Source organism: Pantherophis guttatus, chromosome 11 (genome assembly GCF_059756535.1).
Source record: "Pantherophis guttatus breed Tessera chromosome 11, ASM5975653v1, whole genome shotgun sequence".
Lineage (NCBI taxonomy): Eukaryota > Metazoa > Chordata > Lepidosauria > Squamata > Colubridae > Pantherophis > Pantherophis guttatus.
The window spans coordinates 6,665,381-6,737,469 of NC_142073.1; the positions used below are offsets into that span (position 1 = coordinate 6,665,381).

General features: G+C 43.0%; 1 protein-coding gene and 1 long non-coding RNA gene across 2 annotated transcripts; one reads left to right on the forward strand and one right to left on the reverse strand.

The window, feature by feature from the left end:
- Nucleotides 1-12,347: 12,347 nt before the first annotated feature.
- On the reverse strand, nt 12,348-35,907 carry LOC117670929 (uncharacterized). The gene is made up of 3 exons (XR_004592725.3): nt 35,744-35,907; nt 15,853-15,939; nt 12,348-13,837 (listed from the first exon to the last, which is right to left on the reverse strand). It is a non-coding gene; the product is annotated as an uncharacterized LOC117670929 (long non-coding RNA).
- A 203-nt stretch (nt 35,908-36,110) lies between these two features.
- Nucleotides 36,111-45,112, forward strand: CBLN1 (cerebellin 1 precursor). The gene is made up of 3 exons (XM_034426464.3): nt 36,111-36,909; nt 37,540-37,659; nt 43,062-45,112. Exons 1-3 carry the CDS (start codon nt 36,655-36,657, stop codon nt 43,257-43,259), a joined length of 573 nt encoding a protein of 190 aa, XP_034282355.1. The 5' UTR covers nt 36,111-36,654; the 3' UTR covers nt 43,260-45,112.
- Nucleotides 45,113-72,089: the final 26,977 nt, after the last annotated feature.

Below are 72,089 nucleotides of genomic sequence, written 5' to 3' on the forward strand. Positions count from 1 at the left end.
AAAAACTGTCGTGTCTAGTTGTTCTGATGTGCAATGCTCTATAGTGTCATTTTGAGGGTAGGAGTTGAAACAGTTTATGTCCAGGATGTGAGGGGTCTGTAAATATTTTCCCAGCCCTCTTTTTGACTCTTGCAGTATACAGGTCCTCAATGGAAGGCAGGTTGGTAGCCATTGTTTTTTCTGCAGTTCTAATTATCCGTTTTGAAGTCTGCGTCTCTCTTGTTGGGTTGCAGAACCAAACCAGACAGTTATAGAGATGCAGATGACAGACTCAATAATTCCTCTGTAGAACTGAATCTGCAGCTCCTTGGGCAGTTTGAGCTTTCTGAGTTGGTGCAGAAAGAGCATTCTTTGTTGTGCTTTTTTGATGACGTTTTTGATGTTAGCTGTCCATTTTAGATCTTGCAATATGGTAGAATCTAGAAATTTGAAGGTCTCTCCTCCTGACTGAAGGATTACATTCCATTCTCCCCCATTTTGTCAGAACCGAAGAAGCTTCTTGAATGAGAAGCGAAACATCTTCAAGGAAGAAAACACATGTTTCAGCAAATAGGTTTTTCCTATTTCTCAGGGTAAAAGGAGAAAATGAAAGTATTCAATAATACGATACTAAACTGTGGGCTAAACTGTTGAAACCTTAGCAATTTTAAAAAATGGAAGCTCTTTCCTATTTTTTTTGTGTTTTTTTTTTTTTTAAATAGGGCTAGGCTGAATAATCAGACGGGAAGATCTCTGGATTTTCATCATGATTGATAATAATGGAAGCGAGTGCATTCTAGTCAGGAAAGCACTTATATGGATTTAAGTTGCTTTTAGGGTGATTTTCATTCATGTTTGGAGGGTCAAAATCTCTATCAGATTGTTGGTTGAAGAAGTTAAATGCTTTTACTCCGATGCATTTCAGTTCTCAAAGCAGGTTTGAGTTAGGAGAAGCACATCATGAAAAAAGAAAAACTTCCCTTTTGTAAAACATGCATTTCCAAGAAATGCAATTAAATCCTTCTCCATGTTCGGTTGCTGTAAATTAGCTTCACTTTAATTTCATAAGGGCAAAAAAAAATAATAATAATGCCAGTTTTCCAACACCTGACTCACTCTCTCCTAAATGCAGAGGCATTAAAAGGACATTTTCTCTAATTTGAGTTAAAGTAAACAAACAAACCTCATCAATTTAAAAGATATCAGACTCAATTAGAAAAACAGCAATTTTTTTTACTGTTGTTTTCACAACGCCTTCAGCACCCTCCAACTGTATTTCCTTGTGAAAAGCGAAAAATATTCCCCAAAATATGTCATTGTGAATGTTACAAGGCAACACTGATTTTCTCTAAAAAAAAAAAGTGGGGGGCAATATTAAAATGTGGTTATGCTTGTTTTAGGGACACGGTGGCTCAGTGGCTAAGACGCTGAGCTTGTTGATCAAAAGGTTGGCAGTTCAGTGGTTCGAATCCCTAGTGCCGCGTAATGGGGTGAGCTCCCGTGACTTGTCCCAGCTTCTTCCAACCTAGCAGTTCAAAAGCACGTAAAAAATGCAAGTAGAAAAGTAAGGACCACCTTTGGTGGGAAGGTAACAGTGTTCCATGTGCCTTTGGCATTGAGTTATGCTGGCCACATGACCACGGAGACATCTTTGGACAGCGCTGGCTCTTCGGCTTTGAAACGGAGATGAGCATCTCCCCCTAGAATAAGGAATGACTAGCAAATATGTGCAAGGGGAACCTTTACCTTTACCTATGCTTGTTTTATCAGCAAGGGTTTGGACAGATATCAATATCCTTTTTGGATTGTCATTTGGAATCTATGACTTGTTTAATTGGGCCTCCTTGTTAAGAGCTGCCTTTTGTGCTGAGTTCCTAGTAATATTTTTGAAAGTTCTCTCATTCCTGGGAAATTCTGGGACTTGAAGTCCCCATATCTTAAAAGTTGAGAAACACAACCTTATATAATCAACACTGTTGACTTTGCTAGCTGTATAGAGCACAAATTTGGCTGCATGGAGAATTGAACTAAGGTGATAACTTTCAGAAGAGACGTTTAGTTAAACTCCATCTGCCAATTGTCTTGTGGAAGAAAGTCATGTTGATTGTGGTGGCACCTCGTAGGGTTGAAAAGATTTGTCAAAGTTGGTTTCTCTTACTCATTTATTCATTTATTTCATTTACTATTAGTTTTATTATTATTATTAGCAGTCTCTTGGTCATTTATTATTGTGACAGTGAGAGCAATCAACCCATGGAACAGAAGTTGCCTTCAGAAGTTGTGGGAGATTCATCACTGGAGGCTTTCAAGAAAATATTGGACTGTCATCTGTCAAAAATGGCGTAGAGTCTCCTGCTTGGGTGAGGGGTTGGACTAGATGACCTACAAGGTCCCTTCCATCTCTGTTAATCTGTTATTTCTGGGAATGTGTCCCTTTCAGTCCTGAATTTCTCATTTTGAGAAACTGACAAGTTTGATGTATTTTATATTTTGATGCAGATTTCAGTTGACTGGTTGATTATGGACCATCAGTTGGTAGAGATCACATAGTTTTTCCAAAGGAAGATGTATCTCTAACATGGTCCTTGAGTTTTACAATTGTGTCCCCATCAATCCTATAGTTGAATCAGTCAGTCTACCCTGTTATTTCTTCTATTTCCTTTTCTCTTGCTTCTTTCTCTTTTCTCTTACCTTTTGGATTTATATATAGGCCTATACATTCTACCTGCAATATCCCCTAATGCCCACCTTATTCCCCCAACAAAGCGTAATTTTCTACATTACATTAATAAGTATATCCATTTGATAGAAGTTCCCCCCCAATATAATCTTTTAAAGGAAAAATTGACAAACTGCTTTGCAGAATGGGAAAAAAATGTAAATTTCAAAGGAGAACGCAATGTTGATTCGTCCGCTGGTTCAAAAAAAAATGCAAATTAAATGAATTTGGTCAAGAACGATTGATATTAGCATGTGAGGCATGTATAAAATTATATTAGAGGCGTCCTGAAGTTCAAAGGCCACTCCAGTTTGCTCATGGTTGTAGTAACTTTGGTAGTAATAGCCGCTGGGGCAGATAATCGGCCACCGATCTTGCAGTTCTTTCTTAAGAGGTCAAAAATATTATACACCCAGTTCAGTGGTGGGTTCCACTTACTTTTGCTACCGGTTCGGAGAGTATCCGTGATGTGCAGAGTGTCCATGATGACGCTGGCGGGTAGGCGGAGCCTCCCACCACCACTACCGGTTTACCCAATCCAGGGTGAACTGGTAGAAACCTACCACTGACCCAGTTGCAAAAATGGACAGAATCCCATGCCATCCTTCGTTACGACTTAATGTTGGGAAACTTCCAGCTAGGCTCGAAGGAGGGGTCAAGAGAGGACTTAGCTTGGAATCCTTGCATAGCTGCAAACAGCATAAGCTTGACCTCTCCAAAGATCCATGAAGCCTTGTTTAGTCATTCCTAGGGGAAGGCAAGCCATCTGAGGAGATTCTTATAACATAGCTGGCAAACAATAAAGTTATTGACTTCGGAGAGTGCTACAAACATTCCTAGAAGAAGTTTGTATGCCTTGCAAAGTTACCTAAAAATAATCAGTATATGCTTTGAGAAAGTTCTTTCAGCAAATTAAGATCCTTAGGGTTTATTTTCCCCTAAATAAAGCCCTGATTAGAGATATTTGCATATGCTCAGTAAAATCACACATATAATTTAGCAGTAGAATTTCCATTTATTCAGGATTTGCAGCCCAGTTAGGTCTCAGGAATGGAAGAACTTTTGAGTGAAATCGGCTCTTATTAGCTGGTCAGGAAGCCAGTTTCCAAGACAGATTTCTTTTGAGGAAAGAGAAATTCACCCAATCTCCCTGCAGGCCATCTTGGAGTCCAGATTTTATTGATCTGTCAGGAAAAAATAGCTTCTGCAAATGTGGCAGCTCAATGACCCTGGTGGAATTTAATAAGACAGTTTCAATGTGTCTTCCCTCTTCCCTTCCTCCCGTAAATGTGCGGAAGATCTTCTGCTGTAGATTTTAAAGATTGTTTTATTTTATTTTTTAAAGAAAGGTTCCGATCGTTAAAAAAAAAATGCAAACTCCCCATCATATATTCCATCTTCTAACAAGCTCCTGGGCAATCGTTTCAGCAAAACAACCAATTTAAGCATGCCAATCTTTGCCTAATCAAGCAGGGGCAAGATTCTCAGCGTCGACAGACGGAGAAATGACTGGAAATTAAATTTAACGACGTAAACCTTGTAATCCACTTTTTCTCAGGTCAGGAGCCAACTAAAAGCTTTGGGGTGATAGGCCAACAGAGGCTCTTTGAAAATACAGGTAGTCCTCGACTTACAACAGTTCACTTAGTGACCATTCAAAGTTGCAATGGGACTGAAAAAGGGGACCCAGGACCAATTTTTCATGCTTACAAATCATTGCCGCATCCCCATGGTCACGTGATCAAAATTCAGATGCTTAGCAACTGACATATATATATATATATATATATATATATATATATATATATATATATATATATATATATATGTCTTTGGTTATTCGGGTTTTCTCCCACGTAAAATTGGAGGTTTCTTGGCAACGTTTCGACGAAGTCAATAACCAAAGACCTACATACAAACACCCACGAAAACCTCAGAAAACATATGTGTGTGTGTGTGTGTGTGTGTGTGTACCGTTAACCGTGCCCCAGGTTGCTGGTATCATCTTTTGTGTCCTTCTCATAAGCAAAGTCAATGGGGACACCAGATTCACTTAACCACCATGCTATGAACTTAAGAACTGCAGTGGTTCACTTATCAACTGCGGCAAGAAAGCTCGTCAAATGGGGCAACTTAACAAATGTTTCACGTAGCAACAGAAACATTGTGGTCGTACGTCGAGGACTACCCGTACACACGGGTCTCTAGGAAAGCTTTGATTTCATGAAATTTGCTTTCATCAAATAAAGCCGAGGTGGTATTCAGCCGGCTCGCACTGGTTTGGTCAAACCGGTAGCGCTGACCATCAGTTGGCCCCACCCATCCACCCCCGCTCTATCCTGTCCTTTATTTCCTGCTTTGTAGCTCATCTCAATCGTGCGGCACAACTGATTCCCCCCCACCCACCCACCTCACTGTTCTACTTACCATTGCTGACTTGGAAGGTAAGCAGCTGAGCTTCTAAACGCTCCATTTTCAGCACTGCGCACAAGCTCACTGAACCAGTTGTGAAACCGGAAGCATCCCACCACTGAAATAAAGCCAAGTTAACATGTCCACTGTCCAGTTGGCTAATCTAGAAAAAGGAACTCCTGGGACATTATTTCACCAAGAGTATAAAACTTTACTGAAAAAATAACCCACATTGGCACAGAAGAAGCGTAACCAATTCTGGGTTTCCCCACGCAAAAGCAAGCATAGTTAATTCTCCCTTTTTCCCCACAGGCCACCTACAGTCCAAAACATCCACCAATCACTCCTGTTCATTTTGTTACGGGAAACAGCCAGCCACACCGGGACATCTGCTCGGCGTGTCCTTGGGATGCCAGCAATGTCCCACGCAGTGGTGAAATGCTACCGGTTCGCACCGGTTTGGGCGAACCATTAGTGATAAAAACTACCGAACTGGTAGTAAAAAAAAGAGCTACCAGTTCCTCCGAACCGGTATTTCCAACAATCAGCTGTGCTGCGTGATTTAAAATCGCTAGAAATTCTGCTTTCTAGTGAATCTAAATCATGTGGCACAGCTGATCCCACCCCCCTTGTGTTCTAGTTACCTTCCCAAGCCTCCTTTTGGCACATATTGCACAAGTGCACATGCAGCATGTATTTGATGTGCACTGCACATGTGCAGCCAGTGAACCAGTAGCAAACCATTTCAGATTTAACCACTGGTCCCACAGTGATGATGGATACTTGAATACCATTCTCCCTCCCACCCACCCACCCACCTCCCTTTTATTGTCAAGCTACGAGCGAAGGACAGAAGGAAGGTGAAAGTGCGAATCAGTCTTGCCATAACATTTCTACCCTCCATGTTTTTGATCCGTGTCTTCTTGGGTTACATTAAATTTTGTAGTTTGATGTCAACTGCCGTGGAGACTCTAGAAACAGCTGCCGCCAAAGGGGTTTGGGTTGTGTAGCCATGCATTATCTGATAAGGGAATAACAAAGGTCAAGTTTCTTCATTAAATCTGCTCATCTTGTTAATGCTCAACAAAGCATCTTGAAGCTTTCAAGCCTGAGAAGGATTAATCAAAAGATGTCCTAAATTTCTCCCTCGATACAGCTCCACATTTGTGGCTGAGTATCCTGATTTCTTAATATCTATGACTCAGTATCTTAAGTGAAGCTGGGAAGGAAACATTAGGGTGACAAATTTTAAAAAAAAACCTAAGTTATTCTTGATTTCTTCCCCGTTTCTACAAAAATTTGGGTACGAAGTCCAATTCTTGAAAGTTCCACTTCAAAATATCCAAGCAGAAATCCTTGAGTTAGGCTACCTGGAGTGGAGTTTGGGTAACTGTTGGAGCTGCAGAAAAATAATTTCTCTCTAATCAAAGGTTTGATTGACACTCGGATTGACATTCACGTAAAGATGTTTCAGCAGAGCTCATGAATTTGATGTTCACATAGAGGCTCCAGTTGGTCAAAATGTAGCAACCCCATTAATTGTTGGGTACAAGTTGTTGTTACTTCAGGTCGAAGCATTGGTTTTGACCTATAAAGCCTTACATGGATTGTCCCTCTTGTAACTAATCACCTATCAACTTCAAATACAACCTTCATGCCTGGTTCGCACATTCTACAAGGGGTTGCTGTGATTTTCGCCCTTGTGAGAAATTCAATGGGAGTTCCAGAGTCAATGCTTCTTTTGGAGGGATAATTTGGAGTGGCTCAATAGTTAAGATGCTGGGCTTGTTGTCTGGAAAGCTGACAGTCCAGGTTCGAGATCTGAGCTCCACATGACAGGGTGAGCTCCTGTCCTCGTCCCAGTTCCTGTCAATTTAGCAGTTCAAAAGCATGCAAATGCGAGTAGATAAATAGGTACCACTTTGGTGGGAAGATAATAGCACTTCATGATGTCATGCTGGCCACATGACCATGGGAATATCTTTGGACAGCGCTGGCTCAATGGCCTTGAAACAGAGATGAGTACTGCCCCCTAGAGTCAGCACCGACTAGCGGAGTACAATCCGCAGAGACTCCTATTTCACTTACAACCATGTTACTAAGTTAACAACTGCAGGGGTTCACTTAACAACTGTGGCAAGAAAGAGCGTAAAATGGGGAGAAACTCACTTAACAACTGCCTCGCTTAGGAACAGGAATTTTGGGCTCAGTTGCGGTCGTAACTTGAGAACTACCTGCAGCGTCTTTTTGACAGAGATGAAAATTAACTGGCTTCCAGATTGCCAGTTTTACAAGCACTTGCCTTTACAAATATTGGTTGACTCTTTAAAATTACAATTCTGTTCTATTAATCAGGAAACTAGTTTGTCTCCTCAAATGGTGACGAAATGCCGGCAACCAAAATTGCCAAGCTTGGAGCTCAAACCAACAGCCTAACTAGTTTCACTTGTTGAAATAATCCTGAAGACAGATGGGTGTCTTCTTCTTGAAATGAGAAACCCAGTCTTGGATACCTATAATCCAGGGGTGGATTCTAAAATTTTTTACTACTGGTTCTGTGGCCATGGCTTATTTTGTGGGTGTGGTTTGATGGTCATGTGACAATTATTTAGGATTTAGCAGAGGTACTGGTCTACCAGGCTTTTAACTGCTTGCAGAGCTGTACCGGTCTACCCATTTGTTCTTGGAGCATTCCGGTCTACCCATTCGTTTTTGGAGGCACTGGTCTTACCCATTTGTTTTTCGAGTGCACTGGTCTACCACCAGACTCCTTTTAACATTGATCATCTGTAGGGCGGCCCTTTGAAGCCCCGCGGCAAGAGTTTAAACAGTTTTTTTTTCCTTCTAGCCGATCAGCTGGGACTCAGGAGGCAGCAAATAGTTTGGGGGTGGGGCCAAATAAAAGGTAAAAATAATGCGGTGGGCGGTCGGTGGGCGGTGGGTGGGAGGGCCCAGCTTCGGTGACGTCATATCGTCACCGCTACCGGCTCGGCCGAACCGGGCCGAACCAGGAGGAACCCACCACTGCTATAACCAAACCCTTGGGAAAACACTCAAGATCCCTACCTTTGTAATTTTAGATTTCCATTTTCCAGGTTAGTAAGGAGTGTAGACCAGGAGGAGACTGTGAATAAATTAGAGGCTGCTTTGAATCTATGATTTCCAAACGGCTGCTTCTAATGGGTAGAAAAAAAATCATCTTAGAAAAATAAACAGAAAAGGGGGAGGTGGAAGTTGCTTTCTCTTTTCATATCTGCGTGAGCCCAGCAGGAGCTCGGATAAAACAATTCTTAAAACCTTTAGATCTTTCTCCGTTCGCTCCGCGAGCTGTTCTGTAAAAATCTGGCTTAAGCCATTAAGCTCTTAATTAAATATCACAATTAAAATTTGTGTTGCAACTCTTCTTCTAAAGATTCCATTTGAGGGAGTTGCTGGGGGAACCGAAGCTTGTGAAGGTAGCATTTCCAAACAGAATTGGGCTCGCTTTTGATTTCCGGAATTTCTTCTTTAATAAAGATATTTCAAGAAAGAAAGAGAACAGGAGAAAGAGAAAAACACACAGCATTTTGATGCATTCTTTGGTCACCGAGTATAGAAGATAAAGTTTAAGAATTAAACGGAATACTTGCTACTTCAGGAGGTGGAGGGGGGGAAATGAAGATAAATAATAAAAATAACTCTGTCTTTCTGGCTGAACGGTTTTAGCTATGGAAGTCATACATCAAACCTTATTTGAAAAGTAGACTAACCCAGTTGGTTATTGTCTGGAGCAGAATTGCCCAGTTGGGCTTCTGCTTCAATCCACCACTATGGGTTTTTTTTTTTTCCAATGCTCGCTTGGTCATTTTGCTTCTCCCATGGAGAAGGACGATTTAATTATCTGGTGTGCATTGTGCTTTATTTCTCTGAGAGAATACCCGTACAATGCAAACTTTCAAAGGACAAGGATGGATTTTCTTAAGATATGCATCTGTGGGTGTTGGGGTAGAGAGGTAGGAGGGCTTCGCTGAGGTGTATGGGATGAATATGGATTGTGTCGTATTTTGAGATGCTTCCCGGTTTTGCTATGAAAAGAACTTGTGAGCAAAGGCCTCAGAAGTGAAAGAATGAGAAAGTTAGGCATAGGTTTTGATGACTCTAATGAAATTTCGGAATATTTTGGGTGTGTGTAGCAATAGCACTTAGATTTCACAGTGCTTTACAGTCCTCTCTAAGCAGTTTATAGAGTCAGCCTATTGCTCCAACAATTTTGGGTCTTCATTTTACCGACCTCGGAAGGATGGAAGTTCTGAGTCAACCTTGAGCTGGTCAGGATTGAACTCCTGGCAGTGTGCAGAGTTTGCCTGCAATACTGCATTTGAACTACTGCACCAGCACTGCTCTTGTATCTGTATCTGTATCTGTATCTGTATCTGTATCTGTATCTGTATCTGTAGATGTAGATGTAGATGTAGATGTAGATGTAGATGTAGGTGTAGGTATATAAAGGGACATGGTGGCTCAGTGGCTAAGATGCTGAGTTTGTCAATCAAAAGGTCAGCAGTTCAGCGGTTCGAATCCCTAGCACTGTGTAATGGGGGTGAACTCCCGTTCCTTGTCCCAGCTTCTGCCAACCTAGCAGTTTGAAAGCACCTAAAAAATGCAAGTAGAAAAATAGGGACCTCCTTTGGTGGGAAGATAACAGCGTTCCGTGCGCCTTTGGCGTTTAGTCATGCCGGCCACATGACCACGGAGACGTCTTCAGACAGCGCTGGCTCTTCGGCTGTGAAACAGAGATGAGCATCGCCCCCTAGAGTTGGGAACAACTAGCACATATGTGCGAGGGGAACCTTTACCTTTATATCTGTATCTGAATCTGTATATGTATATGTGTGTGTTTGATTAAAGATTGAGCTAATTCACAAAAAATCAAAGTAGTATATTCAAAAATAATGAAGCTTTATACTAATAGTATAAAATACTAATAGTATTTTAATGGTGATGATTCTATCCTGTTGTTTCAGTGCCTCCATCAACCTCTGCCAACACAGGGGCTCTTCAGACGGGCAAACTTCAATCCCTGTACATATATGGAGGGTGCCCATGTTAGACAAGACTGGCATTCATTTGTCAATTTTTAGTAGTAACCAATTAGTTTATTAAATGAGAAATGGGATGTCCATCCATTGCCTCCTCCTGCCAAAAATGAAAGTATTCCCAATATAGGATATACTGTATATAATTGTACAACAGTACAATTTCTGAGTGCAATTCCACGGAGTACTTTAAAGCCCGTTTGTGAATGAAAATTATTCCAGAATGAAAAGTCTAATTATACTTCTCATTTCCACCATGAAGTTAACAATTTTTGGAACTGGAAGAACTTACTGTAGGAAAGCTAAAAGAAATTAGCGTAATGTTAGGCCTAATTGCCTAAATATTTATATCGGATGTCAAATTTGAGTGGGTGGCATTCGAATCTTGAAACATTGCAAAGGGTCTTAAATATGGAGATAAAAATGGTCCCTGGTGTTCCCAACTTTCAAAGAGGCATCTCTTGAATATCTTTTTTAAAAGTTCATATATTTTTTTTGTACTACTGTACAGTATGCTCGCTTTTTATGGTTGCTTATGAGAGTTAACTTCTCCTCTTGCTTCAGCCTAGTTAAAATTATTGCAACTTTTAATGCATTGCACTTGGAAGGCAGATTTCCCTTGGTTAAACATTTTGGAATTTGTGTCCTTTTTAATTGCCTGGAATTCATGACATTAGTGTGGAAAAGCAATAAACATACACAATCATAAAAAACGCATTTAGACACCCAAAGCAAAATCAATGGCATATTATTTTTTCTTTATTATTCCTGCAGGGACGCAGATTGGGGTATTTATTTATACCAAGAACTGCAAAGAACACAAATGCCACACTTGGGATGACGATAATGCTTGGTTGGGGGTGTGGAAAATAGAAAACAACCGTCAACACCACAATCCTGCATTGCCCCGTTCTCTGTTTTGCAATAAAACATCATCATGTTTAGCTCTAAACCTCACAATGCCAAGGATAAAAGTTGAAGGTCGAGTAGAGAAGGGTTGGGAATGCAGCAGAGAAATGTTCAAAGAGAGGAGAAGGCTGGCTGGTTTTGGACAAAGCAGCTTTGCAACCAGGGAGGAGGAAGGACTGAAATCGCAAAAGACAAAGATTTCTTTTGCTTTCTTCTTTTCTATTGCAAAAAAAAAAAAAAAAAATCCTTCCAAGAGCTCTGCAAACAAAGGCTTGCTTTGCTTCTGAAAATAATTAGCCACGGGGAAGGTTCTCCCTCCTGTTTGCTAGTGCTGTTATTTCTGCTGGCCTCCTCGGATTTTCAATGGCTGAACAAAGGGGAACACCTAGCAGATGCTAGAGATTTTTACAGAAAAGAGAGGCTGGCTGGCAGCTGCATGCCAGAGAGTGTAACGGACCTGGGAAATGGTTGGCTTTTATTTCGAAAGGGCAGCCTGGCGTGGCCATGCATTCAGGCTAGTCTACCCAACCGCGAAGGGCGGATCCTTGGAAACGTTAATCTGTGTCGGTCAGTGACAGAATCAGCAGGTTAAAGCCTTCAGGCTGTTGGTGGACAGCTAATGGAGCACATGGCAGGATGCTTGCTGGGCATTAGAATAGAATAAGGGAGTTGGAAGGGACCTTGGAGGTCTTCTAGTCCAACCCTCTGCTTAGGCAGGAAACCCTACACCACTTCAGACAAATGGTCATCCAATCTCTTCTTAAAAACTTCCAGTGTTGGAGCATTCACAACTTCTGGAGGCAAGTTGTTCCACTGATGTTCCACTGATGTTCTAACTGTCAGGAAATTTCTCCTTAGTTCTAAGTTGCTTCTCTCCTTGATTTAGTTTCCACCCATTGCTTCTTGTCCTGCCCTCAGGTGCTTTGGAAAATAGCTTGACTCCCTCTTCTTTGTGGCAGCCCCTGAAATATGGGAACACTGCAATCATGTTTCCCCTAGTCCTTCTTTTCATTAAACTAGACATACCCAGTTCCTACAACCGTTCTTCATACGTTTTAGCCTCCAGTCCCCAAATCATCTTTGTTCCTCTTCTCTGCACTCTTTCTAGAGTCTCAACATCTTTTTTTTACATCGTGGCGACCAAAACTGGATGCAGTATTCCAAGTGTGGCCTTACCAAGGCATTACATATTACCAAGGCATCGTCTGGAAGAGGGTCATTGAGTTGGCCAAGCAGGAGTGTTGAGTCTGGAATACAGTTAAATCCTTTTGCAATACAGACCCCAAGATGCTACCAATAAAGGAGAACATTTGTAGCTCAGGGTTGAAATGAGGTTGAAATCCTTGGTGCTTTCTGAGCTCGGTTGTTTTCTTGCAGATGTTTCATGACCCAAAGACACAACATCTTCAACAACAACATCACTAGCACGGATGATGTTACTGTCAACCCTGAAGCTGAGCTGACCGAAGCCACCTTGGAAGCTTCGGTGTTGCCACACCAGAGCTGAGGGATAGGGAGGAAGGGGGGGATTTTAGATAGCTGGGACTTTGTAGCCAAACTTTCTCTTGGGAACCAAGGATATTGTCACACCTGGTCAGAGGAAGGTGGAGTGATGTCACCAGGCAACCAGACAGCACTGTGATTGGACCATGTGACTGATTGTTTTGAGAAAGTGACAAACTTTTACTTTTAAGTAGGTGAAAAGCGCGGGAATCTCCAGAGTTGGTTTTTACCAGATCTGTGCCAATATGATATATCCAATAAAGCTATTCTTTGAGGAATCTACCTGCCTCAGAGTTTTGCTTCCAAGTCTATTACTTGGAACCCTGACAGTTGCCTAGCTTGGGTCATGAAATGTCTGCAAAAAAACCCAACTAAGCAGCAAGGATCCCTCACTAGGATGCTAATGGCTAGACAGTTGTATTTGCCCACCAAGCTTCATAAGGTTACTAAAAGCCCTGAGGCCTACATTAACCACTCAACTCATTAAGCTTGGCTAATTTTAGAGGGAGGGAGGCAGTGGTAGAATTCAAATTTTTTACTACCGGTTCTGTGGGTGTGGCTGGGGGGCGTGGCTTGGTGGGCGTGGAAGGGGAAGGATTCTGCGAAATTTCCATTCCCACCCCACTCTGGGGCCAGCCAGAGGTGGTATTTGCCGGTTCTCCAAACTACTCAAAATTTCCGCAGCCGGTTCTCCAGAACCTGTCAGAACCTGCTGAACAGCACCCCTGGAGGCAGGGATCAGCCTGATTTAGTATACGGTAGGAACACAAACTTTTTAGTTCATTTGTGATTTAAACCAGTGCTTTTCAACTTTTGCATGTTTACGTTGGGCGGACTTCAACTCCCAGTGGCTCAATTTCCCCATGATAGCTAGAGGTATTCTGGGACTTGAAGTCCACCATCTTAAACTTGCAGAAGTTGAAAAACCCTGATTTTAAACTATACCTTACAATGGGCACCACAAATCAGAATGGCTCTATACTAGCATCTGCCACCTAAGACAATCTGCCTTTGAATACTGATAGCAAGCGAACGCATACAGAAGAAATGTTATTACACCCTTGTGCTCTTCTCAAAGCAACTAATTGGCCTCTATGGGAATTTTACAGTTTTTAATACTGCTGATGGGACTTAGCAGGCTACATTTTTTTCCTTGTTGAGTCTAACGGTTTTAGTTTAGGCTGTTTATTGTTTGCATTATGCTGTTATCTTGAACTCGATCGTAAACTGTTTTCCCTTCCTGTAAGAAAAATGAGGAGATAGAGAGGGAAAATAAATATAGATTTATGCCACCTGAAGCCAGTCCCCTGTTCACTCTCTAGAAGATATAATATGCAAAAGATCAATCAATAAAAATAATAGTATCAAGTATACACTCCACTCCCCCCTTCCCAAGAAAAGATCAACTTCCCCATGGTATGATTTGTGGTATTTTGAAAGCATTTTTAATTTTCTTCCCGCAATGTTATATCTCGGGCTGTTTTTAGAAGAGAGGGGGGAAAAATAGTGTAGCCCAGGGATGGACTTCAACTCCCAGAATTCCTGAGCCAGCAGGAAGTCCACAGATCATAAAGATGGCATAATTGCCCACCCTTGGCCTAGCCTTTCTTTTCCTTGATCCTTGCTCTCCACCAGATTTCCTTGTTTTCCACCAGGTCACCATTAAATGGAGCTGGACTTCAACACCATTAGAAGACCTCATGTAAAATAACTCTGCATAACAGTAGTACTTTTGAGGACCTGAGATGGAAATTCATGATAAAACCGAATAAAAGTTGGAAGGGACCTTGGAGGACTTCTAGTCCAATAGTAACAACAGCAATAGCACTTAGACTTATATACAGCTTCACAGTGCTTTATAGTCCTCTCTAAGTGATTTACAGAGTTAGCATATTGGGCCCCCAACAATCTGGGTCCTCATTTTGCCAACCAAGGAAGGATGGAAGGCTGAGTCAACCTTGAGTCGGTCAGGATTGAACTGCTGGCTGTGGGCAGAGCCTGCAATACTGCATTCTAACTATTGTACCAACAAGGAAGGAAGGAAGGAAGGAAGGAAGGAAGGAAGGAAGGAAGGAAGGAAGGAAGGAAGGAAGGAAGGAAGGAAGGAAGGAAGGAAGGAATAGCAATAGTAATTAGACTTATATACCGCTTCATAGTGCTTTACAGCCCTCTCTAAGCAGTTTACAGAGTCAGCCTCTTGTCCCCAACAATCTGGGTACTCATTTTACCAACCAAGGAAGGATGGAAGGCTGAATCAACCTTGAGCCGGTTAGGATCGAACTCCTGGCAGTGAACTGAATTAGCTGGCAATACTGCATTCTAACCACTGCCCCACCATGGTTTCTCCTTAAGCCGGAGACCCAGTGGTGGGTTCCTCCCGGTTCAGCCCAGTTCTCCCGAGCCGGTAGCGGTGACGATATGACATCACCGAACTGGTTCTGTCCCCCCCCCCCAGCGCCCCCCCACCCTCCGCACCCCCCCACCCCCCATGTTATTCTTACCTTTTATTTGGCCCCACCCCCAATCTATTGCTGCCTCCTGAGTCCCAGCTGATGGCTAGAGGGAAAAAAACTGTTTAAACTCTTGCCGCAGGGCTTCAAAGGGCCGCCCTACAGCTGATCAGTGTTAAAAGAAAACAAATGAGTAGACCGGTGCCTGCAAAAATACATGAGTAGATCAGTGCCTGCAAAAATACATGAGTAGATCAGTGCCTGCAAAAATACATAAGTAGACCAGTGCCTGCAAAAAATAAATAGATAGATCGGTACAGCTCTGTAAGCAGTTAAAAGCCTGGTAGACCAGTACCTCTGCTAAATCCTAAACAATTGTCACATGACCATCAAGCCATGCCCACAAAATAAGCCACACCCACAGAACCAGTAGTAGAAAATTTTAGAACCCACCCCTGCGGAGACCCTACCTCATTTTAGCAGTTCAACCTAGGAACCCATTCTTAGAAGGCTGATGGAGGCATCAGGTCTGCAGTTAGACGAGATTCCTACATGAAACCAGGAATCATGGGGGTCAGGGCATCATATCAGATTACACAACCTTCATTCACTCTTATGATTGTGATCTAATTGTAAAAAAAATGGGATTCAGTTCTAGATGGGATAATTTGTTGAAGGCACTCAGCCTTTGTCTTACTCTGATGTGTGAGCCAAATTGCCATATTAAGGCATCCTGTAGTTATTTGCCTGAATATCATTTGTTATAAGAACACAGTTCCTGCATTCATTAACTTTATTAACTTACATTTAAGGTTTAGTGCTCGGTGGGAAGCAGTCAATTCTGAGCCCTTCCTTCTGATCAACTATGTAGACGTAACTTGATTTGTCCCTTCTGTAATTAAAGAAGAAAAAGATCCCAATTAAAAGAGTAGAATTTTCATGCAGCATTGAGCCGTGGTAGTATTAAAAATTAATCAGTAGTTTATCAGAAACAGAGTACAACAGATAAGTGTTGTGCCAAAAACTCCCTGTTGGACCAAGAAGATGATTAGTCAAACAAATACAAGGACTTGGAACAATCAATGTGCGATAGCATACACACTATAAAAATTAACGCTGCCTATTGACTTATGTCGTTTTTGTAAAGTGCCGGATATAGTTGGCTCTGCAAATTCACCCAGTCCATTCAAATGTGGTATTTTTGTTATTTCCCTGGGAATATATATTATTATTATATAATAATAATTTCTGAGCAAGCACATCAAAATCGGTGACCAGCAGGAATCTTTTTTAAAAAAAGTTTTTTATTAAATATACAGTTAAAAACATTGGACACAGTGCAACTTTTCTGGTCCCAACATTTCCATCAAGTTTTACCTTACAAGAAATACAATTCATATTCGATATATAAATTTGTACAGTCTATCAAAATTCAGACACGTAAATCTCTTTGTCTGTGAAAATTACTTTCAATACCAATACAATTCCTATCACATCATACTAACATAATAATTTTCCAACTCTCGACTTATCATTATTTCTTTATCCAGACATTCCTCCTCCTCTACAACCACTGATACATTTTATTCCAGATTTCATGATGCATGGCATTTTTTTTAGCTCTAGAGAACCTGTAGGAAGAAGGGCAAGGACAGGATGTCATCTCTGGTAGTTTTAAAGCTGTTTGTCCTATCAGAACCTCCTCTAGCATTCCAAGAAGGAACTTCTACAATCCGAGATCGAGCATGACGGGCCAAGAGAATTCTTGAGAGGAAGGGCAAGCCTATTTGCTAAGTGGCCTATTTGGAACTATTTAGTCGCTTCTAGTATTATCTGCATGGCTTCCTTCGAAAGATGTATTTAGCCCCTTTAGTCAATTCACCCATGATTTAAAAAGTTCTCCTAGCTGTCTTGGGGGGGCTTGTGCAAAATCTGCATAGTTGAATGGAGCACTAGATTGAAGAAGAAGAAAAAAAACACACAAAACACTCAGCATATTGGAAAAGCCATTTATTAGCACAAACTCACATTGAGAAATACAAACTTTTCATAAGGATGAGCATGGAAGAGCATTTTCAGGGTATTGATTCCACTTGCTGGACAGTTGAAAATGTACCGAAGAGGCCGAACGCTGTAAGCCATTAGGACACGAGTCTTCAGGGGGGTTATTGATTAGGTGCAGTAACACTAAACAAGGCAAATCAATAGCGAGGACAGATGATTTTTCGGGCTGTCATCACTCAGTTGTATAAACAATATCCCCGCATCAGCAGAGTTATTGGAACAGATTAGCAGAGATTCTTCAGGGAATGGTTGTCTGATCATCCTCTCTTGCTTCCTGCCACCGTTTGGAGATGTGAAGGACTTCTTCTGGTGGCTTGCCATCACGGCTCACAAGAAGGCCATAAAATAGTGATAGCAATAGAACTTACGAGTCTTAGACTTGTATATTGCTTTATAGTGCTTTACAGCCCGCTCTCTCTAAGTCGGTAAAATGAGGACCCAGATTGTTGGGGGCAAGAGGCTGACTCTGTAAACTGCTTAGAGAGGGCCGTAAAGCACTGTGAAGCAGAATATATTTATTTATTTATTATTTATTAATTTAATTTGTATACCGCCCTTCTCCCAGAAGGGACTCAGGGTGGTGAACAGCCAAAATTAAAAAACATACCAATGCAAAAGTTAAGATAATTAAAAGAATTAAATCATTGGCTACCCAAATTTAAAACCCCAAGTCTAAGTGCTACTGGTAATTATCATCCATCATATATCACTCTATCTCTATCTATCCTCTGCCTATCTACAATATCTGTCACTGCCTGTCTGTCTGTCTCTCTAGCTGCCTATATTCATTCATTCATTCATTCATTCATTCATTCATTCATTCATTCATTCACTCATTCTGCCTGCCTGCCTGCCTGCCTGCCTGCCTGCCTGCCTTGCCTATCTATCGGTATCTATCTATCGATCTCAAGAGCTCTGGTACAGTGGTTACAATGCAGTATTGCAGGCTGACTCTGCCCACTGCCAGCAGTTCAATCCTGACCAACTCAAGGTTGACTCAGCCTTCCATCCTTCCTCGGTTGGCAAAATGAGGACCCAGATTGTTGGGGGCCCAATATGCTGACTCTGTAAACCACTTAGAGAGTACTATAAAGCACTGTGAAGCTGTATATAAGTCTAAGTGCTATCTCTACTAAGAACTGTGGTGATTCAGATAGATAGGAGGGGAGAAGAGAGGAAGGAGAGAGAGGAACAGAAGAAAGGGAAAAGGAGAGGAACAAAGGGAGGGGAAATAAGAGTAAGAGAAAAGGTTAGAAAGGGAGGAAGAAGAGAGAAGTGGGGGAAAGGAAGGGAAAGGAGAGAAGGGGAAGGAGAGGAGGAAAGAAGAAAGTAGAAGAGGATAGAAGAAGGGAGGGGAGGGAAAGAGAGGAGAAGAAGAAGAAGGATTACTGTAAAATAAAAGAGATGGAATGGGAGAACAGCAACCCCGAGTATACTCAATTTTTTTCGGATGAAGAATGAACTAATATGAAAGTTAAAAGAGAATATGTATGATTAACAATGGATAAGAGACTGTACATTTACTGTAAGACATGTTTATGAGAAATAAAAATTCAAAAAAACACCCTGTGGCGATTCACTTAACAACTGCGGCAAGTAAGGTCATAAAATGGGACCCAACTCGCTTAGCAACTGTCTCGCTTTAGCGACAGAAATTTTGGACTCAGCGATGGTCGTTGCGTCAAGGACCACCTGCACATTCAGAATGCGGTGAAGGAACGGACTCCATTTACATGCTCGATAATCTGATAATGAAGTGTTTGATATTTGATTAGCATTTGCTTCCAGACCTCAGGGCTCATTTTACACGTCACCGTTGAACGTGCCTTCTCTTTTCTGCACATATAAATGGCACCAGCAGGACTTGGTGTCACTTCTCTCAACAATGCTCGACTGACTCTCGCCGTCACTACAGTAAAAAGCTGTGCATAATTACCACTGCTGACATCTCCGTGGCTCTCAACAGATTTCCCCAACAACGAGGAAGGCAGCTTCGTTGAGAAAGACACCTGGCCTGCGCACCTCTGATCTTTAACGGGGGTGGAAAAGGGGGGAAAAAAGCGCTTACATATGGATATGAAAACAAAGGCGCTTTGATTTCATGACGAATCTGCAGTCACGTCGAAATGCTGGGTTATTTGCTGAGGGCTTAGCCGTCAATCAAAATGGGGAGGTAGGCAGACAACGGAAAAACAGACCCAAAAGAAGCAGGATTTTGCTAATAGAAATGCACGTCGCTGCAGTGCAGTGGCATTTGATTTAGAAAGCAGAGGGGGGAAAAAAGCCCTTAAGCAGGGCAGAGATGCCTTCAATAGTTTACAGCCACAGTCTCGACACTGTCTGAATGCTGGAGAGATGATGGGATGGAAACAGTCATGCTTTGACCTGTCCTTGACCAGAAAAAGAAAGTATCGCTTTTTTTTAAAATGGTTTTTATTCCAATTAGTGGACCACACAAGATGCGGTTAAGTCCAAATAGATTCCATTGGTGTTGAAGCCATTCAATGACCATCTTGAAATTCAGTATCTTTAGGTAAAGGTAAGAGGTAAAGGCTCCCCTCACACATATGTGCTAGTCGTTCCCAACTCTAGAGGGTGGTGCTCATCTCCGTTTCAAAGCCAAAGAGCCAGCGCTGTCCGAAGACGTCTCCGTGGTCATGTGGCCGGCATGACTAAACGCCAAAGGTGCACGGAACGCTGTTAACCTCCCACCAAAGGGATCAGGTAAATGCAGCTCTACAAAATCTGTACTTGATCCATAAAGTTGGATTCCAGGATCACCCTGAATTTGGAGAAGGGTGACACCTAAATCCTTCCTGCAGTCCAACATGGATATATGAAATGTGAAATGTGAATCATTTCCATTTGTTTAAGACTGTGGACCGTACAAAATCAACAAGCATTTCTCATGTGGAATCTCTTATGAAACTAGTTTCATGGGATGACCTGAGGATGGACGATGTTTCTCCACCTACTTTTTCATTATTCCCCATAAAAGGTAAAGGTTCCCCTTGCACATATGTGCTAGTCGTTCCCGACTCTAGAAGGCGGTGCTCATCTCTGTTTCACAGCCGAAGAGCCAGTGGTGTCTGAAGATGTCTCCATGGTCATGTGGCCAGCATGACTCATCGCCAAAGGCACACAGAATGCTGTTACCTTCCCACCAAAGGTGGTCCCTATTTTTCTACTTGCATTTTTTTACATGCTTTCGAACTGCTAGGTTGGCAGAAGCTGGGACAAGTAATGGGAGCTCACCCTGTTATGCGGCACTAGGGATTTGAACCGCTGAACTGCCAACCTTCTGATCAACAAGCTCGGCATCTTAGCCACTGAGCCACCACGTCCCTTCAGTATCTTTAGAACGGATCAAATTAAATCAGTGTTCATTCGAAACCAAGATGGGTTTTTTAAAAAAACATAATTCGTTTAGGCTCACATATTGAGCTAAAGTCATGGTGGCTGAAGCCAAAGCCAAACAATTTACTGAAGATTTACTACGGTATGAAGTGATCCAAGTATTGACACTGGCAGAAACTGGCCTCACTCCCTTGCTGCCTTGAGAAGATGTCAGTTTCACAGGATGATCTCCTGCCATCTGCCCATAGATCAGGGGACGTGCTCAAAGGAATAGCCCTTGGATGAGGGAGAAACCATCTGAAGCCATCCTTGGGTGAGTTAGGTGGCCATATAAAATTCATAAAGAAAGAAATATTCCATGTTTCACCATAAAAGGGAGGCAAGAATTCTATTGGATTGGATGGGATGGGATGGGATGGGATGGGATGGGATGGGATGGGATGGGATGGGATGGATGGGATGGGATGGGATGGGATGGGAAGGGAAGGGAAGGGAAAGGAAGAAGGCAGTCATCTGCTCATTTAAGGGAGGCAAGAATTCTATTGGATTGGATTGGATGGGATGGGATGGGATGGGATGGGATGGGATGGAAGGGATGGGATTGGATGGGATTGGATGGGATGGGATGGGATGGGATGGGATGGAAGGGATGGGATGGGATGGGATGGGATGGGATGGGATGGGATGGGAAGGGAAGGGAAGGGAAGGGAAGGGAAGGGAAGGGAAGGGAAGGGAAGGGAAGGGAAGGGAAGGGAAGGGAAGAAGGCAGTCATCTGCTCATTTAAGGGAGGCAAGAATTCTATGGATTGGGATGGGATGGGATGGAAGGAAAGAAGAAAGAAAGAAAGAGAAGGAGAAAGAGAAGGAGAAAGGAAGGAAGAAAGGAAGGAAGAAAAGGAGGAGAAGGATGAAGAAGGGAAGTGTGACAGGAAGAAAGGAAACAGGAAAGGGAAAGAAGGAAGGAAGGAAGGAAGGAAGGAAGGAAGGAAGGAAGGAAGGAAGGGGAAGGGGAAGGAGAAGGGGAAGGGGAAGGGGAAGGGGAAGGAAGGGAAGTGAATATTCAGTAAAAGTCTTTGGACAATTATGACTGCAAGTGCATTACCTTGCAACATTTTCTGATAGATTCCCCTTGGGCATCATTCTTCCCCTTCCTTCTCTTCCCCTTCCCTTGCTCCTATCAGATTTAACAGACTTATGGCTCTTTGAAATTATTTACATTATATACAAAAGAAACATTTTACAAATTCCTCACCAGTGAGCTCATTAGTATAAATGATGGGCCATGAGTTCAGATTTCAAGTCAGCAGGTTTTTTTTTTTTATCTCTCTCTCTCCCCCTCCGCCCCCATTCCCCAAAGTTATCGCTAGCTATTTTTCACTATAATGCAACAGCTGAAGAATGTTTGATAGCAGGAAAATTGGTCTCCAGAGCAGGGGCGCAGGAGAGAGGGGAAAAAAAAAGATTTCAGGGAAGGGATATGAGATTCTTTACCAGATTTAAAGGTTCGTTCTTGGATATAATAAAAATTAACACACATCCATTATCTTTTGCAAATTAGGACTGCTTGCAATGGTTATCCTGAGTTGGACTGAGTTGGTCTGCAACTCCCAGTCTATATATTTAAAGTGGGAATGTGAATCATCCCTTGGATCTTGCATTTCCCCAAATTTTGCATGTTGCTTTTATTTTCTTCACACCTTCTATTGCTCATCCTATTCTCACCATATCTGCGAAAACTTTCTACTTGCCTTGCATTCCCCTCCTTTCTTTCCTTGCTGCCTTCTTGCTTGCCTTCCCTTCCCTCCCTCCCTCCCTCCCTTCCCTTCCTCCCCTCCTTTCCTTCCTTCCTTCCTCCCTCCCTCCCTTCCCTCCTTCTTTCCTTCCTTCCTTCCTTCCTTTCTTCCTTCCATCTTTCATCCCTCCCTCCCCTCCCTCCCCTCCCCTCCTTTCCTTCCTCCCTCCCTTCCCTTCCCTTCCCTTCCTTTCCTTTCCTTCCTTCTTTCCTTCCTTCCTTTCTTTCTTCCTTCCTTCTTTCATCCCTCCCTCCCTTCCCTCCCTCCCCTCCTTTCCTTCCTCCCTCCCTCCATCCCTTCCTCCCCTTCCTTCCCTCCCTTCTTTCCTCCCTCCCTCCCTCCCTCCCTCCCTTCCTTCCTTCCCCTCCCCTCCCCTCTCCTCCCCTCCCATTCTTGATGAGACACAATTCTGTGCAATATTTAGTTGTTTGTTTGTTTCCGGCTGTGGCTACCAGAGAACTCCAACCACGCACCAACTCCAAATAGTTAAGTTTCTGCCCGCAACTGTAGCCCACGGTAGAGATGGCAACCCTGGAAAACTGAACTCTGGAAACCTTTGGAAAGCAAGCCAAAGAGACAGGCAAGAGCTATAAAGCCAGATCACAATTTGAAGGGTCTCTATTAGAAAATGCAGACTGTACAATTGTAGGTCTGTAAAATCGATGCCAGTAGATGTGACAGTCAATAATATCAAGGAGATGAAAGTTCTAGGCTCTGTCATCAGCATACAAATCAGTGTGTTTGTGTGTGTGTGTGTGTGTGTGTGTGTGTGTGTGTGTGTGTGTGTGTGAGAGAGAGAGAGAGAGAGAGAGAGAGAGAGAGAGAGAGAGAGAGAGAGAGAGAGAGAGAGAGAGAGAGAGATGGAGAGAGTGTTATGTTTATGGCTCTCAAATATATCTCTAGACATTCATTTGATCCTGCAAACTGAGACGCTATGTGTATGAATCCGATTTATTCTTGCATTTCCAACTAGACAAGATGATCAAAAAGCTGTACAACAGACAAAAGCATGCAAATGACAAGCAATAAACGACAACAAAAAATATCACCCTTCAAACGTCATTAAAAAAAATACAGCCAAACTGCCCCAAAGCCAATTCCATAGGAACGGTTTTTCAAAAAGCATATAACCAGATCCTATCCTGCCAATGGAGTTGCCCGCAAACAATAACATGAACCATCTGTATAATAAGTGCAACAGAAACTTGTCCAGTTGTGTTTGGCTCTTGGAAATATTGCAACCCAACGTGGATGCATCAATTCCAAAAAAAAACAAAAAAAAAAAAACCCTAAACACTAACCCTGATTTTTTTCCCCCTGCCTTAGGACAAAAGAGGCAACCCAACATAATTTCAATCTGGATTCCGCCCTGTGCTTTGTGAAAAAAAATAAAATAAATAAGAACATCTTTTCATTGTCATTTGACACTGGATTTAACTTTTAATTTACACTGAATGGCCAGGAGAAAAACAATAGATATTTAAAGGAAACATTATCAATGTTTTAGAAGGACAGATGTTCTATTCCCTGTTGCCATCCTTTGCCCTAAAGGACTTTGAGATCCAATTTTTTTTTTTTAAGAGATGTAATTGCAAATTCCGTTCAGTTGCATAAAAAGCAATCGCATCGGAATGGGGAGAGAAACGCTGCTGATATTCTGCAGATCAAAACCCCCAACAATTACATCTTCAAATATTTATTCAGGGAGATGTACAAAGCTGCATGGGTTCATTAATTCATCTGTGAAATAAATCAATTAATGGCTTTCATTGAAGAACTTAAACAACACATGCTACATAATTAGGCAAGCCGCTAGCGTTTTATAGAAGGGCTGCAACCCGCTTAATTTTGATTAATCATACGAACTCCGGTTAAGTAATCAATTAATCTCTATTGAGTTAAACTAGCACCAATTTGCACATGGGTAAAAACAAAACAGTTTCTTCTGAAATGGGTTGTTTTATCTGTTTTTAACAGCCGTTCTCTTGGACGGGGTTTGAAGAACTAAGTTTTGTACGTTCGGCTAAAATATGCACAGCCACATTGATTAATTAGGAAGGCTCCTTTTTCGGTTGATGGATTTCCAAATATGGTTTACAAGCACCCAATGTGGGGGTTTTATTGGAAAGGAATTCTGCAAAGTTGTGGTCCATGGGATCGTGAGATGATTAAATTAGGGACAAGCGATCTAACTGATTAATCTACACAGGATCTGATTTGCAGATCCCAGATTCAAAGTCTTTAAAAATAGACGCATGAAGAAACCCTGTTTCAGAACCATTCATCTGAAAAAAAAAATGCTAAAACAGAGGGCCCCCCAAAATTTAACCCAGGACCAGTTGAACTAACTTAATCTTAATTTTGATCTTAAATGAATATCATGTTAAACCAGGGGTCAGCAACCTGCAGCTCTGGAGCTGCATGTGGCTCTTTCAACCCTCTGCTGCGACTCCCTGTCACTCAAAATATGCGTCACAACCGCCAATATGCAACACCCACCGGCACACAATTTATTGAGCTTTTCAAATTCCAGTAGGCCAACCATGGATAAATCCAAGAAAAGTTTCAGAAGAAAACAGAACGTTTTATTCAACTACATATGCAAGCTTTGTGGCCGCTCAAGAAATAGTCAGGCACGAGAAGGGTTTTGTGGCTCCCAGTGTTTTCTTTTCTGTGGGAAATGGGTCTAAATGGCTCTTTGAGTGTTTAAGGTTGCAGGCCCCTGTGTTAAACCATCATTGTACTTTATATCTGTCTAACTTGATTTTTTAAAGTTAAGATTGACATTACATTGCTTATCTTTAAAAGACTGTATACAACACCTGGGCTTTTATAAATGCATACGTCAGCCACTGCCAGATGTCTCTAATAAATGCTTAACATTCAGATTGTGTAGTGATAAAATGCAACTAGCAATAATGAATACATTATTGTAGGTTTGCAACTGAACTCAGGACTCAATGTTTGGGGGCAAAGCCCCATTGAGGTGCATTTAAAAGCAGAAGACACAGAAAAGAGGCTTGTCATGGGTGCTAAGCAAACATCTCCCCTATTTCCTCTCTGCCTTCTAAATTGACCTCAGAGGTAGACTGGCTTCTAAGGCAAACATCATCTACAGAGAGGGATGTTTTTTAAGGCTGAGGTAAATATTGGAAAAATTCTCTGTTCTCTGCTCGAGCAATTTCAACCAAACTTGGTACACAGATGACTTACTCAGTGGAAAGAAATACTGTGGGGGTAAAACACCTCTAACACCTCTCAGTGTGTGTGTGTTCCAGCATAACTCTGGAACACCTGAACCGTTGAAATGAAAAGGAATGGATTATATATAATCCAATCTATATAATCACCAATCTATAGTGTCAAATCACAGTACTTTTGACAGTGATAGTGTGCATTTTGGATTCAAGTTCTGTTAAGATACAGCCTGTTGTGCCTTAAAATGGATTCTACTGTACAGTGGAGTTGCTATGGTAACGGCTTCACAGTACTCCACAGTACTCCACAAGAGGACTCCCTCTGGTAAGGGATTGGTTCTTTTTTAAAAAAAATACCCTAGGCCCTCAGCTTCAAGCAAAGAGGGCAAGTTGTCAGGGGAGGCACCTGCTAATGCAAATAATCACCTCAAAGGCAGGATTGGGATAAATAAATACCTGAGCAACGCCGGGTTATCAGCTAGTTACAAATAAACAAAAGCATTTTTTTGAAGACAAAAAAATGTTGAGACTAGAAAGAGTCTCAGAAAAGTCTCAGAAAGTTCAGAGAAGAGCAACAAAGATGATTAGGGGACTGGACACTAAAACATACGAAGACCGGTTGCAAGAATTGGGTTTAGTTTGATGAAAAGAAGTATTGGGGTGACATGACATGCGGTGTTCCAATATCTAAGGGGCTATTACAAAGAAGAGCGGGTTTCAACTTTCTGGTGCTTTCTGCAAAGCACCAGAAGGCAGGACAAGAAACAATGGGTGGAAACTAATCCAGGAGAGAAGCAACTTAGAACTTAAAGAGAAATTTCCTTGACTGTTAGAACAATTAACCAATGGAACAGCTCGCCTTCAGAAGTTGTGGTTGCTCCATCATTGGAGGCTTTTAAGATGACACTGGATAGCCACTTGTCTGGAATGGAATAGAGTTTCCTCTCTGAGCATGGGGTTGGACTAGAAGACCTCCAAGGTCCCTTCCAACTCTGTTACTCTGTAAAGACACATGTGATTTAATTCTGGGATATTCTTGATCTGTAGCTGCTTCCCACGCTTAACGCCAGTGGTGGGATTCAAATAATTTAACAACTGGTTCTCTGCCCTAATGACCGGCTGGGTGGGCGTGGCCATGGTGGGAGTGGCCAGGGGTGTGACAGGCAGCATTCAGCCTCCTACACCCCCTGGGAGCAAAAACGGGCTGCGAGCAGGGGGAACACGTTGCCCTCCCTGGCCCCATTTTGGGCCTAGTAGGCCTCCCTGCACTTACCTAGGAGCCAAAATGGGGCACATGGAGACTCCTGGAAGGAGCAGGGACGGGAGGGGAGGGGCCAGCCAGCAATTTAACTACCGGTTCATCTTAACCGGCCCGAACCGGCTGAATCCCATTCCTGCTTAACACAAACTATTCTCTTTCTCATATGTCCTTCTGTGACTGTTTCAAATTATGGTGCGAGGACACTATCCATAAGGGAACTGACACCACCATTACCCATTTTGCTTGTGTCAGACGTTCTATGTTAAACCAGGAAAACACATTTCCGAAGCCTCGTGAAGTTCCTGGAACTCATCAGAGATCATATACAATTCTTTTTGTTTTTTTAAACAGGACAGAACAATGAAAGCGACTTCCTTCTCAAATATTAAATACTTCACAAAGATTAAAAAAACAGTTCCCTCTTCACCAGGAAATTAATGAAATGCAATTTAGGATACAACAGGTAATTCGATTTATTTTTCATTATATCTTTTTCAACATCCGCAAACTAAGGGATTGAACAGAAGGACAACAGAAATGGAAGACAGTTTTACCCAAATTGTTTTTTCCAGTATGAAATAGTGGGGGCACTTCTATCATGTGTGTTTCTAGCTAGTGTAGGGAAGTTGAAAAGCTGAAGTATAATAGACATATTTAATATACCCAGTTTATTGATCAGCTAGTTACAAGGTAGACAACAGTTCTTTAATTGACAGCTCCAGCAAGCACCCTATCATATAACACGATTTATCTGTCTCTGTTAGACAACAGCATTAACCAAAATTGTGTTGCAAACAATAAGCAACAACTTGTCAACTAAGGAGGTGTGAAGCACGAAAAATGCAATCTACTCTCTCCATGTTATTACAGTCCTACAGGGTTTTTCAATTATTATCATTATTGAGGAACAATAAAGGAATCTGCTTAGAATTGTAACATGTCTTTCTTGGATTTGGCCCGACAGAAATTAAAATTTGATTTTTAGAATCTATGAAAACAATGAATCTCCTACTGGGCAAAATAGAATTCCTAGCTACAAGGGACACAGTGCTGCTTTTTTATTTGCCACTATAAAAGCTTGATGGCCACCACTAAAATCCTGCAGGTAGCCAAAACGAGGTCTCCAAAATTGAAAACTGAGAGCTAAAAAGCTGAAAAACCACTGGCATGGTTCAGGAAATGTAATTTGTTCATCAGTAAAATGAGAACTGGACCAGGTCTGCCTGGATCACTCAAGGGATGGAAACTAGAAGATAAAAGCTGCCTTACACTAAGTCAAATAGCTATGTATTGTTTGCACTGGTTGGCAATAACTTTGCAGGGTTCCAGAGTGGGGTTTTTCCAGAGATGCCAAGGATGGAATCTAGAACAGGGGTCAGCAACCTGAGGCTTCGGAGCTGCATGCGACTCTTTGGGCCCTCTGCTGTGGGTCCTTGTCAGGTGATCCCACCGCTGGCTGGCCCCGCCCCTCGCCCTCCCAGTCATTCCTCGCATGGCCTGAGAAGGTAAGGGCGACGGTGGGGGATGGAGAAGCAGCCACGGCAGAGACAGAGAGAAACAGAGAGAGGGGGAGAGAGAGAGAGACATAGAGAGATACAGAGAGAGAGGGGGGACAGGGGAAGGAGGGAGGGAGGGGAGAGAGAGATATGTCAAAAGGATTTTGTGGTTCCCGGTGTTTTTTAACAACTGGTTCTCTGCCCTAATGACTGGCTGGGTGGGCGTGGCTAGGGGAGGTCATGTGACTGGTAGAAGTGAGTGACATCAAGTTGGCCACACCCACCCAGGTTTTGTGGCTCCCGGTGTTTTCTTTTCTGTGGGAAATGGGTCCAAATGGCTCTTTGAGTATTTAAGGTTGTAGACCCCTGATCTAGAACCATATTTTGGTCTTCCAATGAGCTACAATGAGCCCTTCCTTGTTACGGAGGTGGACAGAGAATGAAACATGGGATTTTTCTACAAAGTGCCTGTTTGAGAAATCAATTTTTGTACTCAAAGGTTCATTGGATTTTTTTCAAGCTCTCAAACGATTGTCCGAGAGAAGGAAGTCAAGAATTGTTCTCCAAAATTGAGCATAGGTTAAAGTGACAGAACAAGAACACATAGCAATGTGACATTCGTGGCTTAGGAATGTGGCACCAGCTAAGTTCAATTAGAAGCCGTTGAGTTGTTGGGCACGGTTTAATCTGGATTCCGGGCACTGAGCAGAAAAATGGCACGAATTAGCTCTTCCAGGTCTAGAATTCTCTGAGGATAATAAGAAGTTTTAACCAAACTTTGTGATGATTACTTCCTTATGTAGTGCAACATTCAGTGGAAATATAGGTATTCTACCACATTGGAAATGGACTTTTTAAAAAGGCCACACAACACTTCACTCTTCACTTGACTTCACAGGAATCTCTTCACTGAAGAGATTCCTATGGATGAGAATGTGATTAGGAAAATATTAGAATGTGCAGAAATGAATAGGTTAACACTTGCAATTAAAGAGAAGGAGCCTACTGAATACTATATTGTAGGGAACTATTTTACCGATGGCTACAGAATAAATATGAAAGTTAGAAATAAAGTAGACTAGTGTAATACAGAAAATATATTAATAGAATTTGATAAGTTAAAAAGAGAATTGTCACAGTATTAGATATGCAATGTATATTAATATTAAGTTAAGAATAGCTAAATAATGAATATGGCTGTAAATTTTAATTGTTATTGCACAAGACATTTGTCCCCAGACGACACACTGTTTAATGGAAGATGGATTGTTTGTATTAAAATAAAATTTTTAAAAATTTAAAAAAGCGTGCCACACAACAGAAAGAGAAAAGATACGAAAAAGATTAAACAAGAGACTTAACTGTGGGCTTCTAAAGCTGTGAAGGTCGAAAATGATGGCATTCACCACTTTATTTACATGGATCATAATGTATCCATAAAACAAGTGTAGCAGGCTATGTAAATAACATCATACATGCAAGTTTAGGCCTCAGACTACAGTTTCATTGCTGTGAAGTCATGCCATTTTAACCCAAGGTCACGAGAACTTCCAAAAGCTTTGCTGATGGAGGTTTCAAAAAAAAAAAAAAAACAATAATAATCCCTGCTCAGATTTTTATGTTTGCATTTTGTAAACAAAACCGCCAATACTGCGAGATGGGGAAAGGTTAGATGGCTATGACAGTTTAATTTCAGCCCAACGATGAATCCATTTTCTCTTTCTGACACCAGGTTGCAATTTTGTGCCATCCAATTCAAAATCAATGCTGGCAATAACCTATCTATAGAAAGCAATTTTTGAGCCTAGCAGGTACTATAAATATGTTCCAGACTGGTGCAAGCAGTTAAGAGAAAAATACCCCAAAGAATAGTAGTGATCTGAATGATGAAGGTTCTGCTCTCTAAAACATTTGCAGCCTGAGAAAATCTTAGTAGCTTTTAAATCTACTTCACTCAAAGAAGCTTTAGAAAAATATCCTAACTAGGAATAGGAGAAATAGACTTAATGGAGTCCAGTGGAGACTAGACATCTATCTGCTCTCTAAGGAAAAGAAGGACTAGGGGTGACATGATAGCAATGTTCATAGAATAGAATAGAATAGAATAGAATAGAATAGAATAGAATAGAATAGAATAGAATAGAATAGAATAGAATAGAATAGAATAGAATTTTTTATTGGCCAAGTGTGATTGGACACACAAGGAATTTGTCTTTGGTGCAATCAGGAAGCAATATCAATATAAATCGTGAGGATACAAGCAACAATGTCACATTTATTTATTTATTTATTTATTTATTTATTTATTTATTTATTTATTATTTATTTATTTATTTATTTATTTATTTATTTATTTATTTATTTGTCATATTTCTATGCCGCCCACTCTCCGAGGACTTTGGGTGGCTTACACCAAAGACAGTATACTAAATAGCATATTGCCCCCTAACAATCTGGGTCCTCATTTTACCCACCTCGGAAGGATGGAAGGCTGAGTCAACCTTGAGCCGGTGAGATTTGATCCGCTGATCTGCTGAACTAGCAGTCAGCTGAAGTAGCTGCAGTACTGCACTCTAACCACTGCACCTGTCATGCAGTCATAAGTGGAAGGAGATGGGTGATAGGAACGGTGAGAAGACTAATAGTAATAGTAATGCAGCCTTAGTGAATAGTTTGACAGTTTGAGGGAATTATTTGTTTAGCAGAGTGTTGGCGTTCGGGAAAAAAACAGGAACAAACAAAGAAGAGGGGGGTCAACCTATTCTCCAAAGCACCTGAGGGCAGGACAAGAAGCAATGGATGGAAACTAACCAAGGAGAGAAGCAACCTAGAACTAAGGAGAAATTTCCTGGCAGTGAGATCAGATAATTAGTGGAATGACACGTTGTGGGTGCTCCATCACTGGAGGTTTTTAAGAAGAGATTGGACAACCAGTTGTCTGAAATGGTATAGGCTCTCCTGCTTGAGTAGGGGGTTGGACTAGAAGACTGCCAAGGTCCCTTCGAACTCTGTTATTCTGCTCTGCGTGGATCTATTTTTATTTCAGTCTTTTAATTAAAAACCCTCCGAAACATGTAAATTGGGAAGCAGGCCTGCTGAATGCAAAATACAAGCTTTTAATATCCTACGTGGATCCTGTAAGTACTCCTAGAACAACAGCAACAAAATCAATGGTAGCCATAAGTCTTTTTTTTTTTTTTCCTTCTTAGTTTGGAAATCACCTGTCTTGCTTAGAAAACCCTCCGAGATGTTCTGTGGTGGTAGAGATCATTCCTGGAGAATAGGAGCGATGGTAGGGAGCAAACGTACCCAATTTGACTTTGATTAGGGGATGTTCGTCTCAGCCACACCCACCAACCCATTTTTTTTTGGGAGAGAGACAATTTATCGACAGAAGATTTGTAACTCAGGGTTGAACTGTGGGGTTCTTGTGCTCTCTGGTTTTCTTGTAGACATTTCATCACCTGGCCTAAATCATCTCCTCTTTTAAATTTAAATTTTAAACATAAATTTTTAATCTGTTTAATTATGGGGTACTTTAAAATTCAGCCTAAATTATTTAATTTGTTTTAATTTATTTTAGATTTTGTATTTCCTGTGTTTTATCTTCTGGCTGTTCACCGCCCTGAGTCCTTCGGGAGAAGGGCGGTATAGAAATTTAATAAAATAATAATAAATAAAAATAAATAAATCACCAAACTAGGTAACATCATCAGTGCTTAGAAGGGAGTAAGGTTTGTTCTTATTCTTACATGTTCGTGGTGTCTACATTCTATAAGTACAGGTAGTCCTCGACTTACAACAGTTTGTTTAGTGACCGTTTCAAAGGTACTGGAAAAAAAGTGACTTGTGACTGTTTTTCACACTTACGACCATGGTGGCACCCCCCCCCCCCCATGGAAGTGTGATAAAAATTCAAACACTTGGCAACTGACTCATATTTATGACGGTTGGCTCATGTCATCCCCTTTTGCGACAAGCAAAGTCCACGGGGAAGCCAGATTCACTTAACAAACCGGGTTACTAACTTAACAACTGCAGTGATTCACTTAACAAATGCGGCCAGACAGGTCGTAAAATGGGGCAACGTTCACTTAACAACTGTCCCACTTAGCAACAGAAATCTGGGGCTCAGTTGTGGCCATAAGTCATGGTTTACCTGTATTCTACAAAATACTTGTACGAATACGAAGCACGAATGCTTATTCATACAATGGAGAAAATGTAGGAGAAAAATGAATGCTGATTGGGAATGCAGTCTTATTTACCCAAGACTCATCTTTTTGCATACTACGAGACTTATCCCTAGATGATTATTTCCAGGGTTGCACTGTGAGCCCGCAAGCATCTGCACATTTATTTGGAAATTCGTGCCAAACTTGATGTTGTCTTAAAATACCTTGGTGAAATCAAGTGAGATGACTTAGTAATTACGCAGCCGTCTACCTCATTTAAGGCTAGTTATCAAGGACGAGATTTCCAGCTCTTCGGCATCCTCAACAGGTAAGCTGTCTAGTTTTTGGAGTGATCATTTGCATGCGAGACCGACGGTGGTGGTTTAACCCACCTTCGTAGTTAATCTTGAATGGCAGACGATCCCCAAGGGTTTAAGGCAGGATATATTTTTTTTGTCTCTAGCCCTAGCTGCAAATATGAAATTGGAATGGGGAATATTCTCCATGTCAGCTTACTTCTAAGCCATTACCTCTCTCTTGTTCATTCATCTCCACACAGCTGGTTCTATTGCTTAACCGCTTTTAAGCTATTTCTCTCTCTCTTCCCCCCCCCTCTCTCCGTTCAAACACAATTTGCAACAGTGTTTTTTTCCCCCCATTTGGCTTCAATGAAAATATCACCTGCCTTTCCTGTGTACAAACATTTCATACCTGTTTATTTTTGGAACCTCAGTCATCGCACTGCCAGAGGCGTGGCTCCAATGATTCCTTTCCTACAGTTCAACAGTTGATGTCCCAAAAGTATTGTTTCCAAAAGGCAAATTGGGCTTTCTTGCTTTGTTTTGGTTTTTTTCCCCCTTGAAAACATTTCGCTTCTCACCCAAGAAGCTTCTTCTGGTTCTGGAGAAGCTTCAAGGAAAGAAAGAAAGAAAGAAAGAAAGAAAGAAAGAAAGAAAGAAAGAAAGGAAGGAAGGAAGGAAGGAAGGAAGGAAGGAAGAAAGAAAGAAAGAAAGAAAGAAAGAAAGAAAGAAAGAAAGAAAGAAAGAAAGAAAGAAAGAAAGAAAGAAAAGAAAATCCAATTGCCTCTTGGAAAAGCACCTTTGGGACAATTGTGAGCTGGATGATTGAGAATCTCCATAGACATCCAACAGTAGATCTTAAGAAAACAAAATATTTAACAAAATATTACAATGGAGCATGATCTTGTTCTGGATACGCCACTCCTTTCCTCTTTCTTCTCCTGGTTCTTTCCTCCTCCTGCACAAATAGCTATTGAGCATTCATAATCTTCATTGGGAAAGTTCTGAAGTCTTCACAACTCAGAAACCCTTACTCAAACTTGGGAATTTTCTTTGACCACTCATACTGATTTCCTGGCACGAGTAATGCTAATACACCTACATAAACAATGTCCCTCACTCCATAAATGAAAAAGAAATTGTAGATTTCAACCATGGTCAGGTCTCTATTTCTTTTAAGAAGGAAACTAACTCCATTCTCTTTTCTTTATATAGCTTTAGAGTTGCACACCACTTTCTCATGAAAAGAAACATACACCTAATTTTCTTTTCTCCACCTTCCAGGTGGAGAGAAAGTTCCAGAAATTCTAGAACCAGAAAGTTCTAGTTCTCAAATAATTATTGGCTTTTTAATGTTTTTTTTTTCCTCTCAGCAAGTGAGAACAAGAAATCAAAAAATGAAGTTGTTTACTTTGGAGTTTCACAGTGTAGGAGGATCCATTACAATGTCACTAAGTGTCACTCCAAAGTAAACAGAATTTACTTTGGCTGCTCCACCATAGCTCAACGTGGCTGGGATTTTTCATGTACCAATGCAATCCAATGCATGCTTGTTATAAGTTACTCTCAAAGTCTTGTTATAAACTAATGTCAAGTCAAGAATGTAGAGATATGGATATGATGACATCAAGAAACTCATGGCCCTCTTGAATATACTGATGAGTAGCAGTGTGGCATGCAAAATTGTGAATAAAATTCAGTGTAAATGAGCTCATGACGTTTCCAGAATTAATCTTCCTCCCCATCCTGCCCTACTTCTGTATGATTCGGTTACATCAGGGTTAAACTCAACCCTGGGTTTACCTTATAACTCCTTCTTCTGCATATTGATATAGTAGCAAGGAGGGATAAGATTTGACTATGCAACTGGCTGATTTTTTTCAGGGATATTTCTGCACATATTCATCCCTCGATGGTTGGAATATCAGGTAAGGCTTCCACGAAAGTACTAATAATACAAATCTGGCTGTAATCCTTTAAATAGTCAGTTTGGACAAAGGAGCATCTGTGTCTCTATTCATTCTTTTAATGCACAAGTGGCACCTGTAAAATCTTTAACAATGACATCACAAAATTTTAATAAACTTAAACAACACCTGAAGTGATTGTTCTAGATAGTTTCTAGTGATCACATCAGAGCATTCATATCTCTTGGCCTCCTTCCTCAAGATTACATCATTTAAGGAAGATCTCTCTCTTTTTGCATTATACAGAGCTGGCCCGGTTCCATCCTATAAATTATATCATCCCATCCTTTACATTTCCTTTCCCCCTCCGTGATCCATTCCTATCTCAGATCAACCAGTTGGGGAAAAAACAGCTGTGCCTACAAAACTTTGGAACCCAGGCTCAAAGTTGACCTCAGTTCTGAACTTCAAGCTGCTTACAGGATAAAACACTCGAAACTATGAAGCAAAATAGGTACCTTGAGCATATATTTGATTTTGGGAAGTGGGGTCTACAGGCAGTCCTTTTCTCTGAGGTTCAGGGGAATCAGATCCCAACCTTTCAGGAGAGGTTGTCCTCCTCCAGCACTTCCAGAAGACGCAAGGTTCCTAAAGGTACCCAGAACTTTGGATGGTGGCCTATGCGACTCGTCCTCTCAAGGGAAACCCCCCCACACACACTTCCTATCTTCACCAGACCCAAAAGCGAACCCCTCAATTGTCTCCCCAGCTCAAAACTTTCAACCCATTAGCACGCTTCCCCTTTCACCCCCACTTCCTTCTCGCTCAGCTATGTTACTCCGGACTGCTGAATTTGTCCGTCGTCGAGGGACCTCGGAGATGGTTTCCCCCACCCCTATTCCTCTGCTACCCAGGCGATCGCCATCCCAAGTATAGGATGCCCTTGCCTGAGCGCGCATCCCTTCGGCCTCCGCGCCAGCGGCCCCACAACCTAAGAGGAAACTGCGCGGAAGCTCCAAACCTTCCCAAGATGCCAGCGCAGCATCCATCCTCCACCACCCCAACCCGTTCCTATCCAAAAGCGCGCAGGGACCCAGAAGGCTCGCTTCAGGATTTTCCCTTTCTTTGCGCCCCTCCCGCTCCTTACCTGAGACAGCCCCACGGAAGACACACACACACACACACACCCCGGCCCAGCCCCTCCTTTGGGCCGACGTGGGCGAAAGCGCAGCCGGTGCGCCCCGATCGTCCGGGCGCCACACCGCTGCGCCTTCTCGCTTCTCCTCCTCTCCACCTGCTCTCTCGACCACCTAATCGCAGGACGCACAAAAAGGCCTCCCCCGTCGGGGAGAAGAGAGGGGGGGGGGGAAACCCGGAGACGGACGGGGACCCCATTGGCTGGCCGCGAGCGCGCCGGCTGCCCATTGGGCGCGGGCGGGGCCGGCGCTGACGAAGAGCTGGGGTTGGCGAGGGAGAGGCAAGGTGGGGGAGAGGCGCGCCGCGGCGGCTTTTGTGTGTGCTCTGCCGGGCGGTGGGGAGCGGTCGGGCCAGAGCTGCGGCAGAGAGCCAGCCAGCCAAGCCAGGCGGGCAGGCAAAGAGGCAGGCAGGCAGGCAGCGAGCGCAGCCAACAGGGCAGGGCTGGTGGGCGCCGTCGCAAGGCAGCAGCGGGCGGGCAGCAGCGGGGTCCCCCCTTGGCTTTGCCCCTCTGGTTGACCGGCTCGCTCGCTCTCTCGCAGCTCCCGCTTTCCCCTTCCCTGCACTATGCATCGGAGCGCTCCGCTTGCGCCTTGCCGGGGGCCGCGGGCGCTGTTTTCAGCACCTCGACGGGCGTCGCGGGCCGTGCTGGCGGACTAGAGGCGAGCCCGGGGCAGCTCAGGAGACGAGCCCGAGCCGGGCAGGGCAGGGCAGGGCAGGGCAAGGGGAGAGCAGCGAGGCTCAGCCAGCCACCAAGCCCGCCCGCCCGTCCGTCCGTCCCGTCGGAGAAGCCCGCCAGCCGCCGGGGTCGAGCCAAGCAGAAAGGCGAAAGGGAGTCGGAAGCGCGGCGTTGGCGTTGGCGCGATGCTGGCCCTGGAGCTGCTGAGCCTGGCTTGGCTAGCCGGCGTGGTGATGGGGCAGAACGAGACGGAGCCCATCATCCTGGAGGGCAAGTGTCTGGTGGTCTGTGACTCCAACCCGGCTTCCGATCCCACCGGCACGGCGCTGGGCATCTCGGTCCGGTCGGGCAGCGCCAAGGTAGCCTTCTCGGCCATCCGCAGCACCAACCACGAGCCGTCGGAGATGAGCAATCGCACCATGATCATTTACTTCGACCAGGTAGGAAACCCCCCCAAAAAAAATCCGGGATGGGGGAATTTAAGGGAGGGGGTGTCGGGGAGAGGGGGGGAAGCGGGGAGGAGGGTTTTAGTGGGGTGGGAGAGGGGAGGGCGCACTTAGGACTAGAAGATGGAAGGGGGAGATGCCTTCAGAGGACTCTTTCCTGCTCTCTGCCACCTTCTGCCACCCTACTTTCAGTTCTCCGGGAGACACCCCGAGATTAGGGGTGGGAGAACAGACGGGGTAGTCAGTCCTCAGCCATAAAGTCAAATTTCCAGTCGAGTGCCCGGAGTGGCAACCTGGCTTCCTCCTCCTGTCTGGGACTACAAAACCTCTCCGTCCCAAGCATCAGGATTTATGGACCTACGTTGGGGAGGAGCAGCCCTGAATCTAGAGGGCTCATCTAGCCCAGCCTTAAATGTCTCTATGTTCAGGGAAGAGAGTGAGACGGGAGACAGGAGGATGGATTTTCGCCTTCAGTGTGGACAGCTCCCAATGGAAGGAGAGATGGATGATTGCAGAGAAATGACCTTAAAGAAAAGCTTTGATCCTCACCTGGGCAATATCCCTCCCTTTTTCTCTCTCTCTCTTTCTTTACCCCATGCTCTGTTTCTTCCCTCCATTCCGTAGGTGCTGGTCAACATTGGGCTCAACTTCGACTCGGAACGCAGCACTTTCATCGCTCCCCGAAAGGGCATCTACAGCTTTAATTTCCACGTGGTCAAGGTGTACAACAGGCAGACCATCCAGGTGAGACTGCATGGCTTCTTCAACGGAGGGACTTTCCTTTTTTTTTTTTTTTGCCCTGGGTGGGAAAGCAGCCCCCTCCCCAATTTATGCGAATGAATGAATGAGAGGGACCAACTGCTTTCAACTCAACTGTGAGCTTGGGTGAGGAACTGACACCCTTGAATTAACTAAGTGTCTTTCCGAGTCCGCCTGCCTAGCTCTAGGCAGGCACAATAAATGTTGAAGCTCTCTGCGAGGAGGTGTGTGTGCATATGCACACACTTTTTGTGTGTACGTGTGTTTTGATGTCGAGACATAAGTGAGTGTGTGTCGTATCCATCATCTGCTCAGTGTAGAAATCTTGTGCCAGAAGCCATCCAGTAAAAGATAGTTGTTAATTTCCCAGTATGGAATACCCATTCTTGTATGTGTGTGTGGTCTCTCTCTCTCTCTCTCTCTCCCTCCCTCCCTCTCTCTCTCTCTCTCTCTCTCTCTCTCCCTCCCTCCCTCCCTCCCTCCCCCCCCTCTCTCTCTCTCCCTCCCCCTCTCTCTTTCTGTGTGTGTTGGGGTTGCTTTGTGGATTTTGAAATTCAGGTCTGTGTAAATCAGGGTGACTGGGTTTTTCATTGCAGAATTATACTATACGGGGAAGATTTATGGGAATAATGTGTATACAACAGATACAGATTTAGAGAGAGAGATGAGAGAGATGAGAGAGAGAGATGAGAGAGATGAGAGAGAGAGATGGGATAGATAGATAGATAGATAGATAGATAGATAGATAGATAGATAGATAGATAGATAGATAGATGATAGATAGATGATAGATAGATGATAGATAGATAGATAGATAGATAGATAGATAGATAGATAGATGATAGATAGATAGATAGATAGATAGATAGATAGATGATAGATAGATAGATAGATAGATAGATAGATAGATAGATAGATAGATATGATAGAACAATATATACTCATACAGTATATTTTCTCATGTACCTGGCCAAGAATAATGCAAAGGTGAAGAAAGTGCGTTGGGCCCTCGAAGGCTGAATTTTAATGCTACTCTTGATTTTAAAGCTTTCTTGGAAACAGCTACTTTCATGCCTCAGCTCTCTACTGGCTGCAGTAAAAATGAAATGAATAATGAGCCACCCTATTATTTATCATTGTTCATAAATCTGTCCAGTTCCTCAGCTTGGTCTTTGTCTCGCTTCCCACCATTCTGGATCTGAAAACAGTTGCCAAAAGCTATCCTGCCTAAATTGAGCCTTTCTGATTTATAGAAAAAATAGTGTCAGTTTTTCCGTTTAATGGTTTCATGCCTCCAGTATTTTGTGCTATAAGCCGGGCATTTTCTTTTTAAAAAGCTTCCCACTCTATAAAGTTGGATTTTCTTCCAAGAACACATCTTTAATAATGAGGCAGAATGTGCTAATATGCAAATTGTATCCATGCAGGGAAGCCAAATTTTTTTCTTTCCTTTCCTTTCCTTTCCTTTCCTTTCCTTTTCTTCTTTTCTTTTCTTTTCTTTTCTTTTCTTTTCTTCTGTTCTCTCTTCCCTTCCCTTCCCTTCCCTTCCCTTCTCCTTAACATTCCTTTAAATTCTCTCTTAGGAAGAAATAAAGTTGAATTAAGCGAGATGAAGTTGTGTTCACAAAAAGCATAAAATATGTTACAACTGTAAATCCGGTATGTGGATGTAAAAGGAAGGAGATCATTTTTAAAGCTAAGTGTGGACTAAAACCATGAGCCCCAGGCAAGTCTACTTAGAAGTAAGCTGGATTCATTTCAGTGAGCTGAAGTTCAGGTTTTATTTTCGAAAGTCTCTTGCACTGCAGAATACATAAACATACGCTCAGATTCTAGATAGAGAATGGTTGCCTGGCTGATTGAATTTCATTTTGGAGACAAGCACGTTTCCAATTTGTGCAAACTGTATTTGGTGGTGCATTTGTCATTCAACAGGCACAATCCTATTTCCTGTCATTGATAACATCCATGGCTCTTTCATCCATTGTCTGCTGTCCTCATAGGGGGTGTAAGCATTGTGTTTAGACCTGTAGTTTTGCTGTTGTTAAAAAGGATCAGGAACATCCTTTCTTGGGAGCTACTTATAGCTTTTCTAACTCATGCTTGCTCCCTTTACGGACTATCAGACAAATGACTGGGGAAAGCTATCTTCTCGGTGGAAACCATGTTCCATGAAGATGTTGCTTTTTTAGACCAACAGGAAATGCTGCAAAATACTGTTTGAGTTTTTAAAAAACTCTTTGCTAAGCAAAATGTACAAACCAACTCCTGGAAGAGGGGAAAATGTGGTAGTGAGGTTTTTAACCCTGGCTTGCACCCAATTATCATTTTGTGAAGAAAGTTGGAACTGTCACCAAGAAAACCTGAATCTCTCAGGCACAGAAATAATGCTAGACTCCCTCGGAATTTGCTGATGGTACAATAGCGTAAACAGCATATTCCCCCAACCCTTCAGCTTTTCATGAGGAACATTTGTCTGTATAATTGGGACCTAATTAAACGTCGCGTTCTTCGAAGTGAGAAAAGATCAGCTGTGCCGTGTTCATACGATCGGTAGCTCAATGCGTAACGTGCAAACCTGAGCCAGTTTTGCTTTCGTTCTCACTCTGTTTTTTCCTTGGTTAGGTGAGATTAGCATTTTACAAGAATTCAACCTGATGAGTTAATTTATATGCTTCGGGTGTATCCTATCCCCTCCATGGGTTAATTTTGTATCCAAGTGAATGGATTGTGAAAATGTAAGTTGACAGGTTGGTGATAGTACCATCTAAAGAACCTCAACCAACACCTCCTAGTCTAATCTAATCTAATCTAATCTAATCTAATCTAATCTAATCTAATCTAATCTAATCTAATCATCTATATCAGTGGCCCCCAACCTTTCAGACACCAGGGACCAGTTCCATGGAGAAAGGTTTTTCCCCGGACTGGAAGGGGCGTGGTTTTGTACGCTGTCTGCATCCCACGGACGGGGTTTCGCTGGTTTGTGTGGCCCAGTTGCTGACATGCTGCAAACTGGTGCTAGTCCACAGATGCTAGGTTGGGGACCCCTGATCTATATTAATCTAATCTAAGGTATATGCCTCCCAATAACTCGGGAACTCCTTTACTTTCCACTGCACACACACACACACACACAAATGGAAATTCATCTGTTTGGAATCTTGAACTATGGAGAATTTAGACTCATCGATTGTCTCCTGGTCAGAGTGGGACTTCCTGAATCTTTGAGGTAGAGCCTTTTTCTTTCTCTATAAACTCTAAATTTGAAGGTGAAACTACATGCCTGAAAATGGACAGGTAAAGCGCCTCGTCCTTGCATAGGGTTGCTCAGAAGTCATCCTGCTAAACGGAGTGAGATTTAAAACCTGTGTGTGCAGCCTGGCTGCACCATAAATAACAATTTCTTTCATTTTGCTACTCAAAAGGTGCAAATGTATATTTCTTGAAGAACAGGGGTTGATTTCTGCTTTAGGAAGCCATAGCTCTAGCCTCCAAAAAGGCTAGAGATTTCTACATACAGGGCCAATTCCTTTTCCCTTTTATCACAGTCTCCTTGACTGACTTAAAATGCTAAAAAAAAGGGGGGAGGGAGGAATTGCCTTATTTAAATCTATCTATCTATCTATCTATCTATCTATCTATCTATCTATCCATCCATCTATCCATCCATCCATTCATCTATCCATCCATCTATCTATCTCCATATCACTTGGCAATAGTGATTGTGGATTTTATTAAGCCTTCACCTACCTTTTGTTTATAATTTAAGGACTGTGCACATATGCACAGTAAAAAGAGGGGGAGTGGATTTTAAGGAAGCGCAGAAAGAATGACATGCGAAGAAGGAAAATTGCATTACTGGGATTCTTTAATTACTGTTTGTGGCAGATTTTGCTCTGGATGTATGCAAAGTGTTGAGTTTCTAACATTCCTCAGAAAGAATGCTGTCATCTCTGTTGGGCCATGTTGCCAAGGTTTCAGCATTTTTGCTGGTCCACAAAAGACTAAGTCTCCCCACCCCACTCCCTGGCTTCGTAGACACTGCCCAGAAGAAGACTATTAGGGTATTTCCCTTGTCTGGCATTTGAAGATTCAGCATGGGAGACAAAGCACCCAGATTTCCGGAAAGAAAAGGACTATCTTACAATACAGAGTAGTGGCCGACTCTATTCCATGCTGGAATCTCAGCCATGATCCACATGCATCAAATTTGAGGGGTCAACTTTGAGCACACTGCTCGTAGCACTTACATGACCTCATTATTTCTTCTTCTTCTAGAAATCCCTAAAACAATTAGATCTATATATATTTTTTCTCTTCTTGTTTGATTGTCTATAACTCCATACAAGGATGAGTGGAGAAGCTGGGACTTAAAAAGGTAATTACAGTAGTGTTAAAGGGGCTTTGAAAGGTAATTACAGTAGTGCTAAAGCAAAAAACAAAAATCTTTATACTCTTGGATCTTTTGTTATTGCAAATAAATTTGATTTGCCAGCAGAAATAATGATAGATGATAGATAGATAGATAGATAGATAGATAGATAGATAGATAGATAGATAGATAGATATTGAGACATAAGAGAGAGAGAGAGAAAATAGATAGAGTTGTAAGAGCGGGAGAGAGATAGACAGATAGAGATAGATGGATAGATGAAAAGAAGAGAGAGAGATGATAGATGATAGATAGAGAAAGGAAGGAAGGAAGGAAGGAAGGAAGGAAGGAAGGAAGGAAGGAAGGAAGGAAGGACGGACGGAAGGAAGGAAGGAAGGAAGGAAGGAAGGAAGGAAGGGTGATTATGTCTGATATTCATTTCTAAAAACTACAGAGGAACATTTTGATGCTGTCCAAAATCCCTTAAGCTAGCTGTGCCTCTTCTTCTTAACATTTCTTTGTTTCTTCTGCTGATGTTCAAGATCTTTATCCTGTGAGTTTCCTCTTGTGTTCCTAAGTTGACAGACAGACCCAGCAAAGTGCATCTTTCCATAGCATGAATTTAGCAAAGATGAATGATGCAACTGTTTTTGGTTTGGATAATTGCTGATAGAGCAGTCCCGAGCAGGTCTTATCCACACAGTTCCCAGGTCTGCAGCCCTGCTACCTTTTGAACACAAGGAGGACTGGCTTATGAGTAAACTGGTAGCAGGCTGTACTTCTATTCTTTCCTGTGCCCTGGCTGCAACATTCATAATTGAAGGAGCAGCTAACAGTATGTAATGAAGACTCTGTGGGTGGGGTGGGGGAGCTCTTTTTCTGGATGTTTTTAGTTAGAAGCACCCCCTCCCAGCTCCCTGCATGCCTGCAGCCATTGGATAAAGTCTTCCTTTGTTTCCCTTTTCCCTTTCATTGATGGGGAGGTGGGCTTGTCTTCTGCCTTTGCTTCCAGGTGAGCTTAATGCTGAACGGGTGGCCGGTGATTTCTGCCTTTGCCGGAGACCAAGACGTCACACGAGAAGCTGCCAGCAACGGGGTCTTGATCCAGATGGAGAAAGGAGACCGCGCCTATTTAAAACTGGAGCGAGGAAATTTGATGGGGGGCTGGAAGTATTCCACTTTCTCAGGATTTCTAGTTTTTCCTCTTTAAATGACTCGCTGACTGAAAGGAGGAAGAGGAGGAGGAGGAAGAAGAGGCAGGGGACAATTCAGCCAGAAGTAAGCTTGAGATTGGCTTACCGATTCCAACCCCTGAACTGAAGGAACTCGGAAACTGCACACACCTGGATAAGATCTACCCTATGGCAGAAGTTTAAAACTCTGACTGAGGTTTTTGTGCTTGGAAGATCTCGGTAACAAGACGGACAGCTGTCAGGAGATGCTCGCGGTGGACATCTTTCAATAACGTCGCTCTCTTTTCTTTGCAAACAGTATTGCTGTCCTCTGCATTTATCTGGTGATGTTGTATCCATCAATTCCTCACTTTCAGTGTGTCTTTTGCACCTTTGCAACTTTCCCACTCCCCCAGGTTTTTCTTTTTTAAAAAAATTGTTTATTGATTTACTTGACACAACTCTCATAACAATGAATCTGGGGTTGTTTTTAACCATTCCACCTATCTATCTATACCTATATCTATCTATATATATGTATATGTATACATATTTTTTACTCTCTCCCTGAGTTTAACTTTAAAGAAAAAAAACAATATTTTTGAATATATGGTGCCATGGTAAGAAATGTCGTGCAAATGAGTGCTAGCAAGCAGACAAGAATACACGAGCACGTGTGCGCACACATGCATATATACACGCATGTATTTATGTATGTATGTCACTATGATGTAAGTTAAATACATTAACTAGCCTGCCCCATTGCTATGGAAATTGGAACGAAGTTTACCAACTGCTTGATGCTTTGGTTGGTTCTTTCTCCCTCCCTCTAGTCAACGTGTGGCTCAGCTACAGAAAATAGACTAAACTTTTCCTAGTTCACCTCAAAAGACAAATTGTGACCATTAAATAGATTAAACATTTCCTGATTCGCCTCAAAAGACAAATTGTGACTAGTGACCATTTCACCTCTTTTAATGGCCTTTTCATTTCATCGGGTTTTTTGTTTCTTTTCTTCCCCTTTACATGAGAAACTTGGCCCGGTTAATGCAATCGTAGCCAAACCTAGAAAGGAAAAAAAAAAATGACAAGAAAGAAACTACAAAAGGCCAGAATAAATGAATACATAAGCAAGGCGGCCACTGTGTGCGTTGGGTGCGCAGAAGATCCAGCCCAAGAACTCCATCCGTGACAAACTCCAGTTTCTTGGAAAGACTGTGAATGAAACAAAAGTTCAAGGACTAGCAGCATAAAGACTTCCGTTTAACTGTATTTGATCTCTGGCTTTGTTCTGTCTCTTCCCATTATTTTATGTGGTGTTTTTCAATTCTGGGAGAAGAGGGAACGGGTGTGGGGTGAAACAACTGGTCAATTTTAGAGACTGTATTTTCAATTTGCAAACATCGCTGGGGCTGGTTAAGTCCTGAAGTGGGAGGAAGATGAGGGAAAAATAGACCCCTTTCTTCCCTTAAGGTGACAAATTTGCCCTCTGTATCCTGTATTATATCATATAATCTCTCCGTCAAATCCCATTTTCTACAGCTGTCTTATTAAAATGAAATTTTAAAAAAAGAAAGAAAGAAAGAACAAGGAAACCCTTCCGCGATAGACCTAAAATGCTAGTGTTCATTAATTGCTAGTATTATTTTTGTTTAAAGTATCTCAAAAGATGTAAATGCTATAATTTTGCAGCACTTCTAGAGAAAATAACTACTTTTATTATTATCAAGGTGCAGTTAAGATAAAACACTTTGGATTGTATTCGAATCATAATGTGAAATAATAATAATAATAATAATAATAAAAAAACACCGGTGGAATATATAAATAAATAAACTGGCCTCTTGGAGGAGTGGGGAAGAGACGGAGAAATAAATAGACCTGAATCTCCTTTCTACTGTACTGTACTGTTTTGTTGCCTGAAGGATACAGATCAGCCCTCAAGATGGAATTATTCCTTGATAAATCAAAAAATAGCCGGGACATGGGCAATGGCTGCTATATAGTTAAAATAGAATGGGTTTTCCTATCTTTTCTCCCCTCCCTTGCTTAAGAAACCCTGGGTTCCAAGAACAAATTTAATTAGCTCCTAAGAGGGCAGTTAATTCTAGCTTAATAAGCAATGTTATTCTTTTTATGCTTGCTGTCACCCTCGCCTTTTGTTAGGCGAGAAGAAGAAGTGTCTTTGTTAATAGCTCCCTTCGCAAGCAGACTTTAGAATGGGAAGTGGGTGGGTGGAAGGATGGAGGGATGACAAGCCAGTTCTTCTGAGAAATCTTTGGAGTGGACCAGAATGGCAGGCAAATAACGGTGACAGCTGTGGTCTCCCTCCTGAAAATGTGTTGTTTCTATGTGTGTTTTTGCATTTTGCCCGCTCCTGAATGGCATGCAGCTTGGACGGGTTGATTGTGTGCTCAGCTCACTTCTGGTACTTCCAAGAATTCAGGCCCCGAGAGATGTTCCTTCTCAGTATCTTCTGCTTCTCTTCTCTTTCCCCTTCTCCTCCTCCTCCTCCTTCTCCTTCTCCTTCCCCTTCTTCTTCTCCTTCTCCCCCTCCTCCTCCTCCTTCTCCTCCTCCTCCTCCTCATTCTTCTTCTCCTCCTCCTCCTCCTCCTTCTCCTTCTCCTCCTCCTCCTCCTTCTCCTTCTCCTTCCCCTTCTCCTCCTCCTCCTCCTCCTCCTCCTCCTCCTCCTCCTCCTCCTCCTCCTTCTCCTCCTTCTCCTTCTCCTTCTCCTTCTCCTTCCCCTTCTTCTTCTCCTTCTCCTCCTCCTCCTCCTCCTCCTTCTCCTCCTCCTCCTTCTCCTTCTCCTCCTCCTCCTCCTCCTCCTCCTGGTGTTACCTAATTTGGGTAATGAAACATCTGCAAAAAAAAAAACAACCCATCAAACTCAGAGAGCACCATGGACCCCACATTTCAACCCTAAGCTACAAATATTCTCCTTTCTTGGTATCTTCTCCTTCATCTGGTGGCTCAATGGGTTTGGGTGTCAACCCTACCATTTGAAAGTCTTCCCAAACTGAGGAATAGAGTTTTAAACCGCTGGGAGAGCTGGTCCATTTCTTCCAAAGGAGAAAATAAATGTTGTGATTCAAGTTGCTGATTCAAAGAATGATGTTCATTTTGCCTCCTACTCTGATTTCTTAGGCAACTTATTGGGTCTTGTCTCATCTCAGTAGGAAAAGTAAAAGCATTAACCATGATTACAAAGTCTTCTTTTTCAGCGTCACTGCAGTAACATGCATGCAATGTTATCTAGACTTAAATGCTACTTTAGATGATGCTACATGATGATTATGATGATGTTTGGTTTATGAATAATTTGTTCACAGGCCTGTATCTGAGATAGTTGGGTGAACCCTGTGAGCAAGAAAAGAGGAGCTATAAATTCTTCCTTATAGGTCCACTTATTTTCCAAAGAACCAGAAAGCAGGATGGATGGAAACTAATCCAGGAGAGAAGCAACCTAAAACTAAGGAGAAATTTCCTAACAGTGCAGACAATTAACCAGTGGAATAGCTTGCCACCAGAAGTTGTGAGTGCTTCAGCACAGGAGGTTTTTAAGAAGAGACTGGATAGCCACTTCTCTGGAATGATATAAAGTTTCCTACCTGAGCAGGGGGTTGGACTAGAAGACCTCCAAGGTCCCTTCCAGCTCTATTCTAATTCCCCACCCCTAAACATTTCTCACGGCTTGGATTGCTAATTCCTACCACCATTTTATTTATTTGTGCTAACATGAGACGACATTGATTATAACAGAAGTTAAACTTTTCAAGCCCTAACAGAAGAAAGATGCTCAGTTTTGAGTATTACAGGACAGGGTGAAAAAGCTGGGAGAGCATGTTTAGAAAAGATAATCATTATACTGTTACTTTTCTGCACACTGGGCAGTTTTATGCCAAAATACCTACCGCGTGGTGAAGGCTTTGCCTTCTGAAGTCTGTTCAGAGGGTTCAAACCCTTTCCCTATGCAGTGCAAACAAGGACCCTGAGAATCGGATCACGTTGTATAATACGGCAATGGTCTACTAAGCCATTGACTAGGGTGTCTATTGTTGCATGAAAAGGAAAGGCAATAACAAACTGTTATTCAGCAATAACAAAGAATTAAATTTGTACTAGGGGGGTGTTTACACCACATATAAAATCACAGACTAATCAACCATAATTTAGCTTAATGCAATGGTGCAAACCCAGCCATTCATCACTCGGTGTGTTGTAGGAGTCGAGCAAATTGGATTGATAGCACAGAACGCGACACCTCCGCAGAGACATGGAGATATAATAACGGTGCCTACCTCTATTGATTAATAGCTAGATGATACAAAGTGCAACATCAAAAAAAAAAATATAGATATTATGAATTCCCTCCCACTGTCCGGCTTTCTTGATGTTTTTTAAAATTAGAATTCCCCAATGTTTCCATCTTTGTGGAACAGTGTTGGGGGAGGGATGGTTTTGCGCGAGCGGCCGGGCCATTTCTGCAGTTTGGTTGAAACCCCCCCCCCAGGACAGGCCCACAGCTTGCCCCCCCCTGCTTTAAATGCGGCGACTTTAAACTTAAATCTTCAGATGGAATATGTATTTAAATTGGCCCGCCCCACATGTACCGGTAGAGGAGGCATGCTGCGGGGCCCGTCAACCAGAGGTGGGCTTCAGCCGGTTCTGACAAGTTCTGGAGAACCGGTAGCGAAACTTTTGAATGGTTCGGAGAACCAGTAGTAAAAATTCTGACTGGCCCTGCCCCCATCTATTCTCTGCTTCCCAAGTCCCAGTTGATCGGGAGGAAATGAGGATTTTGCAGTAACCTTCCCCTGGATTGGGGTAGGAATGGAGATTTTACAGGGAATGGAAATTTTACAGTATCCTTCCCTTGACATGCCCGCCAAGCCATACCCACCAAGCCATGCCACACCCACCAAGCCACGCCCACCGAACCGGTAGTAAAAAATGTTGAAACCCACCACTGCCGTCAACCCGATTATTCTGTCTGGCAGGGTCCAGGAGGAGGGACTTCTCTGCTGTTGCTCCTGCCCTCTGGAACATCTTGCATCCCCAAAATGAGGTAGGCCCCAACCTTCCTATCTTTTCATAAGGGCCTAAAGATGTGGCTCTGACAGTTGTCTTGGGGGCCCCAGTGGGGGAACAGCACAATGGAGGTGGTGGATTGAATAATAATAGATCCCAAGCAACTTTCAATCAATTGCGTTTTGATTATTATTAAAGGTTTGTGTTCCGTTTCTCGTAAAATATCTCAACGTGATATATGGTCAAAGTGGAAAACCATAATAAAGCACTAACTGACATCTTCTTTGTGTTTGTCCTTACTTGGTTGCAGGTTTGATTGTTTCTCCGAAGTGTTTTCCTCATTCTTAGTTTATTGCTGGCTTGTCCTAGAGTCCCAGAGGTTGGTTTGGATTAAGTGGGAAGGACTGGCCCAAGGTCACCCAACTGGCATCCAAGTTTAAGGAGGATTAGGCCTTGTTCCAAGGCCACCAATATTCCTCACTGGCTCTCTGGGGATAACACAGCAAGTTAAAACAGTACAGAAAATGTACTGTTAAGAATGGATGGAATTTAGAAATGAAACAAAAATAGGTCTCCATCATTCACATAGAGAAGATCTAGTTGGAAATATCATACCTAAACTAAACATTGTCAACTCCTTAACTTCTTGGGATTATCCAAGCTTTCTTAGGAATATTACAGAACTGGTTTGTAACTGCTTTCTTCTCGAGTGTCTTTCAGCTTCCCAGTCTAACCCACAACCCTGGGATTTGCAGGAGATGCCTCATTATACTCATTTATTTATTTTGTTTTAGGAAATTTATATTGCCGTCTATTCTCACATGGCAACTCAAGGTACTCAAGGCACATGGTACTCATTACACTGGAAAGCCGACAGGCCGGGTTTGAGACCCGAGCACTGTGCGATGGGGGAAGCTCCCATCATCATCTATCTCCTGCCCATCTAGCAGTTCGAAAGCATGCAAATGCGAGTAGATAAATAGGTACCACTTTGGTGGGAAGGAAACAGTGCTCTGCAACTTCATGCTGGCCTCATGACTGCAGAAATCTTCGGACAGCGCTGACTCTATGGCCCTTGAAACGGAGATGAGTATCACCCCATATAGTCGCTTAACGACTAGCGGAGTAAAATCCTTAAGGATTCCTTTCCTTTCCTTCCTTCCTCATTACACTTAGTTTCCAAGCCAGATTTGACTAGATTTGATGCTGCAATCTGTTGCAGCCTGATTAATTAATAAACAAGGACCACAATCTTATGCACAGAGTATAAGTATTGCTAAAATAAACCAGCTTTGTTTTGGGGTAAACATAAAACGGGTCAGGGTGCTGAGAGCTGAAACCAAACCCAATTAAACGATGTACAACTTCTAAGTGAACAAGGATTGGGCAAAATATATAACCGCAGTTTGGAAATACTGATTTCATAGTAAACACACATGTGCTATGTCAACATTTCAGCCGTATTTTATAGTTTTACCCTTAAAATTTTCTGCTTTGCCTCTTTGGTTTTTTTTGCTTCTACTGTTTTTCCTTTCCTTAGAAGCTTCTCTCTCTCTCTCTCTCTCTCTCTCTCTCTCTCTCTCTCTCTCTCTGTGTGTGTGTGTGTGTGTGTGTGTGTGTGTGTAAGATGCACTGTCCTTGGTGCTGAAAACTCTTATTTTTTTCTTATATGTTGCATTTAATTATTTATCAGCTCTCCCTTTGTCGTTTCAAAAACCTCTGAATGGCGAGCCTCCTCCTCACCAGATATTTGTTGTTTGATGATGGTGGGGGCGACATGTGACCTCCCAGGATCCATTTTAATTTGATATACAGTTTGCTTTCCCCACTGGGAAGAATTATTTTAAGAACCTCTGCAAAGAAAACAAAACAGAGCAAGGAAGAGCAGTTAGAATATAACACATTTCCTGATTTGGTTGTCCCTCGGAAGTCAAAGGACATAAAATAGATTCTCCACAGGTTTGGAAACAAAAAGAAAATCTTTTGAGAAAGAGAGTTGAAAAGGAAGAGGGAGCTGGCTAGAAGGCCCAGAAATTGAGATGGCATCTTTAGAATTCCAACCTTGTTTTTGAAAGCAAGACTAGAAGCCCATGGAGTCAACCTCTTGCTGTTCAACCAAGCAAAGGACTCCGAGTTCCTTTAAAAAAAAGAACACCAAATGCCTTTGGTATAGGCATTAAGCAAGCATTAAACAATGATTGACAGGATAAGCTTTATTTGGAGTCCGGCCTTTTTAATGGGACCTGCATCCAAGCATGGATAAAACTCCAAGTAATAACATGCTTGCGTGTCCTGGAATATATTATAATGACAAATATATGTAAATCCTAAATTCCGTCAAATGGAAAGAAGTGCCTTAAAAACCACAGACAGACATGTAGGTGGGACTCACAGCAGCCAAGCCTTACCAGGTTGACAAAACATAATTGCTGTTTTCACACAACCAGCTGTCACGGTAGCTAGGCTTCCCCCAATATGATCACACCCCAAACGTCATTTTTAGCATCATCTGTAGTATGGTATGAATCTAAGACTTGCAGCCGCTTAAAGACAATCAAAGTTGGTTTCTATCTTTATCTCTAAGCTATCTTTTTTTGTAACCAACCCTCTTCCATCTCTCTCTCTCTCTATCCTTGAATGGATGAGATATGTTGTGGGAATATGCAGATACGAATGCAAAGAAACAGGAAGGGTAGTTTTTGCTCGACCATTTTAGATTTCATCTTATCTCTCTTAGGAGCATAATCATAGTAAATAGCTTTATGCAATTTAGTCACTGTTGTCTATGCCAGGGGCCAGCAATTTCTGGCAGAAGGATGATGATGATGATGATGATGAGGAGGAGGAGGAGGAGGAGGAGGAGGAGGAGGAGGAGAAGGAGAAGGAAAAGGAGAAGGAGAAGGAGAAGGAGAAGGAGAAGGAGAAGGAGAACAAGAGGAGGAGGAATAGTAGGAGGAGAAAGAGGAAGAGGAGAAGGAGAAGGAGGAGGAGAGGAGGAGGGAAAGGAGAAGGAGAAGGAGAAGGAGAAGGAGAAGGAGAAGGAGAAGGAGAAGGAGAAGAAGAAGAAGAAGAAGAAGAAGAAGAAGAAGAAGAAGAAGAAGAAGAAGAAGAAGAAGAAGAAGAAGAAGAAGAAGAAGAAGAAGAAGAAGAAGAGGAGGAGGAGGAGGAGGAGGAGGAGGAGGAGGAGGAGGAGGAGGAGGAGAAGGAGAACAAGAGGAGGAGGAATAGTAGGAGGAGAAAGAGGAAGAGGAGGAGGAGGAGGAGGAGGAGAGGAGGAGGAGGGAAAGGAGAAGGAGAAGGAGAAGGAGAAGGAGAAGAAGAAGAAGAAGGAGAAGGAGGAGGAGGAGGAGGAGGAGGAGGAGGAGGAGGAGGAGGAGGAGGAGGAGGAGTCAGGAATGACTAGCACGTATGTGCGAGGGGAATCTTTATCATCATAGATTTTTTTTTTAAATCATCATGATAGAATTTTATTGGCCAAGTGTGATTGGACACAAAAGGAATTTGTTTTAGTGCATATGCTCTCAGAGTACATAAACAAAAAGATACGTTCAACAAGATTTACCTTCACCTTTAAGCTATCTTTTTGAAAACCCACTCTTGCCTTTCATTCAGCCCTTCTTCTGAACCAAGGTTTGTTCCTAACTGTGCTTGTAAACATCCCTGACCTTGCTCTTGGCTTGTCCAAGCAGACCAGGAGGCCATGTTGGCACAGTTTCAACTTTCCATGTGAAAGTCCTTCTAAATAGGTGACCTCCTTAATTTGCTCATGAGCCTCTAGGGTTCTCTGACTCACAGTACAAGAATCTCTGCCTTGGATTAATTTCAGGGGGGAAAAAATTGCAGAGTTGTGATTAGCGGAGCTGAAGAAGGGCTGGGGGCCTGCAAGCGATCTACAGACCCTTGCAGCCTGCTCAAAAGGAAGAACAGCCTTGTCCACGAGATCCTTGGTTGATTTATGTCCTTTTATACTTTGTATTTATATTTTATACTTTTCATAGGGACGTGATGGCTCAGTGGCTAAGATGCTGAGCTTGTTAATCGAAAGGTCGGCAGTTCAGCGGTTCAAATCCCTAGTGCCGCGTAACGGGGCGAGCTCCCGTTACTTGTCCCATCTTCTGCCAACCTAGCAGGAGTTTGGCTGCTCCTGAAAAAGTCCTCTCCCAGATTTCCACTAGTCAAAATCGCTGCATGGAAAAATCTCTAAAACAGGGGTCACCAACCTTTTGGACCTCAGGGACCACTAAATTCATAATTTTAAATCCTGCGGACCACTAATATGATCTGTCTAATGACTGGCTGGGTGGGCGTGGCTAGGTGGTCATGTGACTGGGCGGGTGTGGCCAACTTGATGTCACTCACATCAAGGGGCACCTTGTCGGCCCTCAACTCGCCTCTCCCCTCCCAGCCTCTCCTCGCCTCCCTGTGTTCGGGCTCCTTAGGGCCCCAACAGGAAGCAGTTGTTGGAGCTAAGCAGCCACCATGAGAAAGAGTTGGTAAAACAGCTCAGTTCAAATTGGATCTGACCGAGAAGGAGGCTCAGCAGAAGCACCTCACTGGGGACTAGGAGCATAGGCTTTCCAAGCAGAGAGAAGATCTGCAGGAGTGCAAGGCAGGTACCAGTGCTTGGAGGCTCAGAGGGCTGAGATGGTCAGCCAGTTCCAGGCCATGATGCAGTCCCACTGGAACGAGGCCCTCCGGCTCTTTGCCACCAGTGGTGCTTCCCTCCAGCCTTCGCCCAAAGCCCCGCACCAGGAGGCTGAAGCAGACCCCAAGTCGGAATTTCTGCCCCCCTCCAACCCACACAAAAAGACCCCGAAGGGGGAGATTCACTGCAGCAACACAAATGTTCAATGCATGTGTCCAGCCCAGGGGCCGTAGTTTGAGGACTCCTGATTTAGTGCAATATTAAAAAATGCAAATAATTTTTCTGTGGACCACCAAAATTTTCTCACGGACCACCAGTGGTCCATGGACTACCCGTTGGTGACCACTGCTCTAAAAGACCTAAGAAAATGTGTGAATATCAAATTTTTTTTCCCAGAGAAGTGGGTCCCAGATGCGAAGATAATACTATTTTCTGAATTAGGACAGAAAATGAAGATCATATAGAACTGCTCCACTGAATTGACAGAACGTCTAAATATTTTCACCTCCGGATTTTCATAACCTGGCTGGTGGTGCCTTAAAGATTCGCTTACCCACCACTGGGGCTTAGCTCCTTTCCCCCCATTTCCATCTCAGCTGGTGTCCATCTGTGCACACTTTGCTCACTGTGTCCACGAGGGGAAAAAAAAAAAACCCCTATTGTCTTTAAATCCTTGGCTTTGCGACACGATAGAAGCCTCAATCTCGAAAGCGTCGCACCAAATTATATAAATACAGCTATATAATCTGGGTGTGCTACTCCTATTAGGCATAGAGCTCTCCTTCATTTTACTGGTTGATTATAGGAGCCTTTCAAATCTCCCTTCACAGTTAGAGTCTGCTGGCAAAGGCCCAGAAATTCATTAGGCAAACCCCAAATCATTATGGTTTTATTAGACTAGGTTAAGCAATCTACAAACTCAGCACGAATCAGAGAGCTAGGGAGAGGGGGGGGTGGGGAAAAAAAGAGTACAAAGAGGAAGCAAATATGGTAAATATCCCCCCACGAATGGGAGGGGAGGCTCCAAACATGAGAAGCATTAATTTGTTATTGATCTCCATTTACAGCATACACATTACCACTTCTGTACCTGATAGTTTATAACCTGGATAAATTAGGAGGGAGTTAACTGTTCTTTGTCCTACCAAGCTTAACAACCAAGCTGGTTGTTGGGGAACAACCAAGCTGAGGGCTGGGGAAACACAGAATGACGAGGAGGAGGAGGAGGACGAGGAGGAGGAGGAGGAGGAGGAGAAGAAGAGGAGGAGGAGGAGGAGGAGGAGGAGGAGGAGGAGGAGGAGGAGGAGAAGGAGGGGGAGAAGAAAGAGGAGGAGGAGGAGGAGATGGAGGAGGAGGAGAAGGAGAATCAGGAGGAGGAGGAGGAGGAGGAAGAGGTATTCCATTTCCTCAACTGAAGCAAAACTTCGACCAAAGGAAAATAAAAGAAAGAAAAGAAATGGACTTGCCATTTCTTCCAGGTCTGATCTGATATAGAAGATGTTTTGCCTCAACTTCAAAGTATGGATTAGTAATGATAGCTTTGATCCCGTATGGATCAACCAGTGGTGCCTCCAGATGTGGACAAACCATAATGCCCAATTTTCCATTATACTGTCTCTGTTTTCTAAAAGTCACTGAGAATTGGAGTCCAGCAACATCTGGAGCCCCACTGATCGTCTAGCCTTCATCTATACTGCAAATGTTTTGATTTACTCAACAGGTCAAGAAAGACAGAGGAAATCAACCAACAGATCATCCTCAACTTACAACATTCGTTTAGTGACAACAGTGCTGAAAAAAATGATTTATGACCATTTTTCATTCTGACGACCATTGTAGCATCCCCCATGGTCCCACAATCAAAATTCAGACCCTTGGCAACTGGCTCATATTTATGACGGTTGCAGTATCCAGAGCAGGGGTGAAATTCAGCAGGTTCTGACAGGTTCTGGAGAACCGGTAGCGGAAATTTTGAGTAGTTCAGAGAACCGGCAAATACCACCTCTGGCTGGCCCCAGAGTGGGGAGGGAATGGAGATTTTGCAATAGCCTTCCCCCAGGAGTGGGGAAGGAATGGGGATTTTGCAGTATCCTTCCCCTGCCACGCCCACCAAGCCACACCACGCCCACCAAGCCACACCCACAGAACCGGTAGTAAAAAAAATTGAATTCCACCACTGATCCAAAAGAGCCTTGATAGTACAGTGGTCTACGCACCCTGTTATTAACACAGCTGCCTGCAATTTACTGCTGGTTCGAATCTCTCCAAGGCTCAAGGTTGACTCAGCCTTCCATCCTTTCTAAGGTAGGTGAAATGAGGACCCAGTTTGTGGGGGCAATAAGCTGACTTTGTATAAATATACAAAAGTATGAAGGCTATTGCTTAACGCATTGTAAGCCGCCCTGAGTCTCCAGAGAAGGGCGGCATATAAATCAAATTAAAAAAAAAAAAAGACATCTGAATCACCTTTTGTGACCTTCCAAGAACCAAAGTCAGTGGGGAAGCTGAATTCCCTTAACGAACAACTGTCACGATTCGCTTAACCACTGGGGGCAAGAAAGGTCGTAAAAATGGGGCGCAAAGCTCACTTGACTGTCTCACTTACCAACAGAAATGGTGGTTGTAAGTCAAAAAACCAGCTATATTTCAACCCGGGCATGTTCTTCCTCCATTTGACCTGATTGGTGCCTGAGCGCCTGCACCCGCGTGTGCATTTCCAAGAAGATTTATCGGGAAAAGGTTTTGGAAGCTGTCTTTCTTCCAGCCCGGAAACACCCCCCCTCCCCCAATTCACCCAACCGTTCTCTTTCACCAATCTTTAATTAGGTTTCCTCCCCCCCACACACACACCCAGCCCAGCCCAACTTGGTAAATGAATAATGTCTGGCACCATTAGTGTAGAGTTTGGGGGGAGGTCTCTCTCCCCCTCCCTTCCACTTTACACCCCAGGGAAACCTCGGTGCCTTCACGCAAATGAGCCTGAAGGGAGAAGCCTAGGGGATTCAGGCGTGCCATCTTGTTAATGGTAATGAGCGGCCTTGATTGATTCCTAATGTGAAGATAATGACTAAAAGGGGAAGGGGCTCTTAAAAAAAAAAAACCCAGCTACCTTCCTTGAGCGTTTTTTTTTTCCAGGGAATGGAGAGAAGGGGGCTAAGGAGTAAATCAGCTCCTCTTTGTTTGGGAGGCAACACGTCTGGCTGCAAAACATGAATTAAACAATTGAGGAGGGGGTTGCAATGTAGAAAGCATTTGGCCCCTTTTTAAGCCGTCTCTTTGGACTGACCGCTCTGGAGCTTTCCCCCCGGTAGAGATGCTGCAAAGATGAGGGCCAAAGAACCCCAGAGCCCATGTTTGAGCTATGTGCGTTTGGTGGCATGTTTGGGTCATTCATTGAAAGGTTCCTTCCTTCCTTCCTTCCTTCCTTCCTTCCTTCCTTCCTTCCTTCCTTCCTTCCTTCCTTCCTTCCTTCCTTCCTTCTCTCCCTCCCTCCCTCCCTCCCTCCTCTCTTTCTACCTCCTTCTCCTTCCTTCCTTCCCTCCCTCCTCTTTTCACCCCCTCTCCTTCCTTCCTTCCTTCCCTCCCTCCCTCCCTCCTCTCTTTCTACATCCTTCTCCTTCCTTCCTTCCTTCCCTCCCTCCTCTCTTTTCACCCCCTCTCCTTCCTTCCTTCCTTCCTTCTTTCCTTTCTTCCTTCCTTTCTTCCTTTCTTCCTTCCTTCCTTCCCTCCCTCCTCTTTCCACCCCCTCTCCTTCCTTCCTTCCTTCATTCCCTCCCTCCCTCCCTTCTCTCTTTCTACATCCTTCTCCTTCCTTCCTTCCTTCCCTCCCTCCTCTCTTTTCACCCCCTCTCCTTCCTTCCTTCCTTCTTTCCTTTCTTCCTTCCTTTCTTCCTTTCTTCCTTCCTTCCCTCCCTCCCTCCTCTTTCCACTCCCTCTCCTTCCTTCCTTCCTTCCTTCCCTCCCTCCGTCCCTCCCTCCCTCCTTCCTTCCTTCATCTGTTTATTGCATCACGAGCAAAATTACAGCAAAAAATTGTCAACCTGAACCATGATGAAATGGATCTTTTATCTCCTATTCGCCACTTTATCAGTAGTTTCAGTTTTCCCCCTCAATAAAACCATATTTTAAGTTAACCAGATGACGGTTGACCTCATGACCTTGTTCTGCAAATGACCCAAGGATGTCCAGCACAATGCAAGTCTTTTGCCTTGTGGTATTATGAGCCATGCGGCTCCTTGCTTGATCTGAATCGTCTAGTTGCATCCAGATGAGTTGGGTATCTTTAGGCGTACCATGGGTTGTGTGAACACTAGGAGTGGGATTCAGCCGGTTTGGACAGGTTCCGGCAAACTGGATGTTAATTTTAATCTGGTTCGCTGAACTGGTAGTTGCAAGGACTGACTGACTCCACCCACCCCACCCTGCCCCTCCCAGGAGTCTCCACACAGCCCATTTTGAATGCCAGGTAAGTGCAGCACCTGTGCGGAGGCTCTTGGAGGGTGAAAAACAAGTCTCCTGGAAGTTCCAGAAGTCCAGAAATGGGCCCGTTTCCAGCCTCTGGAGAGTCTCCGGAGCCCGGGGGAGGCCATTTTTGCCATCCCGGACGCTCAAGAAAAGCCTCCAGAGCCTGGGGAGGATGAAAATGCCCCACACCCCGCCATGGTGCAGGAGGCTGAGTAGGCCATGCCCACCATGGCCATGCCCACCCAGCAACCGGGCAGAGAACCGGTTGCTAAAATTTTTGAATCCCACCGCTGGTGAACACATCACCAGACTACCGGCAGTCAGCTCTTCAAAGAGGTCACTGCATTTTCAACTGGGAATTAGATTCTCAACATTTACACGGCATTGCTAGCCACGAATAGGAACTTGCATGGCCAATCTCTCCAGGGTGTGATCTCAGCTTCCTGATACGGGCAAAACCAAGCTCTTCTTTATTACTTCACCTGATGGCTGATAAAACGAACAAGAGGCTGTTTTTTTTTAATATGCTCTCTGCTCAGGACTGGAGTCAGGAGAGACCGGAGCTCTACTTACAACCTTGCCAGGCCAACAACATTTTTTTAAAATAATAATAATAATAATAATTCAAATAAAAGTTTCTCCCTCCCTCCATCCAAAGTGCTGATACCCTGGAGACCTGTGCTCCTTCTACTTCACTTTTATTTAGGTTTCCCAGCTGGAGGTGAGATCCACAAACAAAATAAGCCTTCCGCTGTTCTCTGGGTTATTGCCACATTTATGTATTTGATCAGACGTCCTGCTGTAAACATTTTCAAAGCCCCAGAAATGGAAATGGTTTGCCCCACGGCATCTCTTCACAATCGCGTGCCTTGTATCCGTGTCGGAGGTCTTCTACTCCCATATTCTCCAGCGAGAGAGAAAGATGGAAAGGTAAAGTAAGGTTCTACATCAGTGGTGGGATTCAAATTTTTTTACTACCGGTTCTGTGGGCGTGGCTTGGTGGGCGTGGCTTGGTGGGCATGGCAGGGGAAGGATACTGCAAAATCCCCATTTCCTCCCAGTCAGCTGGGACTCGGGAGGCAGAGAATAGATGGGAGCAGGGCCAGTCAGAGGTAGCATTTACCAGTTCTCTGAACTACTGAAAACTTCCGCTACCAGTTCTCCAGAACTGGTCAGAACCTGCTGAAATCCACCTCTGTTCTACATTTAGGCAAGAAAAACAAAATGCACAGGTACTTTGCTCAATAGTAGTAACTGTGAGAGGGATCTTGGAGTCCTAGTGGACAACCATTTAAATAGGAGCCAGCCGTGTGCAGCAGCTGCCAAAAAAGCCAACAGAGTTCTAGGCTGCATAAACAGAGGGATAGAATCAAGATCACGTGACGTGTTAATATCACTTTATAAGGCCTTGGTAAGGCCACACTTGGGATATACTGGATCCGGTTTTGGTCGCCACGATGCAAAAAAGATGTTGAAAGAAAAGAAAAAAGATTCTATTCTATGGGGCAACTTTTTCTACCATCTACCTGAGAGGCTATCTTAAATTTCTGAGACTGTATACCTAGCAAAATTTCCGTGGTTAAGTGAGACACTTCTTAGGTGAGTTTTGCCCCGTTTTATGACCTTCCTTGCCACAGTTGTTAAGTGAATCACTGCAGTTGTTAAGTGAGTAGCCCAGGGGTGGGTTCCACTTATCTTTACTACCAGTTCGCAGTGGGAGGGTGCGTGTGCTTTTCTGTGCATGCGCAGATCACCCAGGATGACGTTGTGGCGGGTGGGCGGAGTCTCCTGCTGGTTTTACTACCGGTTCTATAGAACCGGACTGAACCAGGAGCAACCCACCACTGGAGTAGCCCTGTTGTTAAGTGAATCTAGCTTCCCCATTGACTTTGCTTCACGGGAGATCGGAAAACAGGCTCAAACAACCACAGTGGTAGGATCAAAAGTTTCAGCAAAATGCCTGTACTGGCTTGTCCGAGTGTTCTCTTGATTATTCTTGGTTTCTTAATTTTGCTTTTCTGTTCACCTGGCATTTGGGAGGGAGGGAGCAGGGAGCAGGAGAAACATTAAATAAATGGAATGCAAGATCTGTTTGTTCCTAAGAGAACCATCCATTTGTACAGCATTAAGCAATGAGTGCTTTGTGGCAGTGTGAAGGCGGCCTTGCCACCTTAATAATTCTTTTGTCAGTCTAATGCCTGGGTTGGCTCTGCTACAAATCCTTGCAGCGTAAAATACTTTGGGGAGACCAGCCCCTCCTTTCCATTTCCCCTCCATAGACAGTCTCAGCTTCGGGAGGGGGTAGGCGGTAGGTTTTATTGCAAACTTACGGTTTCCCCCTACAGATATTTTCCCCTTGGAACATGTTTATTCTTATCTTGATTCGAGAAGAAACAAACATTATAGGAATAATTTTAACCCAGAAAGGTGAGTTTATTGTTTGCAAGTTTATCAATACAGGTAACCCTCAACTTACAACAGTTCATTTAGGGGACACTGTTCATAAATTACGACGACCTTGAAAATAGTGACTTATGACTGTTTTTCCCACTTATGACCGTTGTAGCATCTCTATAGTCACCTGATCAAAATTCAGATGCTTGGTGAATAACTCATATTTATGATGCTTGCGAAGTCCTGGGGTGATTGTGAGTGCTCCATCATTGGAGGTTTTTAAGAAGAGACTAGACAATCACTTATCTGAAATGGTATAGGTTCTCTTGCTTGAGCAGGGAGCTGGACTAGAAGACCTCCAAGGTTCCTTGCAGGTCTAGTCTAGTCTAGTCTATTTTCTACTCTACTCTACTCTACTCTACTTCTATTCTATTCTATTCTATTCTATTCTATTCTGTTCTGTTCTGTTCTGTTCTGTTCTGTTCTGTTCTATTCTATTCTATTCTATTCTATTCTATTCTATTCTATTCTATTCTATTCTATTCTATTCTATTCTATTCCATTCCATTCCATTCCATTCCATTCCATTCCATTCCATTATTCTACTCTACTCTACTCTACTCTACTCTACTCTACTCTACTCTACTCTACTCTACCCTACCCTACCCTACCCTACCCTACCCTACCCTACCCTACTCTATTCCATTCCATTCCATTCCATTCCACTCCATTCCATTATTCTACTCTCTTCTCTTCTCTTCTCTTCTCTTCTCTTCTCTTCTCTTCTCTTCTCTTCTCTTCTCTTCTCTTCTCTTCTCTTCTCTTCATGTGATCCCCTTTTGTGAGCTTCTGACAAGCCAAGTCAACGGGGAAGCTAGACTCCCTTAACAATTGTATTGCAAACTTAACAATGGCTGTGGTTCACTTGACAACTGTGGCTAGAAAGGTCCCAAAAGGAGTCAATTGTCACTTAACCACTGTCTCGCTTAGCAGACAATGTGCTCAGTTGTGCTCGTAAGCCGAGAACTAACTTGCATTGATCCCTATTGTCGTAACAGTCTTGGGTACCTTAAGAGGTATGACCGTTTAAGAGATATATCAGTAGCTGGATGATCTATAAATAAACACGCTGAGCTGCCCTCTCCCTTTCTGAGTTACATTCCAGTCAAAACATACCGTTAGGTGCCTTCTGTGAGGCAACAAATGAGGCCATTTTCAGCAATGGTAAGTGCAAATTGGTGCTGTACAGCAACGGCGTTGTTTCAACCAAAAGAGCAAAGTAATTGTGATATATTGGGAGTTGATAAAAACAGGAGCCATTAGCGAAGACCGTTTATGACATTACGACTTAGAAGCTGGGTCTTGCCCAGCTCCTCTTTTGCTTTGTTTGGCTTTTGTGCTCGTAAAACCGGCCCAGCTTGCAGCCAAATTGGAGCATCTCTATAAATTTTCACCATCAAACCGTCCCCAAAGTTGAGAAATGTAAGACAGCAAATGGGGTGAGGGCTGCATTAAGGGACTGGCTCTCCCGCCCTCTATTGATGATGGGACATACACGATTGAGACATATTTGCGGACATCTCCATCGTCGGCTGAAGATTGGGCTGATTATTTTTAGCAGACAATAAAAATAAAAAATGGAAACAGGTGTGCGATGAGCATATAGTTTAGATGTGTGCTCACCTGCCTAGAAAGGATAAAGTAAGCCGGGAAGAGCTATGTTGGTCCTCCATGCAACTTGAGGTATAGAAGGTATGGCAAAACTTGTGTATCTAAAGTAGATACAGCAGTTATTTTCGCTTTTCCCCACTCCCGCCCCCCAGCACACCCTCCCCTCCTTCCCAGAGTCCATGGCAGACTGTAGCAGTGGTGGATTGCTCCTGGTTCAGTCCGGTTCTATAGAACCGGTAGTAAAACTTGCAGGAGGCTCCGCCCACCCACCACATCATCATGAGTGATCTGCACATGCACGAGTGCGTGGTCCCATTGCGAATAGGTAGTAAAGGTAAGTAGAACCCTCCCCTAGACTGTAGGGTAGCGAAGTCCAAGAAAGTGTGAGGTGGCCACCAACCATGGAGGCAAAGATTTGAATTGTTAGAGTGACTTGTTGATTCCTCCTTAACTTTGGTGCCCCAGGCCAATGCCTATTCCGCTCAAATCAGTCCCACCTAATCAAAATGATAAGAAATGTGAGGGGAAGTAGAGCACAGGCTTAGTAGTAGTGTAGAATGACAACAAAAGGCAACCAGACTTTGTTTTTCCTTGAAGACGTTTCACTTCTCATCCAAGAAGCTTCTTCAGTTCTGAGTGAATGGTGGCGGATGGAAGGGTTGATGGAAAGCACCTTTGGGACAACCGTGACCTGGAAGACTGAGAATGTCCATAGACAACAGTCAAAGTTCAACAAACCACTTTGGGATTGTATTATATGTCAATGAAGTTCACATTATTGGTTTGGTACATTCTGAAATAATCCGAACTGTTGGCGTGCGACCACCTAGGGCCAAACGGTTCCGACTTCTGATCTTGCTGCCATTTAAACAATCCCTTTTCCTCCACCCATGATGGCTTATTAAGACTAAATTGGAGAGATATCTGGGAATAATAATTTAATAGGCTACACTTAGTCTGTCCCCTAAGACGGTGTTTAATGAAGTTCCAAAGAGTTACTAATTCATTCATAAATAAAACATTACAATAAGGGAGGGAGGGAGGGAGGGAGAGGCCTGGCTTTCCAAACTACTCACATGAGAAAGACTTTTTTTTAAAAAAAAGCAGTAAATAACAATGTTTGGTCTTTGGGGATTTGCGAGATGTTAATGGAGAGGATGACTTTCTCCTATCAGCCAGCGACGGTTGGCTGGAGCTTGTGCATTGTCAACCTACCGACATTTTAACGGTTATGGCTTTTGTCTCTCCTTATGCCTCTTCCTTCCCCATTAAGTACTTCTGTGCTTTCCAGGAGAAGCTGATCTTGCAGGAAAACAGATTGGCCAGAAAGGCAGAATGATCTCGGGGGAGTTTTAATGGGTGAAACCATATACCTTAACGGTCCCCATTTGCTTGCCTTCAACCTGTTTTGAGTTCCATCTCACTCTTTGGTATGATGCTTCTCTCCATGTTGTCACTTTGTTTTAAAGTAGCTCCTGAAGATCTTTCTTAAAGGCAAAGTTCACCTCCATCTCTGCCCTTCTTTCTTGCTTCAGAAGGCTGGGAAGAATTGCCAGACCAATTCTCGAATACAGCTCATCTGCTTGGAATCCACACCAGTGGTAGGTTGCTACCGGTTTGCCCCGGATCGGGCGAAATGGTAGTGACAGTGGTGGGAGGCTCCACTCACCCACCCAGATGTCTCTGCACATGCACAGAAGCATTGAGCGCCCGTGTGAGCGCCCACACACCCACAAGCGAACCGGTAGTGACGGGATTTGAATCTCACTACTGATCCACACTGTATATCGGACATTAATACGATTGAGCGTGTCCAGAGGTATTTCATGAGAAGAGTACTCTACTCCTCTACTCACAATAGAATCCCTTATGCTACCAGGCTCGAAATTTTGGGCCTGGACAACCTGGAACTACGCCGCCTAAGGTCTGACCTAAGCATAGTACACAAAATTGTCTGCTACGACGTTCTACCTGTCAACGACTATTTCAGTTTCAACCTCAACAATACACGGGCAAACAACAGATACAAACTCAAGGTAAACCGCTCCAAACTCAATTGCAGAAAATACGACTTCAGCAACAGAGTGGTCAATGCCTGGAATGCTCTACCTGACTCTTTTGTTACATCCTCAAACCCTCACAGCTTCAACCTTAAACTGTTTACTAAGTTTACTGTTTACTAACCATTCCTAAGAGGTCCATAAGGGGGCATGCATAAGTGCACCAGCGTGCCTAACGTCCCTGTCCTACCGTCCCCATTTATTTGTACTCATTTCCTATGTTCACGTCCATGTTTATTTTGTACATGTTTGACAAATAAATAAATAAATAAGATCTGCCTTTCCTTTTTTTTTAATCTCTTGGTGGGATCCATGACATTAATAGCTGGGACGCCAATAAAACAAGCCTGGATGACTTGATTGTTCTATTTGCCCAAACAGGAGATGGTCTTTTCTGCTGTTTTGATAATCCCCCAATCTCATCATTAATTTATTTGTTGTCTCATACATCAAGACACTTTTCTTTTTTGCTTTTGTTTGTCTTCCTTGCTTTCATTTTCCCTTCTTCTCTTGGGTTTTTGAATGAAGCGAATAAAGAAGACAGAGAATTTGAAGCAATCCCACTCTTAGCAAAATGAAAGAGCAGCTGCTACCGAGCACGACGGCTTCCCATGGCTTCGTAGGGTTTGGGCAGGTGATTTGTCTTGCACCTCCTGAAAATGAGCTTACTTTAGAGATCAATGCTAGAGGAACATTGTTGACCCAGGAAACAAGGAGAAAATATTCCTACAGCTTGTTGTTAATTGGAGTATGCGTTTTGCTCAAAAACCAGAAGATTTTGGATAGAGAATTCTACAGAGACCTGGAAAGACATATTTTATATTCTCTATGTGCATCCTTCCTTTTTACTTTACATGCCCTCAAGCGTTTGGCAATTACTGATCAAAGCATGCTGTATGTGGACATGATGTAGAGAGTCGGGTTTGAACATCTTCAAAGTGGTTGAATTAGCTGACTTCATTAGCTGACTTGATTGGGTGCTTTCCAGATGTATTTTCTTGTTTCTATTATTTCACACCTGTTTGGCCAACGGCTAAGAACTGTTGTGGTCCAATATATCTGAAAGTCATCAAGTTACAGAAGACTGGTTAATTGCAAGAGTAGTTAAGCTGCAACCCTATGACCATAGATAGCCATCTCTGATTTCAAGAAACCTGCACAATAAAGTTTAAAAAGAAAAATCATACACTTAGAAATTTTCTTTGTAGTAGGACCAGTGATGGGATTCAAATAATTTAACAACTGGTTCTCTGCCCTAATGACCAGCTGGGTAGGTGTGGCCCGGTGGTCATGTGACCGTGTGGGTGTGGCCAACTCAATGTCACTCACATCGATGGGTGCTTTGCCTTAGGTGTTACAATGTAATAAGGGTTAACCAGAAAGGCAGTTTCTGTAAACAGGGCAATAAAGATTAGGCTAGAAATAACACCAGAATGTTTCCTTCCTACATTCCCTTACAGGATTAGCCCTGTAAAGTGGAAAAAAAACAAAATGAGATTTCTTCCAACAACTGGTTCTCTGAACTGCTTAGAAAATTAACAACCAGTTCTCCTGAATAGGTGCGAACTGGCTGAATCCCACCACTGAGTAGCACCAAGCTATTTATGAGCCATACAGGAAATCTAACTGCAGGCCATTTCTGCTGCCTGCCGGCTGCCTGCAATTTGACAGTTCGAATCTCACCAGGCTCAAGGTTGACTCAGCCTTCCACCCTTCCAAGATCGATAAAATGAGGAGCCAGATTGTTGGGGGCAATAGGCTTTGGGGCAGCCCCTGAGATATTGGAACCCTGCTATCATGTCACCCCTAGTCCTTCTTTTCATTAAACTAGACATACCCAGTTCCTGCAACCGTTCTTCATATGTTTTAGCCTCCAGTCCCCTAATCACCTTTGACCTAATCCATTTGGGTTGATATTTGCTATTTTAGTTGTTGAGAACTGGGAAAAATAATTGGAAATATATGCTCTATCTCATTACTTATACAGTGACCACAAAATAGTGCTAAGAACTCGTACGCTGCAGATATAAAAGCATGCCAAGGCAATCTTTATTTTTCTGTTTTTCAGGGCCGTAAGCTCAACAGGAATACCGTATGTATGTATGTGTGTGTAAAAGACAAAGATGAATTGGAAGGAAGAAAGGCTAAGAAAAATCCACGTTCACTCCAATTCCGAAGCTAATTTTAGCACTTCTCCAAACTGAGCCGGCAATCAGGTGAAATGGAAGATAGGTCATCGCAAATCCGCAGAACAATAAAATCATTACACAGGAGAAATTTACTCATCTGTATGCACAAGACCTGAGTGGAAAACACTTTACTTACCTCTCCAAGTCTGTTTCCTGAATTATCTCAATAAATGTGTACTACCTCTCTATCTGCTTCTACTCTTAGCATGCTCCCCATTGATTGGTGTCTCAGAGCCATAAACAAGTCAATATTAACACCCAGTGGTTGACAAAAGCAAATTGGTTCGTTTAAGCAATTGGTGGTTCTCCAAATTTTGCAGCAGTAGACTGATTTTTAACATACTTCGTCTGCTCTCTTTCAGAGCAAGTCACGGCTGCCAGTTTCCACTTTCTCTTGGCCATGATGTCTCTCCTAATCAACTTCCCTCTCCTTTCCCATCACATTCAGTACAGTATATTGTTGCGTGTCTTCGTCCTGTGTGTGTTGTCTATCCCATTTCTATACAACTATCCCATTTCCACCCAGGAATGCCATTTAAAAAAACAACAACCCTACAGATGACAATATAATCAAAAGAAATTCTGGAATGTGTAGAAATGGATAGATTAACTCTAAAAATCAAAGGAAGACTCAGAATATTTTATAACATGGAAACTATTCTACAAATGGTTAATTGACAGATACTGTGGTTAGAGGAGCGGTTTTATATGAAATATGGACTACATGAGAAAGATAAACTGATGAGTAAATATTTTGATGGTTATATATCCTGTTTCCCCGAAAATAAGACCCAACTGGAAAATAAGTCCTAGCATGATTTTTCAGGATGCTTGAAATATAAGCCCTACCCCCCAAAATAAGCCCTAGTTAAGATTGTCATGCCAGATGGATGCATTTAGTAACGCATTTCCCCAAAAATAAGACCTAACCAGAAAATAAGCCCTAATTGGCTCCTCTTTTGGAGCAAAAATTAATATAAGACCCAATCTTATTTGTGGGGAAACATGGTAATCGATACTATAATGGAAGATAGTATACTTTTCAATAACAATTGATATTATCACATATATGTTTATATGTATATGATTATAATGATTATGATAATGTTTATATGTTAATACTTTGGACACCTAGAAAACACACTGTTCAACATAGAAATGGAATATGTTATACGAAACAATAAAAGAAATATTTATGGGGAGGAAAAAACTCTGAAAATCTAAGGATGTCCCAGGTCATTCCATCTATCTTCAGGATCAAGAAAGGAAACAATCACAATCTGACCAATTTACCTTCTTACTAATTCACTTTGAGGCTACAGCTGCAAATTATCCAGGAACGTATTCTGTCACACCCAGCTTCTATTCTATGTGATGCCAAATTGAGTTGTGTAATCTAAGGAAGTGGGGGTTTATAGGAGTGTTTTATCTTAGATCTTTTGCAACTTAAGCAGGTTGGTCTAATCCTAATGGAGTAGTCCAAAAAGCACCTGTCCGAGGAAGGATAACCTCGGAAAATTCTTGTTCAGCTTTCTCAAAAATGTTTTGGACCCAAGGTTCTAAGCCATTGTTGTTGTTGTAAGTTGCAAAGTCATATCCGACCCATCGCGACCCCATGGATAACGTTCCTCCAGGACTTCCTGTCTTCTACCATCCCCCAGAGTCCATTTAAGCTCACACTGACTGCTTCTGTGACTCCATCCAGCCACCTTGTTCTCTGTCATCCCCTTCTTCTTTTGCCCTCAGTCTTTCCCAGCATTAGGCTCTTCTCCAGTGAGTCCTTCCTTCTCATTAGGTGGCCAAAGTATTTGAGTTTCCTCTTCAGGATCTGGCCTTCTAAAGAGCAGTCAGGGTTGATCTCCTCTAGGACTGACCGGTTGGATCGCCTTGCAGTCCAAGGGACTAACAGGAGTCTTCTCCAGCACCACAGTTCAAAAGCCTCAATTCTTTGGCACTCAGCCTTTCTTATGGTCCAACTTTCACAGCCATACATTGCAACTGGGAAAATCATATAAACATATATAGTGTTTAACCACTTAATGGGTAGAACATGTTTTTGATGTTTACCCTAAGTATTTTCTTGTTTTGAGTACCATGTTTGTCTCATGGACACTTGTGAACTGTGGTGTTGGAGGTGACTATTATGCATCCCATGGTCTTCAAAAATAATGAAGTAGTCCTAGATTGATCCTCATATCACTTGAAGCCAAGATCACCAAACAGAAGCTGTCATATTTTGGTCATGTCATGAGAGATGACTCACTCGAAAAGTCAATCATGCTAGGAGTGATCAGTGGAAAAAAGAGAAGGGGCTGTTGTAATAGCCACTGGCTGGACACTGTGAAGGATGACACCAGGATGACCATGGAAGATCTGAAGGAAGCAGTGTGAGATAGAGGGTCATGGAGAAAGCTGATCCATAGAGTGGCTGAGGATTGGACACAACTGAATGGCTGACATTTATCTCATCAAAAGATATGAATATTACTGATAATACTTGGATGTTACTGATTTCTTAGACACCTAAAGGCACTTATGAAATTCGTTCATATGTTAACCAAATTCATTGAGACATTAATTTAGTACTGAGCAGATTGTAGATATCAAAATGTAGATCAGCTTGTATGCTCAAAATACATTTAACAGAGCTGGTCCTTGACTTATAACATAACATAACTGGGCCTTGAACCTCCTGGTTGTTTTTAACATTTCGGTGTATTTCGACACAGATTTTTATTTCAATTTTGCCTTATTTAGATTTCACAAACAATTTCCCCTAATGCATATTCTGTACACGGTTTTGCGCTCAGAATTTATTATGCTCACTGACCAATACTTGTATGTTATTCTCGTGACATAACTTCACAAATAATTTGCCCCCCCCCAAAAAAATGTTGAAGTGCTTTGCAAAATTCAGTCAAGTGTAAATTGCACAGGATAATTAAGATTTGAGTTCGTGCGTTTGGCTAAAAAATGTAAAATGAGATAAATACGCATCCAAATGCAAATTGAATTAATTTCTAACCCGTTTGCCGAGGAGGGTGATATTTCAATTGGGCAGTGGGAAAGAAAGAAATGGCTATCGTATAATCATGCTGTTCAATCAAACAAATTTAGATTAAATTCATTCACAGTAGACGCAAAATTTGCTTGAAAGGAGGAACTACGCTCTTTGGCTGAAGAATACAGGTAGTCCTTGAATTATGACCACAATTGAGCCCAAAATTTCTATTGCTAAGTGAGACAGTTTTTAAGTGAATTATGCCCCATTTTACAACCTTTCTAGCCAGAGCTGTTAAGTGAATCATTGCTGTTGTCAAGTTAGCAACACGGTTGTTAAGTGAATCTGCCTTCCCTGTTGACTTAGCTTGCCAGAAGGTCGCAAAAAGTGATCACATGACCCCGGAATATTGCAACCGTCATAAGTACATGCCAGCTGCCAAGCGTCTGAAATTTTGATCACATGACCACGGAAATGTTGCAACAGTGTGGAAAAAACAGTCGTTAGTCACTTTTCTCAGTGCCGTAGTCATTTCAAACGGTCATTCAGTGAGGAGTCCCCCTGTATTAAAGAATTCTAGTGACTGAACATTTGAAGGGTCCTTGGTGCTCTCTGAACTTGGTTGTTTTCTTGCAGGCATTTCATTACCCAAACTAGGTAACATCATCAGTGCTGGTGGAAAGTTTAAATTTGTTTCATTTCTGCAGTCTGTGGCTGCAACATGCAGGGGTGGGCTGCTGGGGGTTCAAAGGGGTTCACAGGGGTTCCGGAGAACCTCTAGCTAAGATTCTGTGCAGTTTGGAGAACCCCCAAATCCCACTCCAGGCTGCCCCACCCACCCCACCCCGCCCTTCAGGAAACCCCACGCGGCCCGTTTTGGATGCAGGTAAATGCAGGGCGCGCACAGAGGCTTGGGAAGGGCGAAAAATGGGCCTACAGGAAGTTCGGGAGGTCCATTTCCAGCCTCCAGAGGGCCTCCGGAGCCTGGGGAGGCCAGGCTCTCCCAGAGGCTCGAGGAAAACCTCCAGAGCCGAGGGAGGGCAAAAACGTCACCCACCCACCCGCCGTTGTGCAGGAGGCTGACTAGGCCACACCCGCCATGGCCAAGCCCACCCAGCAACTGGACAGAGAACCCCTTGCTAACTTTTTTGAAGCCTACCCCTGGCAGCATGCTTGATTTTTAATCACTGGGAACAGAAGTTATAATGAAGTACAGCCCGTTCTTAGTAGTTTGCAACTAGCGGGAAATAATTGGGCTGAGAGCCCCATCCAGACAGTGTAATGCCTCTGGCATTTCCTGAGCACTATACTTAATTGCTTTGCTGATATTGGTAAGTAGTCCATAGGGTGACGAAGCAGTAAAACTACAATAGGCAATAGAACATGTGGAGAAAAGAAAGTGTTTTCTAAAGTCCCTAAAATGACCGTGTTTGGTAAGTCATTGGACCAGAGGAAGTGGAGATGAAATAGACTTTTTTTTTAAAAGTCAAGAAGCAAACCTTTTCTTAAAAGAGACTCTGGAAAGAGTGCAGAGAGGAGTGACAAAGATGAGGTTAGAACGGTTGCAGGATATATAGTGTAGGTATATGGGTATATCTAGTCTAGTGAAAAGAAGAACTTGGGTTGACATGATTGCAGAAAATACAACTTCAGCAACAGAGTGGTCAGTGCCTGGAATGCTCTACCTGACTCTGTTGTTACAGCCTCAAACCCTCACAGCTTCAACCTCAAACTGTCTACCGTGGACCTCACCCCATTCCTAAGAGGTCCAGAAAGGGGGATGCCTTTGGCATTTAGTCATGCCGGCCACATGACCGTGGAGACGTCTTCGGACAGCGCCGGCTCTTCGGCTTTGAAACGGAGATGAGCACCGCCCCCTAGAGTTGGGAACAACTAGCACATATGTGCAAGGGGAACCTTTACCTTTACCTAATAAGATAATATAAGAAGAAGCTGATTGGCAGTCTGCCTTTTCTGTGGTTAGAAAACAGTGGGTCTTTTCCTGGATTACAAACTTTAGAAGAAAGGTGTCAACTTGCAAAGCATCCCTGGCCTGCTCTCGAGTTGCCATAGGCCAGGGAGGATGGGAAACTGGCGAAATGGCACAGCAGCCAAAGATAGATGCATATATTCCACGCTTATCTCTCTCAAGGCTGTATCCCAGGGTTACCTACAGCAGCCGAGGGGTGTGACCTCTACAACCCTCGAAATTGCTCCGTTGGCGAATGTGATTGTTGACACACCCTGGGGAGTGGGGGGAAACAGGGTCATAATTGGAGCATAAATTACATAGGGGAAGAGCTGGCTTCACTTGGGTCACATGCAGACATGAGGCTCCTAATAAATAACTGGATTTCTTTTGAAGCTTGGCTCAAGACTCAAGATTTAATTAGGGGATCCATCGGAACCCAGACAAAAGGTTTACATAGACCGCCAAGTCCTGACCACATGTCCTTACCAGGGGTCAGCAACCTGATGCTCTGGAGCTGCATGTGGCTCTTTCACCCCTCTGCTGCAGCTCCCTATCACTCAAAATATGTGTCACAACCACCAATGTGTGTCACCTGCCTGCATGTGATTTATTGAGCTTTTCAACCTCCAGTAGGCCAACCGTGGATAAATCTAAGATAAGAAAGTTTCAGAAGTAAACAGAACGTTTAACTCCACTTACATATGCAAGTTTTGTGGCTGCTCAAGAAATAGTCAGGCACGGGAAGGGTTTTGTGGCTCCCGGTGTTTTCTTTTCTGTGGGAAATGGATCCAAATGGCTCTTTGAGTGTTTAAGGTTGCAGACCCCTGACCTATTCCTATGGTCATGGCTATGTCAAGCCAGCCAAAGGAATAAATATGCTGGTCTTGAAAGCATGCTGAAATTCATCATCGTTTTCTATTTCTATGGGACATCCAAAGAATCTTTTTCTTCATACCTGCGAGGATACCTGAGAGATTTCGATCGCAATTATCTAGCATGGCGATCGTTGCAAAATGCAATTTTAAGTGAATTCTCTGTGGTGGGTCTTTTGTTTTGTTTTGTTGAGGGGTGGGGGGAGGGGAAGAAGAGAAACAGGTTAGACTTTAAAATCCATGTTGAAACGGGCAGATAATTGGGCTAATTCAAGACAAAGCTGTTTCGAGAGCCTTTATTGGACATCAAACTGCCAATGTGATGGAATAAATTGGAACCATGAAGGATCTTGAAGCCAACCTATTATTGTTGGGGGGAAACTCAGCTTTCTGTAGAGTCCTTTCATTGGTTTTTTTTATTTTAGACTAGACCTGGAGTCTAAGCCAGACAAACAATTTCACTCTAAGCTGCCTGCTGTGGCCCAATGTGATTTTTTTTCAACCTTCATAGATCAGCCAACTCAAAAGTGAACGGCCAGCTCCTGTGGAGTAAAAAAACAAAACAAAACAA

What these genes read in the sequence shown, in the direction of transcription:
- CBLN1 (XM_034426464.3), top strand. Translation starts at nt 36,655, where the DNA reads ATGCTGGCCCTGGAGCTGCTGAGCCTGGCTTGGCTAGCCGGCGTGGTG. An exon ending in TGATCATTTACTTCGACCAG is followed by an intron (nt 36,910 to 37,539) that starts GTAGGAAACCCC and finishes TCCATTCCGTAG; the next exon opens with GTGCTGGTCAACATTGGGCT. An exon ending in ACAACAGGCAGACCATCCAG is followed by an intron (nt 37,660 to 43,061) that starts GTGAGACTGCAT and finishes CTTTGCTTCCAG; the next exon opens with GTGAGCTTAATGCTGAACGG.